The sequence below is a fragment of the Podarcis pityusensis genome (assembly GCF_964106645.2).
Source record: "Podarcis pityusensis genome assembly, chromosome: 12".
Taxonomy (NCBI): Eukaryota; Metazoa; Chordata; class Lepidosauria; order Squamata; family Lacertidae; genus Podarcis; species Podarcis pityusensis.
The window spans coordinates 45,733,273-45,793,628 of NC_138037.1; the positions used below are offsets into that span (position 1 = coordinate 45,733,273).

The 60,356-nt window shown below is 45.2% G+C and overlaps 2 protein-coding genes across 6 annotated transcripts in view; one reads left to right on the forward strand and one right to left on the reverse strand.

Annotated features, from left to right (window-relative positions):
* The first annotated feature begins 11,652 nt into the window (after positions 1-11,652).
* POMGNT2 (protein O-linked mannose N-acetylglucosaminyltransferase 2 (beta 1,4-)) lies at positions 11,653-27,143 on the forward strand. 4 transcript variants are annotated; one of them, XM_080974807.1, is made up of 4 exons: positions 11,982-12,291; positions 14,984-15,021; positions 20,196-20,303; positions 24,858-27,143. In XM_080974807.1, the coding sequence occupies exon 4, from the start codon at positions 24,948-24,950 to the stop codon at positions 26,682-26,684; it is 1,737 nt and encodes a 578-aa protein (XP_080830933.1). In that variant the 5' UTR covers positions 11,982-12,291; positions 14,984-15,021; positions 20,196-20,303; positions 24,858-24,947; the 3' UTR covers positions 26,685-27,143. The 4 variants fall into 4 exon arrangements, with proteins under 4 accessions (XP_080830932.1, XP_080830933.1, XP_080830934.1 ...); XM_080974806.1 differs by lacking the exons at positions 11,982-12,291; positions 14,984-15,021 and adding an exon at positions 11,653-11,907; XM_080974808.1 differs by lacking the exon at positions 14,984-15,021.
* A 14,851-nt stretch (positions 27,144-41,994) lies between these two features.
* The window catches only part of GASK1A (golgi associated kinase 1A), a 26,128-nt gene continuing 7,766 nt past the window's right edge, over positions 41,995-60,356 (reverse strand). Inside the window, exons 2-5 of one of the 2 annotated variants that reach the window (XM_080974796.1) lie at positions 50,870-52,276; positions 45,008-45,130; positions 43,319-43,422; positions 41,995-42,357 (exon numbers count right to left, since the gene is read on the reverse strand). In XM_080974796.1, coding sequence (XP_080830922.1) covers positions 42,147-42,357; positions 43,319-43,422; positions 45,008-45,130; positions 50,870-52,276 — 1,845 coding nt within the window. In that variant the 3' untranslated portion in view covers positions 41,995-42,146. The remainder of the gene's footprint in view (positions 42,358-43,318; positions 43,423-45,007; positions 45,131-50,869; positions 52,277-60,356) is intronic. The other variant, XM_080974797.1, reaches the window with a different exon arrangement.

Below are 60,356 nucleotides of genomic sequence, written 5' to 3' on the forward strand. Positions count from 1 at the left end.
AACTATACACCCAAGGGCCGCAAGACGAGTCTGAGATTAAACAATTTTTGGCAAAAAATGGACTATCCAAACTGTCACAAGAAAATAGGACAATCCTGAATTCCAAAATAACACGACAAGAGATTGAACAAGCCATTCAGAACATGCAACTGGGCAAGTCCCCAGGGCCAGATGGGCTGACCTCCAAGTACTATAAGACATTAAAAGACTACTTGATACAACCTTTGATGGAGGTCAGCAATGAAATTTTGGAGGGGAAGAGGGCACCGGAGTCGTGGAAGGAAGCGTTTATCACATTAATACCAAAGACGGAAGCTGAAAAGACACAACTTAAGAACTATCGTCCCATCTCTCTTTTAAACGTGGATTACAAAATATTTGCAGACATTTTGGCAAGTAGACTTAAAAAAGTTTTAAATGAAGTAATCCATAAGGACCAGGCAGGCTTTCTCCCAGGTAGACATTTGTTTGCTAATACAAGGAACATTATTGACATTTTGGAACTTTTGCAAACAGATATAAATACAAAAGCAGTTTTAATTTTTATAGATGCGGAGAAGGCCTTTGACAACATCTCCTGGAAATTTATGATGGGAAACTTAAAAGAAATGGGAGTGGGACGGGGTTTTGAGAATGGGATTGAGGCGATATATTCAGAGCAGAAAGCTAAACTGATAGTTAACAATGTGGTTACAGAGGAGTTTAAAATTGAAAAAGGAACACGACAAGGTTGCCCTATTTCCCCTTTGTTATTTGTCTCGGTTCTGGAAGTGCTATTGAATATGATCAGAGGGGACCGGTTGGTGGAGGGAATCCAGGTCGGACAGAAACAATACAAATTAAAAGCTTTTGCAGATGACCTGGTTTTGACCTTGCAGGAGCCAGAGTCTAGTACGAAAAGAGTATTACAACTGATTAATGATTTTGGTCGGGTGGCTGGATTTAAATTGAATAAACAGAAAACTAAAGTTTTGGGGAAAAATTTAACAGATACAGAGTCAGAACGGTTTCAGAAAGAGACAGAACTTAATGTGGTTAAAAAAGTAAAATACCTAGGGGTAAACATAACATCAAAAAACCTAAGTCTATTTAAGGATAACTATGAAAAATGCTGGGCAGAAATTAAGAGAGACTTAGATAGTTGGTCAAAATTGAAACTTTCTTTGTTAGGCCGAATTGCTGCTATTAAGATGAATGTATTGCCAAAGATGTTGTTTTTGTTTCAAACACTTCAGGTTTTGGACAAGACGGAGTGCTTTCAGAAGTGGCAAAGAGATATTTCTAAGTTTGTCTGGCAGGGCAAAAAGCCCAGAATTAAGTTTAAGATATTAACCGATGCGAAAGAAAGAGGGGGCTTTGCCCTGCCAGATCTAAAGTTGTATTATGAGGCCGCAGCGTTCTGCTGGCTAAAAGATTGGCTACTTCTTGAAGACACTGACGTGTTGGATTTGGAAGGGTTTAACAATGCTTTTGGATGGCATGCATACTTATGGTATGACAAGGTTAAAGCAAAAAAGGCCTTTAAGAACCATATTGTCAGAAAATCACTGTTTAATGTCTGGACAAAATATAAAGACTTGCTGGAAAATAAAACTCCAAGGTGGCTTTCACCTTTGGAAGCTAAGGCCCGAAAAAGACCCAATATGGAGGCTAAATGGCCTAAATATTGGGAAATATTAGAAAAAGATGGAGACAATTGGAAATTGCAGAGTTTGGAGAAAATGAAGGATAAAGTGCGAGACTGGTTACACTACGCTCAGATTAAAGAAGTTTTTAAAAACGACAAGAAACTAGGGTCCCAGGTGGAGAAATTGAAACTAGAAACAGAATTGTTAGAACCAAAGACTAAGGTACTTTCAAGGATGTATAACTTGCTGTTAAAATGGAATACACAAGATGAAATGGTCAAATCGGCTATGATAAGGTGGGCACAGGACATTGGGTATAATATTATGTTTGAGGACTGGGAAAGGTTGTGGAGTACTGGATTGAAATTTACTGCATGTAATGTTTTGAAAGAAAATGTAATGAAAATGATATATAGATGGTACATGACCCCAGTCAAACTTGCAAAAATTTACCACCTGTCTGATAATAAGTGTTGGAAATGTAAAGAGACCGAAGGAACATTCTTCCATCTCTGGTGGACTTGCCCTAAAGTGAAGGCGTTCTGGGAAATGATTTATAATGAACTGAAAAAGGTATTTAAGTATACCTTCACTAAGAAACCAGAGGCCTTTCTTTTGGGTATTGTCGGCCAAGGGGTGGTAAAGAAGGATTGGACATTTTTCATGTATGCAACAACAGCGGCAAGGATACTTCTTGCAAAGTACTGGAAAACTCAAGATCTACCCACACTGGAAGAATGGCAGATGCAACTGATAGACTATATGGAACTAGCAGAGATGACCGGCAGAATCCGTGACCTGGGAGAAGAGAGGATGGAGGAGGATTGGAAGAAATTTAAGAACTATTTACAAAAATATTGCAACTTGAGTGAATGCTAAGCAGGATGCTAGATCATAAATAAATTGAGCACCACTAACTTAGATGTCTTAAGAAAATAAGTGAGATTGAGAAAATATAACTCTTTTTGAGAATTACAAGATTATGAATATATAGAAGGGATATAAGAATGCAAATAAGTTAACAAATTGCTGGTAAAAAGTTATAACGCTGAAAGTGGGAGCGGGAGATGTGAGGAAGTCAAAAAAATGTGAAAGTTTGTTAAGATATTTGTTACAATGCCTGTTACATTTATTTTTATTGTAAACTCCAATAAATATTATACAGATATCGAATCCCCGCGACGGAGTGAGCTCCCGTTGCACAGTCCCTGCTCCTGCCAACTTAGCAGTTCAAAAGCACGGCAAAGTGCAAATAGGTACTGCTCCAGTGGGAAGGTAAACGGCATTTCCGTGCGCTGCTCTGGTTCGCCAGAAGCGGCTTAGTCATTCTGGCCACATGACCCGGAAGCTGTACGCCGGCTCCCTCGGCCAATAAAGCGAGATGAGTGCCGCAACCCCAGAGTCGGCCACGACTGGACCTAATGGTCAGGGGTCCCTTTACCTTTACCTTTAACTGGGCTTTGAAGACTCGCAGAAGGTGTTATAAGGAGAGCCGCCTTTGATGAAACCTGGTTTTTTTATATGCAAGGGATGTAGGTAGCAAATTTCTCCCACCAATTTTGCAAACATGTCTGCGGAGAGCCTTACATTGACTGTTCATGTCTTAAGATCATGCAAAACGATGCAATGATTTCAATGCTATGTTTATTCATTATTTTTCTCGGGAGACTGCATTAAATTTTTTTTAATCAATTGTTTTTTTGTAACAAAGGGCAAAAAAAAGGAAAAGGAAGTTGTTGCTAATGTCAATCATCTAGGAAGGCACTGAAGAGACTAACAGACTGCTCCTAAAATGCTCATAATCCTGCGACAGATGAGCTAAGCAGAGTAGCTAGCTTGCTAGAGTGGCTTTTGAAACATGAGCAACTGTGCGGAATCAGGAAAGTGTGAAAATCTGGTCGCTACATAAATTATCGGCAGCGCTTGTGTCAATTACAGACTGTGCTGTAAGGAGGAGATGGGGAATAATCCTGACAACGAGGCCACATTAGCATCGTGTGCATATTCAAATCCATCATTTCTGGTCTGGCTAAGGGGGAATTAATGTCAACAAGAGGAGATTATTCATTGTCATTGCTCCCAGATCTGGAAGTGCTCAAGTGATGATGGTTATGTGGCTTTGTTTGGATTTTTGTGTGACTACTGCCATCTGTCCCTTTGGCAAAATGAGCTCGAGGTAAATGCTGTACCCGAACTGCTCCAGCTTCTCCTTGGGCCTATGCCTCAGCTGCCCCTTTAGACAGTCCTGAAATTAGCCCACAAATAGGTTTGGCTGACTCTGCACACCATTTAAGTGTCCCATTCAATACTGGAGCTCAACGACAGCCGCAAGGATGCTTCTAGCCCAGAGATGGAAGGACGACTAAGACCTTACCAGAGAAGAATGGTAGACCAAACTGATGAAGTTTGCAGAGATGGGGGAAATGACCGAGAAAATCAGAAACCAGGGAGATCAAAGTTTTAATAAAGAATGGGGGCAAATTATAGTGTATTTGGGAGACCACTGCAAACAGTTGAACAACAATAACACTGTTATGTGACAAGAACTATGGATACTTTGAGGAAAGAAAAATTGGAGAAACTTAAAATATGCATGGGGAAAGGGATTAGCAACGGAACCCATGGAGGGGTGGATGCGAATCTTTGTATATTTGTTTTTATTTTTAGTTTTGAATGTAAATACAGCGGTACCTCAGGTTACAGACTCCGCTAACCCAGAAATAGTACCTTGGATTAAGAACTTTGCTTCAGGATGAGAACAGAAATTGTGCGGCGGCAGCGGGAGGCCCCATTAGCTAAAGTGGTACCTTAGGTTAAGAACAGTTTCAGGTTAAGAACGGACCTCCAGAACAAATTAAGTTCTTAACCCAAGGTACCACTGTAATAATTTGTAAAACCAAATAAAATAGATTTTAAAAAAATCACTCAGCCATGGGGGGGGGGGGAGAATATACTGTTTAAAAACCACTGAGGAAGGAATCTACCACCTCCCAACTCCTGAGGGATCTTACTGTCAGGGACGTGGGTGATGCTGTGGTCTAAACCACTGAGCCTCTTGGGCTTGCCGATTGGAAGGTGGGCGGTTCGAATTCCCACGACAGGGTGAGCTCCCATTGCTCTGTCCCAGCTCCTGCCAACCTAGCAGTCTGAAAGCACGCCAGTGCAAGTAGATAAATAGGTACCACTGTGGCTTGAAGGTAAACTGTGTTCCGTTGCACCAGAAGCAGTTTAGTCCTGCTGGCCCCATGACCCAGAAAGCTGTCTGTGGACAAACGCCAGCTCTCTTGGCCTGAAAGTGAGATGAGCGCCGCAACCCCATAGCCGCTTTTGACTGGACTTAACTGTCCAGGGGTCCTTTACCTTACTGTCAGAAAGCTCTTCCTGATGTTTAGTCGGAATCCCCTTTCTTGCAACTTGAAGCCATTGGTTCGAGTCTTCCTGCCCTCCATAGCAGGAGAAAACAAGCTTGCTCCATCTTCCATGCGAAAGCCCTTGAGATATTTGAAGAGTGCTGTTGTTTCAAAAGTGAGGTAGCGCTCACTTTTAAGATCTGAATTTCAAAATGCTGCAACATGTTGTTGGACTGTAACCCCCATCATCTCTGACCATAGGACATGCTGGCCAATGAAAGGAACTGCAGTCTAAGGGCCACACATTCCTTGTCTCTGGCCTAGGTACCTTGTCAGTGCCAATCTGGGGGGTGGGAGGCAACATGGATATTGTTGTTGTTGTTTAGTCATTTAGTCGTGTCCGACTCTTCGTGACCCCATGGACCAGAGCACACCAGGCACTTCTGTCTTCCACTGCCTCCAGCAGTTTGGTCAAACTCATGCTGGTAGCTTTGAGAACACTGTCCAACCATCTCATCCTCTGACAGCCCCTTCTCCTTGTGCCCTCCATCTTTTCCAACATCAGGGTCTTTTCCAGGGAGTCTTCTCTTCTCATGAGGTGGCCAAAGTATTGGAGCCTCAGCTTCACGATCTGTCCTTCCAGTGAGCACTCAGGGCTGATTTCCTTCAGAATGGATATAGGTTTGATCTTCTTGCAGTCCATGGGACTCTCAAGAGTCTCCTCCAGCACCATAACTCAAAAGCATCAATTCTTCGGCAAAAGAACATGGATATACCCCCCTCTATTTCTCTAGGGTTCTGTAACGGTGAAGGACTGCTGTCAGTTTATTGCTCGTGAGAAATCATTAAAAGCAGTTGTCTGATGAAACCTAGAGCTGTTTGATCATTTCTTAGAAAAATTGCAGGAGGGGGAGAGAAAATGTCTTGTTGAACTTCAAAGACTAACATGGATGACGGTGGGGTTTTGATGCAACGTGCTAACATACAGACACCCCCCCCCGAAATGGTTAGAATACAGTGGTACATTGGGTTAAGAACTTAATTCTGAACTTAACCTGAAACTGTTCTTAACCTGAGGTACAACTTTAGCTAATGGGGCCTCCCGCTGCTGCCGAACGATTTCCATTCTCACCCTGAAGCAAAGTTCTTAACCCGAGGTACTATTTCTGGTTTAGCGGAGTCTGTAACCTGAAGCGTCTGTAACCCGAGGTACCACTGTCATGGGTTTTGCTAATTATCAGACCTTTCACAAAAATCCACCCAGCAATAGCTTGTCAATACAGGAGGGCAATTTCACTTGGGGGCTTCCAGCCTCATTCTGTATTAGCAGCCTAGATCCTGACATGAATATATTCTATCAAAGCACCTGTGATGTGCAGTCGGGTGGGAGAGGAGGAATGCACAGCTATTAAAAACTTAGTTTTCCCCAGGTGCACATCAACTGATCAGGGCCAAAGACTTCAGCAGTTAAAACCTGACATTAATTTGCTGGAAGGATGCTTAACAATCGTATCACCTTGAGACGATCTCATTATGCAGACAAACACCAGCTAATCTGAGACGACGACGCAAGCCCCCTCTGATTGTTATTCTTATACCGTTATAGGGCAGCAGGCGGAGCTTTCTTCGATTTATTGATGATGTGCAAAATTCCTCCTTGGTTTGAGGCTGACGTTGACTCACAAGATTCGCCAGGTGAAATCTGAACGTCAGGACAGAGGGATTTGGGAGTGGTACAAATGGGGCCTGTTCCCAGCACTCAGTCAGGTTGGACACAGACCAAGGGAGTCCGCAGCTTGGGAGAGAACCTCCCTGGCGTGACCAGGGGCAAACTTTGGTCATCTTTCATACATTCATATATATATATCTGATATATATATATATATATATATATATATATATATATATATACACATACTTTTTAACCCTAGAAAAGAGGTTAAAAAGTCAGGGGTCGTCTTATACTCTGGGTATGGGCGGCGGGCGGCAGGCTGTGTGCCGGGAGAAGGCCGCCCGGCGCGGAGTCCGCCCCCCGCTGCTTCGGAAGCAGCAGTAGTGGCGGCGGCGGCGGGCTCTGTTCTGAGCCGAGTGGCTTTCTCCGGCGCGGAGCTGCCCATCGTATTAGGCGACTGGGCTTATAAGACGAACCCCCAAATTGCAGCTGCCAATTTGGGGGGTCGTCTAATATGCCCAGTCGCCTAATACGCCGGAATCTATGGTAATCCTTTCCTCCTGCATCTTTTATGATAGTCCAAATTCTTTACCTCTTGCATTATGTCCAGAATTCAACCTTATATTATTTTAAACGATATACCAACAATGAGGGGTTTGACAATGGGTCGACATAAATGGGCTTTCCGCACCCTTACAGTGGTGCTTCAAGTTAAGAACAGTTTCAGGTTAAGAACGAATTAAGTACCGTATTTTTCGCTCTATAAGACGCATCAGACCACAAGACACACCTAGTTTTTGGAGGAGGAAAACAAGAAAAAAAATATTCTGAACCTCAGAAGCCAGAACAGCAAGAGGGATCGCTGCGCAGTGAAAGCAGCAATCCCTCTTGCTGTTCTGGCTTCTGGGATAGCTGTGCAGCCTGCGTTCGCTCCATAAGACGCACACACATCTCCCCTTACTTTTTAGGAGGGAAAAAGTGAGTCTTATAGAGCAAAAAATACGGTACTTAACCCGAGGTACCACTGTACTTCTGCTCAAAGACTCATACCCGCAGCCTTCAAATGCACGTTTCCTGAGATAGCAAACTCGCCTTGAATTCTGTGCAAAAGCATCTATTATTACAGCTTCAGAACTAGGCCTGGATCTCTCCCCTTTATTTCAAAGTGCATCTTATATCCTCACCTCCATCCAAAGAGGTCTTTGTGTTAGGCCTCTTTCTCCACCCCACATCCTTTTTTTTTTTTTTTTAATAATCTTTATTAGATTTTCAGAAAATTACAAATAACAGAGCAAATAAGAAAAAATAAAAAAGAAAAAAGTAAGAAAACCAAAAGAAAACACAAAGAAACAACATAGCACTCATTTTCAGAAACTTCTTTTCAGGACTTCCCCACGTCTCCCCTTATTGTATTCCAACTCCAGTTGTTTATTCAAACAAGTTCTTCCCTAAATGTCCTAAACATAGTTTATTTAAAATCACTTAACCTTAGTTTAATTAAAATAATTTTTTGTAGTAGTTTTTAACTTTAATTCGTTGTTGTTCCTTGGCAATTTTTAAAATATATACCTTAATCCTATATAAAAAGAAGAAACAGAGATGTAAAAATAAAATTAACATAGGTACCTTTCCTAAGGTTACCACTATTTCCCCTCCACAGATTCCCCATTCTTATAATAATAAAAAACCTATAGTTACACTGCAAGAACAAAAAACAAACCCCCTTTGGACTTCTAGGTCCCACCCTTCTCTCCCCGGTTTCAATCCCTAACCAAAGTCCAATTAGTCCATCTTTCTAGCCTGGTGATCTTATGTCCGAGGCTCGCAAATCTCTCTCAGTCCCTTTCAACCGGTTTTTTCGAAAGTCTCTCATGCTCAACACCCAGAATCGATGAAGTATTTTCCCAATGCTGGCCATGGTTCTTCCAACGAGGCCTACTTGTTTGAAAGTAGTGCTCCAGCTCTGTTTCTTGAATCTGTGTATCCCAAATAATCCAACTTTCGCCTTGGTCTGTTTACGCTTCTTCTTAGTAGGTCTCCAGCTCTCTTTTTTCTTCTGTGACGTTTCAGCCATCCCTTCTTTCAGCTCCTCCTGTTTAACAAATGTCTTTTCCTCCTCAATCTTTGGTTCTTTTTCTTGTCCAGCTGCCTGTGTTTTAATCATCGAGCCCCTTTCCAACTCAATAGGTATATTTTCAGTTAACTTCGGGTTTGAAGAGCTCGTAGACAAAACATGGCCTTTTTCATTCATCTCACGCGACTTTCCCACGAGAAAGATCAGATTTTTCAGGCAATCACGTATTTCCTGTATTCCCTGTTTTAGCTCCATTCTTGTAATGTCCAAGAATCCCCTCTAGAGGGATTCTAATTACTTAGTGTTCTTTCCCCTTCCAATCCAAAAGTCAAATTTATTTGTATCAATTTGTATCAATTTTTCTTAGCTTTCAATATTTTGTAGCAATATAACCGATTAGAGTTTCAGCTTTCAGTTTTTCCAACTTTGACAGCTAGTTTGACAGCTGTCAAAAGTTCCTGTAGATCCTCAGCAGGCTCTTTGCACGGGTTACTCCCGGGCTTGAGAAAGGTGGTGCTTAATCCAAACAAAGTAAACTCTAGTCCTCCAGCACATTAACTTAGTCCTTTGAATCTGTGAAATTTATATCCTTATCCAATCGCGACAATTCTTCCCGCAACCTTAGTTGACAGGTCCTTGCTTTGAACTGTTTACAATAAAGGGGAGACGGACTTCCTTTTTTTTTTTTTCCAACTCCCCCGCTCGTGCCAAATCCAAATTTATAATCCAATTTTCAAGTTACTCACGGGCTGTTGTTCTTGCTTTTAAGTCCAAATTTGATAGGAAGAAGTCAGCGCTGTCCGGCAAATGGCATGCGGCTTCGCTCGGCAGGGGAAGCGAAGGACTCACAGCACCACGCCTCTCCCCGGCACCCGTTCCGTAGCCTTTAAAAAGGCTCCTTCACGGGTCGGGAGGGTGCTTACGGTGCCCGCCGAGTCACCATGTCCACGGGCTCCTATGCCCGTGGTTTTTGAGGGTCCCCGTGTCGCCGGCACGGCAAGACCCAACCCCCTGCTAAGCCGATTCCCTCCGGAGCTCGGAGGGAATCCGCCATTAGCCGGTCGCGCCAACCCGGAAGTGTCTCCACCCCACATCCTAACATCCCTCTAAGGTGGCTTCAGAGACAATCCAAAGGGTCACACACAGAACTTCCTGGTGAAGGTGGGTGTTACGGAAATTACGGGGGGGGCACATCTTTAAAGTTGTTAAATGTTACAAATATTATGCCTGAGTGTATCCTTTCAACTTGACAGTTCAGGGAAGTTACCTAGCTTTAAAAACAATATAAAATCAACTCCTTTGCCAGTTTCCTCCATTCCAAAGCTATTTTCCCCTTGAAAAAGGACTCCAGGAAGTTCCCAGAGGTGACACTTGCTGAGCTGATTGTTGGCCAAGGAAAGCCTAATCCCATCACCAAACTTGGGTCCAGACATACAAAGGAAGTTCTATTGTATTATGGGTGGTGGGCCTTCAGAGGTGTTTGCCTATGCTAATCTTATACCTGGGTCTTGCCCTGATATGTCTGCTTATGCTAATTTTGTACCAAGGACTTGTCTGGAAATGTTTGCCAAGGTCAATCAATCAATCTTTATTACGGTCCAGAGACCCAACAAATTGTTACAAAGCAATACACAATTCATTCAGCCTACCTCCAGGTTAAACAAGCATTTTGTTCAGAATATAGGGATCATTGGTTCTTGCAACCACCGATAAAAACTTTGCCACTGCTAATGTTCTAGCGTTTGTCCAGTCTTCCAATAGGAACCTGACATAGTGAGCCTCTGATTTTCCCGAGAAAGGTACCAGCAACGGTAATATCAGTTCAGCCCTGGCACAGTGCAACAAAATATGTTTTATTTTGCACAGTGCAACAAAATATGTTTTATGGAATCGATGTCTTGAGCACACGAGCAAAGTCTGTCCTGGTAGGGAACTCCTCTCAACCTGCCAACCAACACTGCAGAAGGAAAGACGTTTAGTCTGGCTTTGGTGAAAAGCCTTCAATAGTTTGGTACTGTCAGGTTTTTAATGTAAGTTGTTAACTTAAAGACATAACCATATTGTACTCCTGCTGCCAGCGGACTGAAGACTTGGCACTGCCAAGGTTAAACTAGTGTAACCCCTGTCTACCCTTCCCCTTTGGTGACATGTCAGTGATGTAGCAATGATGCTGTACGAACTGTATTCTGGGATATGATGGGAAAGTTTTAAAAGTCTTTGTCACCCCATCCTCGGGGTTCAAAATTCCTCTTTGAACCTGTTGCGCAATAAACTTTGGTCTACAGCTATTTGCTCCGGTTGGTGGCTGGACTCCTTCCTTTATTCCGCAGGGACCCGTGGGCTCTGCCCAAAGAGCTGGGTGACTGAGCAGCCTCACACCTAGATTTTCCCGTAACAGTGGGGATTTCATAAAGTCCTAGAATTGTAGAGTTGGAAGGGACTCCAAGGGTCATCCAGTCCAACCGTGCAGGAATTATTATTTTTTTTGCCCAACGCGGAACTCGAATCCACGACCCTGAGAATAAGAACCTGCAACTGAAGCCAGGCGGTCTGGATCAAGTCCGCTCGCGTCATGCATTACTCCGGGAAGAAAGAGACGTGTGGACCCCATGCAATGTTTGACTCACTGTCTGCCTTTTGCACGCGCTCGATAGGATTCCCTCTTGCAAACAGATCCCTCCCCCTCCCCCCGCACTCCCTTCCTTAGAAGAAAGCCGACTGGCTTTAATGATCCAGCCTTTTACCAGCTTCCTCCCTCCCGTTCTGCCTGCTGCAAAAATACCTCTCTCCAACTCCCCACCCCCATTATAGAGAAAAAAGGGCAGCCCCCGACCCGCCTCCCCAGGTCACCTTCTCCCAGCGATGGTCAAGGGAGGAGCGGCCTGTCCATCACCGAAAGGGGCGGGGCTAGAGGATCCTGCTCTCCTCCCTTCCCTCCCTCCCTCCCTCCTTCCTTTCTCCCTTCCCTCCACCTTTCTCTCCCCTTCCCAAGTTTCCGCTCCTCCCTCCTTCGCGCGAACCGTCCTGTCGCTCCTGCTCGGCGCCGGGGGGGGCTAATTCGGTGCCAAGGCGGATTGCTCAGCCGGCGTCGCGCTCCCGAATCGGGAGAGAGAGGAGGAGGAGGAGGAGCCGCCGCAAGAACTGCTGCAGTGTCCTAGGAAGGAAAAGCAGCGTCTGCAGGGGGTGAGGTTTGGCACCTGGCCGGTAGAGGGGGCTGCAGGGCATTTTGGGGGTGGGGGTGGGGGTGGGGGTGGCAGAGGCTGCAAATGGATGGCTTGCATGATCAATGCCCAAACCCGCGCGCCGGAGTTCCAGAATGGAACGTTGATCATCTCTGGACGTTCCATAGAACGCGCAGAGAAATCCTCCCCCGCTCCTGTTAGACACCCTCCGTCGTTTCGATGGCGTTCTGACTGCAAGATCCTGATTCGAGGGCAGAATATTCCGATTTATTCATTTATTTCGCGTGCTTGCTTGTGTGTGCGTGAGATTTTGGTGCTAGAGATGCTCCGGCACAGGCTCTTAAAGGGAAAGCGGTTTTACGCACAGGCCAAGTGCGGGATCGAGGTAAGTTTTAGATGGCTGGTGAATGATAAGGGCTTTATTTATCCGTGATAGTTAGATGGATGGATGGATAGACAGACAGACAGTGCTTTTTTCTGGGGGGACGAAGCGGTACACATACCCCCTAATCATTATGTGAATCTTTGTACTTTTGTCCATTTACTGTATTTATTTTTCCCAATTTGAACTATAAAATGGTAATTTTCTTGAGTGAAAATGAGAGTACCCCTGAACATTTTTAGGGGGGGGGGGAAGCACTGTATAGATAGACAGAAAGATAAGAGTGCTTTTTTCTGGGGGTACGCATACCCCTAAACAGTTTGGCCTCATATTTCAATATGAGTAGGAAAATGAGAGTACCCCCTAAACACTTTTTAAGAAAAAAAAGCACTGGGTAGGTAGATAGATTTTATTTAATCTTTATTTTTTTATAATTTGTATACAATTTTCTGTTTCACAGTTTTGAATACTCATTTAAACATCTCTAAAATATCAATGACTTCCCTTCTTCTCTCTTCATAGTTCATTTGGCATACCATATATCCCTGCCTAGTTTACACAAACCAAACCATTCCGTTATTACATTCATCAAAACTTATTTACCCTGTTGAATTTCTCTTAATGCTGCCAACGATAGATGGATGGTGCTTTATGACATTTAGGAAATGTCAGCAGCCCAGTGCTGCTGCTGAACCGGGGAAGGAATATTATCCCCTGCGGGGTTCCTTCCCTACGTTGGATCTGAAATTTGACTTGAGTGTAACCTCCTGTCCTTTCAGGGTCAGGGGAATAGGGTCTTAAAAACTACCTATATTGTAGTACATGTGTAGGCAAACTAAGGCCCGAGGGCCGGATCCGGCCCAATCGCCTTCTAAATCCAGCCCGCGGATGGTCCGGGAATCAGTTTGTTTTTACATGAATAGAATGTGCCCTTTTATTTAAAATGCATCTCTGGGTTATTTGTGGGGCATAGGAATTTGTTCATTATTTTTTTCCAAAATATAGTCCGGCCCCCCACAAGGTCTGAGGGACAGTGGACCGGCCCCTGCTGAAAAACTTTGCTGACCCCTGTTGTAGTATTTTACAAGCGGAGGGCACAAGGAGCAAATAGGAGTTCAACTATACCAAATATCTACTTAAGAGTTATATGCCCTATAGCTAGCCATTAGGGAGCGCTGCTTCTTGGGTTTTCCTCTTCTAAAAAAACCCAACCCATTGCACCCTCTGAACGTCCAAAGCCCATAGACTGACAAAGATGGGCATGCGTCTGTGTTTGGGTGTAGTATTTGTGTCCATATGCCTGATCGTGGGTTTCCTATGTTCATAATTGTGGTGCATCTCTATACAACTCAGATAGACTTATAAGGTGCATGGGTGTTCCTCACTTAAAGCACACCCTTCTATGCGTCTACGCAGAAGTAAGTCCTGCTGCGTTAAGTGTACATAGGACAGCGCCCTTAATGTCTTTGTCATGCAACATCCCAGCAGCCTATGATGCTCTGAAAGCTCGCTCTGTGTTTTGATCGATATACCCCCAAAACTGATTTGAAGTCCATATCACGATGTTTGTTTCATAATTTTTGACCTGGCATTGTGTTGCGAATCATGATGTGTGTGTGTGTGTGTTATGCAAAAAAAATCACAATAGAGGGGGGTGGACTGTGAAGCCGGCCAAGGCCTCTACATAGCTCCATCCTTATTTCAGACATTGTGATATATCAGTATATTGCGGTGTTTAAGGTAAAGGTAAAGGGACCCCTGACCATTAGGTCCAGTCGTGACCGACTCTGGGGTTGCGGCGCTCATCTCACTTTATTGGCTGAGGGAGCCGGCATACAGCTTCCGGGTCATGTGGCCAGCATGACTAAGCCACGTCTGGCGAACCAGAGCAGCGCACGGAAACGCTGTTTACCTTCCCGCCGGAGCGGTACCTATTTATCTACTTGCACTTTGACGTGCTTTCGAACTGCTAGGTTGGCAGGAGCAGGGACCAAGCAACGGGAGCTCACTCCGTCGCAGGGATTCGAACTGCCGACCTTCTGATCGGCAAGTCCTAGGCTCTGTGGTTTAACCCACAGCACCACCCGCATCCCATTGCGGTGTTTAGCTGGTGATATATCACAAAGTTGAAAAGCAGCCCTACCCACCAGTAAAACACTAGTCTTCAAGGGCCCAGAGATTCACATTTGTTTCCAAGCACTTGTTCAGAAGTAAGTTATGCCAGAGCTGTTGTACTCTAAAGCTATTCTTTTCAAAGCGTATGACACAACCTTGGACGACATTGTGAGATGTGATTAAGGGCAGGCTTCCAGGCTTCTTCTTGTGTGTCTCATGACCAGGATAGAGAGGCAGAGTGCTCACTCACCTTTTCTAATTAATTGTGGGGATATCTGGGTACAGTAAGTTATCTGATGGCTAATGGATTGCTCCTCTATATTTTACAGACCTTCCTCTGTCTAGTTACCCCTCACAAGCCTTCCATCTCACTTACCCGAGAGTAAGCCCCTCTGAAATCCATGGGACTTATTTCTGAGTAAACATGCCTACAGATGCACTGTAAAGTGCTCAACTGGGGGGGGGGGGGAATCCTCAATACAAATAACTGCTTTAAAAAAAGAAGAATTAACTATCATATGCAGTAGCCTAAACAACAGATGTTAACATTGATTTTATTGATCTCTCTTCACCATTCAAGGTCAGAAAGCCATGAACAATAAAGGGAGCAAAAAGCTGGTGAGAGATAAGAAAATATTTCATAATGTTGCTGTGAATTGTATTTATTATCCTGTATTACTTTGGGCTGCTTAGGAAGAGTTGTACCTCAACAGTACAGCACTGTGTTTCCAAACTGGGGTCTCCTGCTGTTTTTGAACTACAATTCCCATCATCCCTGACCACTGATCCTGCTAGCTAGGGATGATGGGAATTGTAGTCCAACAACACCTGGAGACCAAAGTTTAGAAAACACTGGTATAGCACGTCCTCCGCATGCAAAAGACGGCAGATCCAATCCAGGACATCTTCAAGTGAGGTTCAGAAAGACCCTTGTCTGAAACCCCACAGAGCAACTGCCCATCACTATAGACAACACTGAGTTAAGAAGATGGTCCGACTGATAAAAATTGACTTCTAGTTTTCCATAGCATGTGTTTCTGAAAGCTTGTGAACAGCCGTTTTCTTTTAGGTATAAGCTTGGAAGCAAAAGCTGCCGTTTTAGAGGGATCTGTTAGAATCGGGGCTTGTGCCAGATTCTTCTATGTCGATCAGCAGTTCCCAAACTGTGTTCCATAGACCACCACTGATTCCTGTGCGCCATTTGAGTTGTGCGCCTGTGAGAAACAGTCAGTGCAATGGCTGTGAACAGCAGACAAAGCGCGTTAAATATCAGACTTGTTTTTAATTGTATTGTTTTATTTTTGTTTCCATTTTTCCATTTTATTTTATTATTTCATCTATGGAATTCAAATTGTGCTGTGAGAAAAAGCAATATAAGGAAGAAAAGAAGCAGTAGAAATTATAAGACAACATCGAGTAGAATTGCTATAGCAGGCAGAAAAACCATGAAGTGGTCTGCCAGTGGTACGTGTGGGGAAAAGTTTGGGAACCACAGATGTTGCCTGGAAACATGGTTTCCATGTTGTTTGAAGCCAAACCATAGCTTAGCGTGAACACATGAGCTCCTGGAGAGAAGATTGCGGCTGCTTTGCTCCTCCTGAAATCATTCTGCTGCTGAGCTAAGCCATGGTTTGTCCTAGCAAGTCATCTAAACCTGGCTTTATGGTTTAGCTTACCATGGTGCAGCAGCAGAATGACCAGTGAGGAGCAAAGAGATCTCCTGGAGCCTGCCTGCCTGCCTGCCTTCCTGCACATTCATGCTAAACCATGGTTTCACTTAGTGTGCCGTGCAAACCAGGCCACCATGAGAGATGTCTGAGCGGTTGACCAAGTCAAAATGGTTGCTTGCGTGATTCACATTTTCTTTGGCGTATTCGGGGATAGAGTGCCAGTTTCGGATACTGCTGAACAGTTTCAGTCGAGAGCTTTCCGTTATGCAGGCAGAATGAAGAAGACCAATCTTCTCGTGCCAAATTTTTGTTGTGGGTTGTGGAGTGGAAGCACGAGATTGCAGAATCTCCAAGTTCTCTTCTCTTTCCCCTTCCATCCTCTGCTGTAGGGGTGAGGAACCTTAGGCCCAGGGACCAAATACAGACCTCTCTGTTTAGCCTTTGAGACTTTTCCCAAACCCCTCTCCCGGAGTGCTCTCGTTCTCTGTTCTGTTAACGTTCACAATCTCATCATGCTTTGCAAATATTTTAACTCTCCCTTTCAAAAGATCTGTACAAGCATCTTTCCCTTTGTGCTTCCTCTCTTTCTCTGTTGCATAATATTTCGCCGGGGAAGTAGATTGTTGGTGACAGCTGATCTCGTCTTAACCCGGGCTGAAATGCATAGTAGTTCTACAGCTTTGAATATTGAAGTTCACATTGCGGTCCCGAGGGCTATGTGTTATTAATAAAAATGGGGAGTTACTTTTTTGGCCGGGCACATCTATCTCTGCTTTTGAAACGGATGTTCAAAATCTGACAGCATAGCGCTGTTTGAGTAACCCATAATCATCACACCCTATATTCTGCTTAGAAGAACATTGGCACATCCGAGTCTTTTCTTTTTCTGTCTTCAGTGGGAGAATTGAGCAGGTGTTTGTCTTTCCCCAATTAATGTACAATACATTGCACCCACTCCCCACTGAAGTTGCATTTATGCCAAGCCAAGCCATGGTTTAGGAGAGAATGTGCAACCATGTGGCTCCTCATTCTTTCTGCTTCTGCGTTGATTTAAACCATGGTTTGCCTTAGTGTTTCCTCTGAACCTGGGCCCATGGTTTCACTCTTCCCAGACGAACTATGAACTGTGACCAAGGTCTGCCCTATGGGTTATGGCTTGTGGTTTGTCTAGAAGAGAAGAAGAAGAAGAGTTTGGATTTGATATCCCACTTTATCACTACCCGAAGGAGTCTCAAAGTGGCTCACATTCTCCTTTCCCTTCCTCCTCCACAACAAACACTCTGTGAGGTGAGTGGGGCTGAGAGACTTCAAAGAAGTGTGACTAGCCCAAGGTCACCCAGCAGCTGCATGTGGAGGAGCGGGGAAGCGAACCCGGTTCACCAGATTACGAGTCTATCGCTCTTAACCACTACACCACACTGGCTCTCTAGGAGAGCTAAGCCACGAACTTGGGTTTGGACAACACACCGAGCCAAAGCTTAGCACAACATGCTAACGAGAGACTTAACGTTGTGACTATCTGATGTGAAGGAGCATCCCAAATGTGGATTCCACTTCTATGTATCCACCACACTGCACTTCTGCCATGAATGCAGATACTAAATGCAGTTACATCAAAGGATGTCTTGGTACCTAATGTGGATTTGCTTTTGTTGGCGTGAAAACAACTCAAAACACCTTACGTATCTGGTTTGAAATACAGCATCAGTCAGTCAGGTATGAAAAATACATGGCATTCCTGGTGAGTTGTAAGGGATACGATGTAATGGATACTTGAAGTGCCTTAGGGCTTGCAATTTGCAATAGGTCTACGTCCTTTTTGGCCATATGATTCCCACACCACTTCTATGACATCGGAGGATGCCGAAGAAGTCTAACAAAAACAGGAGATGAAGTTGCTGGCTGTTGTTTTCGCTTAGTCATCCCATGTCTCGAATGGAGGTCAGTCGGTGCTCAAGATTGCTGTGTGCTGCCGCTGTTGCTTTCAGTCCAACAAGCGACACGCAATTGATTCCGCTTCTCGGCGCATCTGTATTGTGCTCTCTTTGCATTGAAGTGAATGGACTGGAGTAATGTCATGGCAACAGCGGACAGCAAGGCAATTAACATAGCTATTGGCAGAAGATGGACTGCAGTGGAACAGAAACAGTGCTGCAGACTGGTGGAATTAGAAGTGATGGCCTTCGTCCACCCCTAACGGTGTCAGGCAAGACAGACAGGGGACAGTTTTGCCGATTTGCCGCGGCCCGGCTGTGTTCTTGATGGCTTTCAGAAAATTAAATACAGCATGTTTGAATTTTAGCTGTATTGTTTTGTTACTTTTTTTGTGTTTGCCATCCTGCGCTCCTTTGGGGAGAAGGGCGAAAGGAATATAATAAATGCCTATATATATGGTAGCGTAGGAGTTATGCAGCAACCTGGGAGCTTAGCTCATGCTTGCCTTGCCTCCTGATCACACCCCCTCATGATAAAAGGGTCCCTGAGTGAGTGAGCAATTGTGAGAGCCTTACTACCACTTCTGGGATGCGGGTGGCATAATGGGTTTAAACCACAGAGCCTAGGTCAGCGGTTTGAATCCCCGTGACGGGGTGAGCTCCCATTGCTCGGTCCCTACTCCTGCCCACCTAGCAGTTCGAAAGCACGAAGTGCAAGTAGATAAATACCATATTTTTCGCTCTATAGGACGCACTTTTTCCCCTCCAAAAATGAAGGGGAAATGTGTGTGTGTCCTATGGAGCGAATGCAGGCTTCAGGAAGCTATCCGAAGGCTTGCGGATAGCAGCCTGCAGCCCGAACCCTGTGGCCCGAACACCTGCACAGCGTGCCCCGGGCTTTGGGCAGATATCCGCAAGCCTTGGGAGCCGGGTGGGAGTTCCCGCCAGGCTCCCAAGGCTTGCAGATAGCAGCCTCCAAACCCGACCTGGTTTGGAGGCTGGCGGTGGGGGAAAGCAGCGCTTCTCCCCACCACCAGCCCCACAAGCTCGAGGGACAGCGGGGAGGCGGAGCGCTGCCTTCCTGCTGTTCCCCGACCTGGTCTTTGGGGCTGGCGGTGGGGGAAAGCAGCATTCCTCCCCCCCCCCCGCCAGCCCCAAAGAGCAGTTCGAAAGGAACCAAAGCTCCAGAGGCTTCGGGTGAACGCACCTTGAACGCACAGAACACACCTTGTTTTAGAGGGGGAGAACAAGAAAATCCCCCCCCCCCTGTTCTCCCCTTCCTATGGTCCGGTGCATCCAATAGAGCGAAAAATATGGTAGGTACCACTCCAGTGGGAAGGTAAACGGCGTTTCGTGTGCTGCTCTGGTTCGCCAGAAGCAGCTTAGTCATGCTGGCCACATGACCCGGAAGCTGTATGCCGGATCCCTTGGCCAATAAAGTGAGATGAGCGCCGCAACCCCAGAGTCATCCGCGACTGGACCTAATGGTAAGGGGTCCCTTTACCTTTACCTTTACTACCACTTGCAAGCAGGTACAGAGGAAAAGTTTGCGCTTTGAAATGCCGCGTGTCCCAGAAATGGTGAGTCGAGCTTATTAATGGCCCATCTAATAAATAAATCATCCCTGGTGCTATCTTACAGACCGACTGCGTCTTTTAAAAGACTGGGGATGCTTTGCTGCACAGACTGCAAATGTGAGCTGTTAGAAATTCATGGTCACTTACCTCCTCCCCAGGTTTAGAAACAGACAAAATTATTCACCGTAGGCATCACGAGAGTGGCCATTTTATTTTGGATCCCTTTCCTGGTTATCCCAAACATGGAATTCACCTTTCTCACAGCTGCCGGGTTGACATTTTCCGGAGCAATCCACTATGATCCCAAGAGCTCTTTTCTGTTACCGCCGGCTCAGTCCCCATCAGAAGCTGCGGTACAGAATATATTTTGCCCCCATGTGCCTCGCTGTATACTAATTTTTGCTGCACCGCGTTTCATTACACATGCCACTTGCCATCGGTCTGCCGCGAGTCCGTTACTGACAAAAAACAAAACAAAGCAGCCGCTAAAGGACTCTAGCATTATTGCAAAATGCTGTGACATGGGCTTTGGGCATACAGTTTAGCAACGTGATTGAAAAAAATGCAGATATTACGAGTGCCTGATTTATCTCCCTTGGTTTGGTTTTCAGCACAGTCCAGCCGGTGGTTTTTTTACAGCTGCAAACTGCAAGGAGGAGGAGGCCAGCCCTGAAGAGGAATCGGAAAATCAACTGCTTTGAATCTTCAGGTGCTGGCAGGTACGTTTAAGTCTCTTGGCTGTGAATGTGTAGGATTTCATCGCATGGCATGGTTTCCTGTTCTGGGAGATCTTATATACATAAGAAGCTCCTACCTTCATGTGGGAGGAAAGTTTTTATTGGAGACGACCAAGTGTGATGGCTTGGGAATACTCTTCGCAAGAAATGCTTCTGCTGACTCAGAGATACATAGATACAGCCTTTATTTTACATATGTGCAAGCAGCACACATAATTACACGTCCGAATCCTGTGAGTCAGATTCCCGGAGTGATTTACGTCCGCCCCTTTTCCAGCAGAAGAGGCAAGGCATTCTCAATTGATGTCTCTGCCCCCTCCGCTTTAACCCTCTCCGTTCCTGAGCAGATGGAACTGGCACTGCATCGCTGTCAGTGCCAGAACTTCCTGTGCAGAGTTGAGGCTCTGCTCCAGCATCTGAGAGCCTTTCCTCCTCCTGGCTTTCCCCCCTTTCCTGCACTGGCTCTTCCTGGCCCCCTTCGTCTGCTCGTCTCTCCTCCTCCCCTTCGTTCTCCGTCAATACCATGACACCAAGGCATTCAGAAAAATCCATGTGGCCCTGACTTCCTAGGACTCTGACTACAACTCCCATCATCCCTAACCACTGGTCCTGGTACCTAGGAATGATGGGAGTTGTAGTCCCAAAAAACAGCCGGAGACCCAAGTTTGGGAAACCCTGAACTAGACCAATGAAACGACAAGGTGCGTTTTTTTGTTTTCTTCCTGATCTCACATCTAAAGCTGCTATCTTCTGCTGCTCTTGTGTGGAATCAAAGTAGCTCACCCCTAAGCCGCATGGGAGATTGCAGCCTAGGAAAATGGATTTTCTGCCAAGAAATAGCCTATCACTTAGATATAGCACGCTTGGAGAAAATGTGCGGTAGTTTGTTGGCACTGAACCGTATCCCCGACCGTCGTAAGCAGAGAGCTTTTAAAGCTGTGGGACTAGTTTGGTAGGAACAGGGGGGGGGGAAATATTCAGTTGCCTTCTCTTTTTTCCATGGTTGAAAACTACTTTTCTTTTCCAGTTTTCTTCATGTGTGTATATGCTTGCCCTCTTCTTTGGATGTTTAATTGCCTTAAAAGCACAACAATTTTCCTGTCTGCCTCCCAGGCAAACTCTGGAGCTTTACAAAATGGTAAAGGTAATGGGACCCCTGTCCAGTCCAGTCGTGACGGACTCTGGGGTTGCGGTGCGCATCTCGCTTTATTGGCCGAGGGAGCCGGCGTACAGCTTTCGGGTCATGTGGCCAGCATGACTAAGCCGCTTCTGGCGAACCAGAGCAGCACACGGAAACGCCGTTTACCTTCCCGCCAGAGCGATACCTATTTATCTACTTGCACTGGCGTGCTTTCGAGCTGCTAGGTTGGCAGGAGCAGGGACCGAGCAACGGGAGCTCACCCCGTCACGGGGATTCGAACCACCGACATTCTGATCGGCAAGCCCTAGGCTATGTGGTTTAACCCACAGCGCCACCCGCGTCCCTTACAAAATGGTACCAGGTCTCAATGATGCTACCATTTTTGGGTTTTCAGGAACAACAGCAAATAATCCCAAGTGGAAGGCTGACCTCAGGGAGGCTGGTAAATTGAGGTGACCCAGCTGGAGCAATCGGAAACCGCTGACCTGACAGGTGGAGCATGCTCAGACTGCCTCTGCAGGAGGAGTCGAGAGACAGGCACTTTGGGTTTGCAAATGAAACACAAAACTCCTGCTCTTGCAGCTGTTACAGAGCTTTGGCAGGGGGCGGGGAATGGGCAGGAAAACTACAGAGCTTGTTTCCTTGCAAGAAAGCTTCTTCAGGGTTTCCTCCTCCCCAGACCCTCCAAGTCTCCCTATTTTCCAGGGACAGTCCTGGATTTACAGAAGCCGTCCAAGTTTCTGATCTGATGTCCCTGTGTATCATCTAGCTTCCGGTAAGAGGTTTGGTGCTGTTTGTAGGAAGCGTTAATGCTTAACTCAGTGCAGCCCTTACAAATACAGTGATACCTCGGGTTAAGTACTTAATTCGTTCCGGAGGTCAGTTCTTAACCTGAAACTGTTCTTAACCTGAAGCACCACTTTAGCTAATGGGGCCTCTTGCTGCTGCCGCGCTGCCGGAGCACGATTTCTGTTCTCATCCTGAAGCAAAGTTCTTAACCTGAAGCACTATTTCTGGCTTAGCGGAGTCTGTAACCTGAAGCATATGTAACCTGAAGTGTATGTAACCCAAGGTACCACTGTATCGCTCTTTTCCATGGTCAGTCTCGGATGTACAGAAGCCGTCCCGGTTCAAATTTGATCCCGGAATGTCCTGCTTTCCCTTAGGACGCCCTTATTTTCATCTGAGAAATGTTGGAGGGTGTGGAATAGGGCGTCCCTATTTTCATTGGAGAAATGTTGGAGGGTATGGAGTTATGTGACCCCCCCACCGAGCCAAGAAGATAACTACCGTATTGGCTCGAATATAAGCCGCCCCCGAATATAAGCCGTACCTTATAAAGAAAAAAATGACAATACCTGAATATAAGCTGCTCCCTTAAAATTCTGCAGTCACGCATACCCGCTCCGTTTTACCATATGTCTGTTTTAGCAGCAATATCATCAAAGCCCATTATTGTAAGGTCACAAATTTAAGCTGCAGTTTACGCAGTTTAGCTTTTCATGGTCGGAATTTGGTGGATTTTGGCTTATATTCAAGCCAATACCGTATACAGCCTTTAGAAGACATATGAAGGCAGCCCTGTAAAAGGGAAGCTTTTAAATGTTTTATGTTTTATTATGCTTTTATATATGTTGGAAGCCACCCAGAGTGGCTGAGGCAACTCAGTCAGATGGGTGGGGAATAAACAATAACATTATTATTATTATTATTATTATTATTATTATTATTATTATTAACGTCCCTATTTTTATCAGAGAAATGTTGGAGGGTATGCCTTCCTTTCTCTTAGTGGGGGTGGGGTTTCACTTTCTTACTTTTTCTTCACTAAAGTGGGCTCAGGTGTGCATTCCTACATGTCCTGAACCCTTAATCTGCCCTTGACGACACTTCTGCATAGTAAAAAGAGGTGGCAATTTCTCGAAATTACTAAATTTGCTTGGCGAGTGTTAATTGCAGTCATGCTTTATTAGGCGTGCTGGTTACGCATAGAGATATTCAGTTGCTCATGCTGCTTTTATAAAAAGACCTTCTTTTGGTCAAGAGATGGGCAGGAGCGTGTGCCGTGCAGTATTTAACGGAACACTTCTCTTTTTCTCCACCAATTATTATTATTATTATTATTATTATTATTATTATTATTATTTATTTAATTGTTTATACCCCGCCCATCTGGCTGGGTTTCCCTAGCCACTCTGGGCGGCTCCCAACAAAATATTTAAAACACCATAAAACATTAAAAACTTCCCTAAACAGGGCTGCCTTCAAATGTCTTCTAAGCTTGTAGCTTGAGGAATAATGTTCATGTCATGTAATAATGTAATCATGACTGGGTTGGGATAACTTTAAAAAAAGTTTCGATTTCCGCCCCCTCCACACTAGAGTTTAACTTGGCCCTCGGAGCTTTATGTTGATGGATTCAATGCCTATATATTGCCATGGAAAGGCTCTTGACCATTTCCTGCTTGTTGCCATCCTTGCCCAGACTTTCTGGACAAGCTGCTATTTGTGTGTTTTTAGGTTGTTGGTCTCCTCCCTGATGAGAACATTTCTACTAGTATTCTTTCTTCCGGAAAGGAATACATCCAAAAGTCCTGCCTGGTCTGAGCCAGAGGAATAACATTGTTATCCGTTCCGGAAGTCCGTTTGACTTCCAGAATGTTCAGAAACCAAACACGGCTTCTGATTGGCTGCAGGAAGCTCCTGCAGCCAATCAGAAGCTGTGGAAGCCCCGTCTGACATTCGGGTTCCAAAGAATGTTCACAAACCGGAACAGTCACTTCCAGGTTTGCGGCATTCGGGAGCCAAAGTACGACTGTACAGTGGTACCTCGGGTTACATACGCTTCAAGTTACATACACTTCAGGTTACACACTCTGCTAACTCAGAAATAGTGCTTCGGGTTAAGAACTTTGCTTCCGGATAAGAACAGAAATTGGGCTCTGGCGGCGCGGTGGCAGCAGGAGGCCCCATTAGCTAAAGTGGTGCTTCAGGTTAAGAACAGTTTCAGGTTAAGAACGGACCTCCGGAACGAATTAAGTACTTAACCTGAGTACCACTGTACTTTATTTTCCTCCCCATACACTCCTCCAGCAATGAACTTTTATAAGGCATAGTTGAGCAAACCGTTTTCTATTTGATAGCCATTTGGTAGCATCTGTGTCTCCGTCTGCAGCGTGACATGTATTTTTGCACTGCTAAAATTAGAGAGGAATCTGTTTTGTGCAGCTGCTACGAAAAGTATTTTTGAATTTTTATCGGCATGTCTTCCTCTTTGCATAAAAGCTGGGAAATGTTTGAACTTACTTTTTATGTAAAAAAAGAAACTTTGCAGGAACATTCCCAAGATGATAATTAATTTTTCTCCGTGTTTCTGTCTCTCCTTCTTATTTTAGACCTTGTTCCGCAATGTTAAAGAGGACTCATGATGCCTCGCTCTTCCTCCGTCTTTGCCACCTGCCCGCCTGCTAGGGTTTGCGTCCAGAATGAACATAGCAGCTGTGTTTAATGCCTTGCTGGTGTCTCTCCTGGCAGCCGTGCTGTGGAAATACATCAAGCTGCGAGATCACGTCTTTGTGCTGGAAGAGGAGCTGGTCCTCACTCGCCAGACGCAGGAGCTTTCTCAGGTCCGCATCGACTACCATGCTGCTCTTCAAGCCCTGGTCCAAGATGGCACCAGGATGGTGTGCACCGGGAGGATGCACACGGACCGGATCTGCCGCTTCGAATCCCTCTGCTACTCCACGGAGGCAGAGGAGTTCATCTTCTTCCACAGCAACTCCTCGGTCATGCTCCCCAACTTGGGCTCCAGAAGATTCCAGCCTGCCCTCCTTGATCTCTCCTCGGTGGACGACCACAACACACAGTATTTCAACTTTGTAGAACTGCCTTCCGCCTCGCTCAAATACATGCCCAAGCCGGTGTTTGTCCCCGACGTGGCCCTGATTGTGAATCGATTCAACCCGGACAACCTGATGCACGTTTTCCACGACGATCTGCTCCCGATCTTCTACACCATGCAGCAGTTCCCAGATTTGGACTCGGACGCCCGGCTGTTTTTCATGGAAGGCTGGGGGGAAGGCCTGCACTTTGAGCTGTACAAGCTGTTGAGCACCAAGCAACCGCTTTTGAAAGAGCAGCTGAAGACTCTGGGTCGCCTCCTTTGCTTTACCAAGTCGTACGTGGGCCTGTCCAAAATCACCACCTGGTACCAGTACGGCTTCGTCCAGCCCCAGGGCCCCAAAGCTAACATCCTGGTCTCCGGGAACGAGATCCGACAGTTCACCAAATTCATGACGGAGAAGTTGAACGTGAGCTTGGAAGGAATGCCCAGCGAAGAATATATTGTAGTTTTCAGCCGGACCATCAACAGGCTAATCATCAATGAAGCAGAACTTATTCTGGCGCTGGCCCAGGAATTCCAGATGAAAACCATCACCGTTTCCATAGAAGACCACACTTTTTCAGATATCGTGCGCCTGATCAGCAACGCGTCTATGCTGGTCAGCATGCACGGAGCACAGCTCGCCATGTCCCTCTTCCTGCCCAGAGGAGCCACTGTTGTGGAACTCTTCCCATATGCCATAAACCCTGAGCATTACACCCCTTACAAAACGCTGTCTACTCTCCCTGGCATGGACCTTCAGTACATTGCCTGGACCAACACCGAGAAGGAGAACACGGTGACTTATCCGGACCGGCCTTGGGATCAAGGAGGAATTGCCCACTTGGACAAGGCAGAGCAAGACCGTATCGTGAAGAGCGGCGAAGTTCCGCGGCACCTCTGCTGCCGCAACCCCGAGTGGCTTTTCCGCATCTACCAGGACACAAAAGTCAACGTGGCTTCCCTGATCCAGGCCATCAGGCAAACGGTGAAAACGAAGCCTGGGCCCAAGAGGCAGAAGGGAACGAGTGGCCTCTACCCGGGCAAAGTCAGAGACGCCAAGTGCCAAACCTCCGTCCAGGGCACCAGCGAAGCAAAACTCTCTGTGTCCTGGCAGATCCCTTGGAACCTGAAGTATCTGAAGGTCAGGGAAGTGAAATACGAAGTGTGGATACAGGAGCAAGGGGAGAACACGTACATGCCTTTTATCTTGTCCCATCAGAACCACACCTTTTCCGACAACATCAAGCCCTTCGCAAACTACCTAGTGTGGATCCGCTGCATTTTCAACAAGAATCTCCTCGGACCCTTTGCAGATGTGCTGTTGTGTAGCACGTAATCACCAGCCAGTGTGGGATGGGGGATTTGATTCCACCAAGGGGCTTTCAAATAAAGCAGGCTGGTCCCGTCGACCTCTAGTTTCTCATGAGGTTGACCAGGACTTTGAAGACCCTGCTAGTGCCTCAGTCTCCATTTTATGGTGTTCCCTGTGTATTCTCTGTGTGGCATTATTTTCCGTCGCTGTCTGAGCTCTCTTGGTCCTTGAAAGAAGCCTACAGGCCAAGGAGGTGACGAAAATGAAATTGGAACAGAAGGCAGCCATTGTACCTTCACAGTGAATTTCAAAATCTCTCTTTTGTGTAGTGAATATTTTAAGCTCAGCTTTCTGACGTCTCTGGCTGGGCAATCTCTTTCGTATTCTCCACTGTTTATTTTTATGCTCCCCCCCCAAAAAATATCTGTATCCCAGAGCAAAATATTTGGTACCAGAGTTCTTCATTAAATGGTTGAAAACCTACCCAGGCAATTTCTCTTTCTTTGATATTTATGCTTGAAATTTTCTGGAGGATCATTATATGATTAAGCTCGTGTGTGTGTTGATTTGTGTTATCAGTGCTTTTTTCTGAAAAATTGTTTAGGGGTGCTCTCATTTTCCTACTCATATTGAAATACTGCCCCTCAGTGAGGCCAAACTTAGATTCACAAAATGTTTAGGGGTATGTGTACCCCAGAAAAAAGGCACTGTGTATTATGATTGGTTTAACCGTACTATTTCACACCTTGTATCATCTAATGACACTTGCCCTTTTTGTTGAAATTGAAAACCGTTTAAATGTTAAAACAGAGTTTTTAAAAGGCGGGGAAAGTCATCTACTTGCACTGTTGTGCTTTTGAACTGCTAGGTTGGCAGGAGCTGGGACAGAGCAACGGGAGCTCAGGATTTCAATCCTGTCACGCGGATTCGAATCGCCAACATTCTGATCTGCAAGCCCAAGGTGGTTTAGATCACCACGCCACCCGCATCCCATGTACACAAGTATTGTGATGTGTACCACTTTCCAGTTTTGATGAGCAGATTTATAAAAGCGCTCAAAATCAGATTTATGTTCAATTGATAGCAACATTCCATGCTGTTTTGTGCTCAGATAATTGTTGAACTATGAGAAATATCATTTGAAATTGAGTGAAAAGGATAAGCAGGCATCAGCGTTCCAAAGTCAACATTTCAGTGCTGTAAGTTGGAGTGGCTGAGTGTAACCTGATTCCCGTTTTTTGATACCTGCTCCCCCTCCCCCCCCCATACAACGACAAACAAAAGGGACAACAAACAGACATGGAATTCAGCATATTATTTTCAGGGTGCATTTAGTAATACACAGAGGAGGCTGATCCATTGGGGCTAATGTATATCCCCTCTAACTACAGCCTGCCTTCATACCCTCCAACGTTCTTTAGACAAAATAAGGGACATACCTAATAATAATTAACAACAGCAATTTATTATTTATACCCCGCCCATCTAGCTGGGTTTCCCCAGCCACTCTGGGCGGCTCCCAACAGAATATTAAAAACACGATAAAACATAAAACATTGAAAACTTTCCTAAACAGGGCTGCCTTCAGATGTCTTCTAAAAGTCGGATAGTTGTTTATTGCTTTGACATCTGATGGGAGGGCGTTCCACAGGGTGGGCACCACTACCGAGAAGGCCCTCTGCCTGGTTCCCTGTAACCTCACTTCTCGCAGTGAGGGAACTGCCAGAAGGCCCTCGGCGCTGGATCTCAGCTGAACGATGGCGGTGGAGACGCTCCTTCAGGTATACTGGGCCGAGGCCATTTAGGGTTTTAAATGTCAGCACCATCACTTTGAATTGTGCTCGGAAACGTACTGGGAGCCAATGTAGGTCTTTCAGGACCAGTGTTATGTGGTCTCGGCGGCCGCTTCCAGTCACCAAGTCTAGCAGCCACATTCTGGATTAGTTGCGGTTTCCGGGTCACCTTCAAAGGTAGCCCCACGTAGAGTGCATTGCAGTAGTCCAAGTGGGAGATAACCAGAGCATGCACCACTCTGGCGAGACAGTCCACGGGCAGGTGGGGTCTCAGCCTGCGTACCAGATGGAGCTGGTAAAACAGCTGCCCTGGGCACAGAACAGACCTGGGCCTCCATGGATAGCTGTGAGTCCAAAATGACTCCCAGGCTGCGCACCTGGTCCTATGGTCTTGGCCACTCCCAGTCACCAGTCTAGCTGCCCTAACAATATTCAGCACCCTCTGCAAACCACAGTTCCCAGGATTCTTGTTTAATGATCATTTTTAAAGTGGAGGGGGAATGGGTTTGGGGTAGGTGGTGCACAGGTCCTGGGTTAAGCACGCATGTGCACATTTCCTCTTTGTGGGACGCACCCTTCCCTTCATCATTTTCCAGCTGTTTGGTGGAAACAGCATTTTCCAGCTTCCCAGGTCCAGGTTTACTGTTGAACAGGTAAGGGAACCTTTTGCCTCAGCGATAAACTGTTTAAGTAACGTCATGGAAACGTGCGCGTGGCAATTGTGCAAACGTGAATGTCCATTAGCTGGGGCACTCATGCGCACATCCTCATTTTTCGCATGTGACGCTGAGCCGTTTATTGGGCCGCCCCCTCTGCAGCCATCATAACTGTTAAGTTGTGGGTGAACATATCAGACAACACAGCGATTCTTCAAACATCTCTTGTTTATTCACAGGCCAGAACAGAACTGAACTGAAGGGTTCAGCCAGCCTGCTTATATAGAGCTCCAGTACAATATAACTCTGAAAATTTTCTAAAACTATCCAATCACTGAACGTCATTTTCGATCCCTTATTTGCATAACTGTCTACAGTATCCCCCTGCTGGCCCAGGGTGAGAACTTCAGTACATAACAATAACGGCTCGACGGAGAGGAATCTGTGCAAATTGATTTTAGTTGCCATCAAATCGGCAAACCACCGCAAGGAGAAGGTTCGTTGGAAAATAATGACACCCTTTAGGCTTTCATTTATCCATTAGCATCTGTCAGCTGCTTCAAGCCATATATTTATATTGGGATTAATGAGATCAGATGAGACCCCATGGGCTGTAGCTTCTTTCCGTAGCAGGTTTCGGGATCTTTGACTCGCTCTTAGATGGACAGGATGGGTCTCACGTTGGCAAAACTTACCGGAAGAATAAGAAATCAAGACGGACTTTTTAGAAAGGAACGGAAGTGGTTCGTTGATTTTTTGCAAACAGACTGTAAACAGATCTAGACATTGGCAGGATTATTGTAAAAACCTGCAGTTTTAAAAAAATATACAGTGGTACTTCAGTTTTCGAACATCTCCATTGACGAATGTTTCGGAACTCAAATACCATAAATCCAGAAGTAAATGTTTCAAGCACACCTTGGAAGTCGAACCAGAAACGCACTTTCTGTATTGAGTTTTCCATACAGTGGTACCTCGGGTAAAGTACTTAATTTGTTCTGGAGGTCTGTACTTAACCTGAAGCTGTTCTTAACCTGAAGCACCACTTTAGCTAATGGGGCCTCCTGCTGCTGCCGCACTGCCAGAGCACGATTTCTGTTCTCATCCTGAAGCAAAGTTCTTAACTTGAAGCACTATTTCTGGGTTAGCGGAGTCTAACCTGAAGCGTATGTAACCTGAAGCGTATGTAACCCGAGGTACCACTGTATTGAGATTTCTGTTTTGAGTTTTCGGTTTTTGAACGTTTCAGAACTCTAACAGTCTTCCGGAACGGATTACATTTGAAAACCGAGGTACCACTGTATATGAGAAAATATATGAGAATAGACAACTGAAAAAATAAGTTTTGGCAATTTCAAGTAGGCAGGAAAGGAAGAAAATAAATGTAAGGAACTGCAGAAAGAGGGGGGAGGGAGTCAAAATTGAAAACGTTAAAACTTGGTTCAATAATTGTTGCAATGTATATAAATGAAAATTATAAATATTTTTATTTTTATTTTAAAAGGATGGGTCTCACATAATTGAATCATCCCCTATACAAATGGCAAATCAAGCTGTTGGACTACGCCAAAATGGCAAAACTGACAGGGAAGCTCAGGAACCAAGAAGACAAAAACTTTAAGAAAGAATGTGAAAAATTTAGAATTTATTTAGGAGACCACTGTAAGCAGATGAAAACATTAGCAGGATTTTAATATCACTTGTAATGTAACAAACACTTTGGATAATATGGACAGATACAAAATATAGGTTATGAAATAATATGCAGTTGAAAATGTTGACAATAAGATCCATGGAAGGGATGGTGGGAAGTCTAGAATTTCAGAGACACCTATACAGTGGTACCTCAGGTTACAGATGCTTCAAGTTACAGACTCCGCTAACCCAGAAATAGTACCTCGGGTTAAGAACTTTGCTTCAGGATGAGAACAGAAATTGTGCGGTGGCAGCGGGAGGCCCCATTAGCTAAAGTGGTACCTCAGGTTAAGAACAGTTTCAGGTTAAGAACAGACCTCCGGAACAAATTAAGTTCTTAACCCGAGGTACCACTGTATATGGATGTGCATTTGGTATTGTTATAAATTTATATTTGTAAAACCAAATAAAAATGATTTCAAAAGAAAAGAAAAGAATGATCCCTTGTATGAAACATCCCTCAAAACGAGGATCCACACCAAACTAAATGCCGTATCATACCACTTTAAATGATGTTTAAACAAGAATCCTGAGAACTGTAGCTTAAGGCTGCTGAGAGGTGTTAGTAGATCCTGATTCCCGTCACAGAGTTACAATTCTTAACAATTCAGGGAAGCCTGGAAATTGGAGCTCTGTGTGGGGAAATGGGGTATCCTAACAACACCATTAATAAACTACAGTTCCAGCATTTTGGGGTGGGGGGGAAGCAATGTGATGTAAACCCAATCTTAGATAATTTAGGTAGCTGTGAAGAGGCAGGAATCTTTATTCCCAGTAACTGCTTCATGGCAGGCAAGGCCTGAGTTGCTGAGCTCATTAGGTCTGACTCTCCTTTGCAGATCCTGTTCTGCTAATAAAAGAGTTACCGTATTTTTCGCCCCATAGGACGCACTTTTTCCCCTCCAAAAATGAAGGGGAAATGTGTGTGCGTCCTATGGGGCGAATGCAGGCTTTAGCTGAAGCCTGGAGAGCGAGAGGCATCGGTGCGGACCGACCCCTCTCGCTCTCCAGGCTTCAGGAAGCTACCCGCAAGCCTTGCAAGCCCGGCGGGAGTTCCCGCGGGCTCACAAGGCTTGCGGGCAGCAGCCTGCAGCCCCGGCAAGTGTCCGCAAGCCTTGCGCGCCCGGCAGGAGGTCCCGCCGAGCGCGCGAGGCTTGGGGCGGCAGCCTGTCACCCGAAGCACGGGGAGCCCTCCGGAGGGATCCCCGTGCTTCGGGCGAGTGTCCGCAAGCCTTGCGCGCCCGGCAGGAGGTCCCGCCGAGCGCGCGAGGCTTGGGGCGGCAGCCTGTCGCCCGAAGCACGGGGAGCCCTCCAGAGGGATCCCCGTGCTTCGGGCGAGTGTCCGCAAGCCTTGTGTGCCCAGCAGGAGGTCCCGCCGAGTGCGCGAGGCTTGGGGCGGCAGCCTGTCGCCCGAAGCATGGGGAGCCCTCCGGAGGGTGCCCCGTGCTTCGGGCAGGTGTGCGCAAGGCTTGGGGCGGCAGCCGCGGTGGGGGGGGATATATTTTTTTTATTCATTTCCCCCCCCAAAAAACGAGGTGCGTCCTATGGGCCGGTGCGCCGTATAGGACGAAAAATACGGTAACTCCAGCTTTCTCAGTGTGATTTACTGCTGGCTCGGTCCTGTCAATGGGGCTTAATTTCCAACTAGATCGTGCCCAAGTGTTGAAGAAAATGAGTGATATAACACCATGTGCTATCAAGTGATGCACATCATGTGTGAAATGGCCCAGAGATTTGAACTGCTAACTTTTCTTTTTTCTCTTTTTAATGACCTCTGTTGATGAGTTTTGGAGACATCCTTGTCAGGTTTCGAGCTAGGATGTGAGAGCAATTATCTGCGCTTAGATCTGATTCTTTTTTCTTTCCCCCCTTGTGTGTAATAAGATTTTATTTCCCCCTGCGTGTAATATGTTTTCGTGGGTATCCCTTTGTGGAAGAACAATGTTATGTTGGCATTACCTTTACAAAATTAGGAATTTATTTTTTTATTAAATTTTCAGTTATACATTTTAGAATATTCATTTAAACAACCTTAAAATATCAATGACTTTCCTTCCTCTCTTTCCATGGTTCATTTTGCATATCATAAATCCCTGCATATTTTACATAGACTAAATCATTCAGTATTCCATGATTACATCCATCAAAACTTATTGTTGAATTTATGTGAATGCTGCCAACATTTTCAAATGTACACAATTTCCCCCCATATATTCAATAAACATTTTCCAAGCTTCTCTAAACGTATACTCTTCTTGTTCTCTTATTCTATATGTTAAATCCGTAAGCTGTGCATATTCCATCAGTTTAAGTTGCCATTCTTCTTTAGTTGGGGCCTCGCTCGTTTTCCATTTTGGAGCTACTAACGAAACACGGGCTGCAGTACAGTGGTACCTCAGGTTACATACGCTTCACGTTACATACGCTTCAGGTTACAGACTCCGCTAACCCAGAAATAGTACCTCGCGTTAAGAACTTTGCTTCAGGATAAGAACAGAAATCGGGCTCCGGTGGCGCGGTGGCAGCAGGAGGCCCATTAGCTAAAGTGGTCTTCAGGTTAAAAACAGTTTCAGGTTAAGAACGAACCTTCGGAACGAATTAAGTACTTAACCTGAGGTACCACTGTAGTGGCATATGGAAATAACCTTTTTTTCACACCCAGAATTAGAAAATATGATGCTCAAGTATTGTGGTGTGGTACATTATTTCCAGTACCTTGCCATTTAAGGCTTCAATTCTGGGAGTATGTCCCATTAAACTTACTTCTGGGTAGATATTTCTGCGAGTGGATATGTAGATATGAGTTAAGTTTATACAGTAACAGTTGGATGGGGGTCAATGAATCACCCTTTAACTTCCCAGGCCCTTTAATGATTTGACTCATAAAGTACCCTTTAATGAATAACTAATATTTCCTTCCAGACTCTATAGCTTCTTTTCTGCTTGAATGAACACTCAGGAGGCTAGCATGAAAGGAAGCCGGAATCAATTTATTATTTCTTTCTCCTGACGTCATTTGAATGTGATGTTGCTCTCAAAGGGTCAAATTTCCCCACGGAGAAATTGAAGCAGTTGAGCAAATGTTAAAAGAACTCAGAATGACTAGGTAAATTGGTTTGGCTTCCCCCCTCCTTTTTTTTTTGTCATTTTTTTTTTTAAATACCTTTTTTAAATAATAATTTTCCATCACAGTCCAATAATAGACTCGTTATAACAATACCACTTTATAATACAAATATTAATACCAATCATTCAAATACCAAATTATATAATTTAGATAAAGTGGGGCCCCCGCATGCTAGATTTGATAATTTTCTTTATTTCTGCGTTCCAGAATCCTATTACTTTCCATTACATTCCGGTCATTATAAAATAATCCCTTATACAAAAACTGCAATAGTAATAGCTTCTATTCGTGTTGACACATTTAATGATTTATAAAACTGCAAGTGAGACTTCCGGGTTGGCGCCATCGCCGAATGGCGGACTCCCTCCGAGCTCCGGAGGGAGTCTGCTCGGCAGGGGCTGGGTCCTACCGCACCGGCGATGCGGGGACCCTTAAAAACCACGGCCACGAGGGTCGTGGACATGGAGACTCGGCTGGCACCGCTAGCGCCCTCCCGACTCGTGAAGGAGCCTTTTTAAAGGCTACGGATCGGGTGCCGGGGAGAAGCGTGGTGCTTTGAGTCCTCTGCTATCCCTGCCGAGCGCAGCCGCATGCCATCCGGCGGAGAGCGCTGACTTCTTCTATTGAAAATTCGGACTTTTAGACAACAACCCGTGAGTAATTTGGAAACTGGGTTTAAAAGGAGGAAAAAAAGAATTTCTTTTTGAAATTGGATACGAGCGGGGGGGGATCCAAAAAGGAAGTCAGTCCCCCCCCCTATTGTAAACCTTTCAAGACAAGGACGGGGAAACCAAGGTCCAAAAAGATTTGTATTGCTGATAATCACTAAGAATTCCACGATGGGGAATCATAAGAACTGTGCTGGAGGATGAATTGAGGGAGAAGAAACGTAAACCCCCCCCCCTGGGAACCGGGGTGATTGAAGAGAGAGCCTGGTGAAAAGAGTCGGAGATTTTGACAGCTGTCAGAGTAGCTGTCAAAGTCGGAAAGTAGAGAGGATTTTTATTATGAGAACTTTGCTGGCTAAATTTGTTACAATTTGCTACAACTCGTTAAAACTTGGATACAAAATGGCGAAAATATGGATAACAATCGGACTTTTGGACTAGAGAAGACAAAGTTATAACAATCCCCCTAGAGGAGTTTCGGGACATTACAAAGATGGTCGTAAGTGAAAAAAAACACCATTGGAATTTTACAGGACTGGTTATCTTCTGGGAAAGCTGCAAAACGGAAATAATATTTTGTCTACAGGGTGTTCAGCTAAAGGAGACAATAGAATTTTCTATTGAAGAAAGGAAGGGACTGAACGCAAGTTTTTGTTCCTGAATAACAATAATCCCTGCAGACTTACTAAGCTTCTGAATTAGAACGTTTCAGCAGCGGAACAAGAGGAAACTGGACTATAATTTGGAAAGCACAATGGGGGGAGTTTTATTTAAGATCTGAAGTTAAGTGTTCTAAAAATAATTATGAAAGGGAAAAAAAGAAAAAGAAAAAAAAACCAGCAAGGAGTTGGGGGAAATAGGTGATTCTTGGATTGTAAGAATTCCAGGCGGATAATATGGTTTGGTGGTCAGGGGGAAATTAAACCGGGGACAGGGGGGGAGAACTAAAATCCAAAGGCTTGTCAACTTCTTTTTTTGAACTGGCTTTGTCTCATCTTTTATACTCTTTATTTCTTATTTCTGATATCTTTATTACGTGGGGTGTTTCTATTATTAAAAAAAAGGGAAATTGTGGAATGAAAATGGGGTGGGCCCTGGGAAAGAAGTTTTCTGTGTTTTATTAAGGGTATTGAAGTGGAGCGTAGAAATTTTAAATTCGAATAATGGTTTAAACAAATTAAGTTTTTATTCAGAACTGAGAGCTTGTGGAGCCAACAATATGAAAAAGGAATATGGTAGGGGTGGGGGAAGGGGGGAGTCCCAGAAAGTGGATTTATGAAAATAAGGCTATGAACGTATTTTAACTATTGCTTTCTGTATTTTCTTTTTTTTGAAAATCTTAATAAATATTATTTAAAAAAAAAAAATATAAAACTGCAAGTGAGGAACTCAAAACGATATCATTGTTCTTCCTGTGTGTGGCAATTATTCTGTCCATGGTGTTTCTTCCTGTCCTTGTAAGATGTTACGTCTTCCTTTCCCCAGGTTGTTGCTGTTATCCATCATGAATTGGGCAGAGCTTTAATTGTTGTTGTTGTTGTTTAGTCATTTAGCTGTGTCCGACTCTTCGGGACCCCATGGACCAGAGCACACCAGGCACTCCTGTCTTCCACTGCCTCCCGCAGTTTGGTCAGACTCATGCTGGTAGCTTCGAGAACAGTGTCCAACCATCTCGTCCTCTGTGGTCTCCTTCTCCTTGTGCCCTCCATCTTTCCCAACATCAGGGTCTTTTCCAGGGAGTCTTCTCTTCTCATGAGGTGGCCAAAGTATTGGAGCCTCAGCTTCAGGATCTGTCCTTCCAGTGGGCACTCAGGGCTGATTTCCTTCAGAATGGATAGGCTTCATCTTCTTGCAGTCCATGGGACTCTCAAGAGTCTCCTTCAGCACCAGAATTGATGCTGGGGGGGGGGGGATAATATTCACCCACCGCCTGGATAGCCTTCAGACTTTTAATGGAACGTCAACACCTTAATGGAGAACATTGGCTGTCATTTGCTGCAGCAGTGACAGTGTTGACAGTGTCAAATTTTCCCCTTCTCGCCTTCTCCCCTGTCTCATTATCATGACCAGAGATGATTTACATGAAAATAGGATATTTATTTTGTGAAGGTTCTTCCGCCTGCCTTCTGTGATAAGTCATCTTAATCATCTCCATGGCAACCGGCTGCGGCTGACGAAAAGGCAGGAACACGTTAGGAAAACGTAATAAAAAAAATGATACAAAAAGGTGCAATCCAAAAAAAATGGGGCTTTTCAAAGTTGTCATTGCCTGCTCTTTCAGTCCGGAGATGACAGACAGAGGAGATGCAAGCTGGCTGTTTGAGTTGACCGGATGCCGATGTGATTTGCTACACCAAGGAGCACACAAAGAGAGAGGGTTCAAGCGCAGAACAGCATGATCAAAGCAGATCAGTTTGAGCTGCCAAGTCCGTTTTTACTGTCGCTACTCAGGCATCTCTAAAATCCAGCCTTTCCCCACCCCTTCTTTTTTTGACAAGGCTCCTCTAGCCATGTGATTGTAAAAGAAATGGAATTTCTAGAAAGACTTTACCAGTTGTGCGAAAGCTTGCTGGCCAGAATCATTGATGGGCACATGCCCTTGATATGAGTTTGCATATGGTAATGTTTAGGTTACTGTTGCCATCTGTCCTATATAATGCAGGATTAGGGATGCGGGTGGCGCTGTGGTCTAAACCACCGAGCCTCTTAAGCTTGCCGATCAGAAGCTTGGAGGTTCGAATCCAAGCGATGGAGTGAGCTCCCGTTGCTCTGTCCCAGCTCCTGCCAACCTAGCAGTTCGAAAGCACACCAGTACAAGTAGATAAATAGGTACCGCTGCGGCGGGAAGAGAAATGGCGTTTCCATGCGCTCTTGTTTCTGTCACGGTGTCTTGTTGTGCCAGAAGCAGTTTAGTCATTCTGGACACATGACCTGGAAAGCTGTCTGTGGACAAACGCCGGCTCCCTCGGCCTGAAAGCGAGATGAGCAACCCCATAATTGCCTTTGACTGGACTTAACCGTCCAGGGGTCCTTTGCCTTTTTACGTTTTTTATAATACAGGGTTGTCCCTTATTTCAATGTAAAAGGCTATGTCCTGTATTGATTCAATACAGGACACAGTTCGCCCTGTTTCTGCTCTCCTGCTTCATGCATGCGCCTCTCACTTCTTTCCTTTTTTTCTCCTCACCCCTTTTCCTTATCCCGACTCCAAAGGGCAAGGCTTTCATGTTTCCCCCTGCAGTTCCCTGCAGTTTCAGGTGGGTTAAGGCAACCATCTGCAGCTGCAGCCTGCGAGCGCCGGGCCCTGTCCCTAGAGAACAACAGGTTCTGAGTCTCTAGAAACAAGCAATTTTGTGTCAGTGTAGCCCAGAAGCCCCAATTTTGAACATAGTTATCTTCACAATATTTGAGAGAGGAGGGTGGGGGAGAAGTAGCTCCCCACAAGGAAAGCTTGACAGCTGAGTGAGAATTTGAACCCGAATCTCCTGGGTCCTAGTCCAACAGTCTAACCATGGCCATAGCTGTCAACCGTCCCTTATTTGGTGGGAAACTCCCTTATCCCAGCGCCGTGTCTCACTGCTGTCTCTTATTGATGATGTCCCTTAAATTTCCCGGGTTTCATGTTCGCCCAGCTCGGGAGGGAAGCAGCGGCTCGGGGTCCTCCGTCGTGAGAGAGCGCGCGCGCATGAGCTGCCGCGTCTCTGTCTCTCCCTTCCCCCCCTCAGGGGTGCGTCGTGAGGAGACGGGTGGCGGCGGGTGGCCAGGCAGCCCCTCTCTTGCGAGACTTCCGCCGCTCTCCCAGGGGAAGCCGGAGGCGGTAGCAGCAGCTGAGGAAGCGGCCTGAGGGAGGAGGAAGAGGAGGGGATGGGGAGGGATGCAGAAGGGCAGCGCTTCAGCGGCTGCGGCGGCGCCACAACCACCTCATGCCGCGCTTGCGGGCGGCGTGGGTGAAAGTCTCTCTCCCTTCCCCCCCCCTCGGGCGGGGAAGAGCCGATGGAATTCCTCGCGCCAGGATGACGGCAGCCCCGATGTGCTGCTTAGCATACCCTCCAACCAGTGCAGCATCTTAATGTAGTGATTTCCCCCTCTGCATCCCTTTCATAACTCTATTTTTATAAATCATTTGTCCAGCCATAGTTCAAATTTTTACCACAAGTTTTCTGTCATTCCTACCAATGTTTGTAACTCTTTACAATAGCTTTTCAACTAAATTATAAACTTTCCCCATTCTTTATTAAAGAGGTCCTCTTCCTGGTTTAAAATTCTGCCTGTAAGCTTTGCCATCTCGATGCTGTTCATCAGTTTAGTCTGCCCCTCTTCTTTGGTGGGAGTTGTAGACCCTTAGGATCATTTAGTCCAACCCCCTGCAAAACACTGCCAGTGGCAGCAAAAGTAACATGGATCCATCAGTGCCGGATTTCTGTATAAGCTAAGCAAAATCCCTTATTTTGGCTGCTGGTCCCTTATTTTCGAGTCTGCTGGTCCCTTATTTTCAAATCTGTAAGTTGACAGCTATGACCATGGCACATCACTGGTTAAACTCGATGAGACATGAAAGGTGAGTTTGTCTATATGTGGTGGTTGTGTCAGAAAGCCATTACATTTTGGAAACTGATAAGAGAGAGACAATCAGTCAGTTATATCCTAAACTGGATCCCACCTTGCGTTCGTTGGCTGCATCGTGTAAAAATGGCCGCTCCACTAGATAAACCAGAACCTATTTTGTAACAAACACATTTCACTCACAAAGACTTGAGGGGAAAAACAAAACAAAACAAAACAAAACCAGCAGGACAAAATTAATCCAAAACATCTGGGACCAACTAGAGATTGTGAAATTAACAGCATTAGGAAGATCAATGCAAAAAATATAATTTCATATTAAGAAATGAAATCCAGCAGCAGAATGCATTAATAATAAGTTATGTATCACTGATTTGGATAATAGCTTTATGAATGCATTAGCTTTCTATTGCATATGCTCTTAACTTCCTTGTAATCGTATCTTGTGCTCTTTTTAATATATATTGTATTATTTTGTATTTATATCGGATATGAATATGTAGAATTGTATTACTCTGTGCTAAATGTTTTAAGTGTGGTGTTTGTGTACCTGTGGGCCACAAAGAGTCGGACACAACTAAACAACAACCACCACCACCACAAATAATCCATACTTGCTGATTGCGGGATATATTCAGAAGAAGAAAAAGCTAAGGAGTAAACCCGTCATTGGAGTCCCTAAGACTTGCCTTGTACGCCTCCTTCCGGCAACTCCTGCCCCAAGCTGGAACCAAACATCTTGCTTTGCTTTCCTTCATCAGCAAGGCTGAGAGGCGGAAGAGTTGTTTTCTGGGCAGCCCAGGACCTGGAGAAGTCACTTTTGTGTTTCCAACACAGGAGGCAGCAGTTCCAAGTTACCGGTCTCTGCAGCCACAGCAGGCGCCGTGATTCCCCAGCAGTTTGACTTCACCCCTGCAGGCGCACTCTATTGGCTCTCGAGACAAGCAGATGCCAACAAAAAACACAACTAAACTTAAATTTTGAAAAAGAAGGCGTCCATCTTTACCCCACTTTGTTACAAGAACCGTATGAAACACATATACCCAATCAGGAATTTTACTTATCTACACATAGATGTATGCACACCAAAAAACACTTTCCATATTCTCTATCCATGTCAGTGGTTACCAGTTTGCTTTCAGGCCAGATACTGGGTGGCTGGTCTCAAATTTAAGCATCAGGCATTGGAAAGCTTTGACCCTCCAGATGTTGTCAGGACCAATTCTTAACAGACCCAAACAGCAAACAGCCATTCGTTACGGATGATGGCAGCTGGAATTCAACAACATCTGCCGACTCTCTGATTCTCAGGTGTTGGTTGCATTTCAGTAAAATATACCATGTTTTCTGCTCTATAAGACTCACTTTTTCCCTCCTAAAAAGTAAGGGGAAATGTGTGTGCGTCTTATGGAGCGAATGTAGGCTGCGCAGCTATCCCAGAAGCCAGAACAGCAAGAGGGATTGCTGCTTTCACTGTGCAGCAATCCTTCTTGTTGTTCTGGCTTCTGAGATTCAGAATATTGCTTTTCTTGTTTTCCTCCTCCAAAAACTAGGTGCGTCTTATAGAGCGAAAAATACGGTACTTCCATATAAATATGCCTCAGAACAAATGTCTGCGGAGGAGGGCAACCAAGATGATCAAGGGTCTGGAAACGAAGCCTTCTGAGGAGTGCTTGAAGGAGCTGGGTGTGTTTAGCCTGGAAAAGAGGAGACTGAGAGAAGACATGATAGCCATCTTCAAATATCTTAAGGGCTGCCACATAGAGGAGGGAAGCATGCTTGTTTTCTCCTGCTCTGGAGGGTAGGACTCGAACCAGTGGCTTCAAGTTGCAAGAAAGGAGATTCCGACTAAACATTTGGAAAAACTTTCTGGCAGTAGGAGCTGTTCAGCAGTGGAACAGACTCCCATGAGAGGTGGTGGGCTCTCCTTCCTTGGAGGTTTTTAAACAGAGGTTGGATGGCCATCTGCCATGGATGCTTTAGCCCGGATTCCTGCATTGGAGGGGGTTGGACTAGATGACCATTGGGTCCCTTCCAACTCTATGATTCTACGAAATGTGCCCCATTGTCTGTAATTCTGTCTGTCTCACACCCATCTAGCAAGGGAAATTTCTACCTTCAAAGGATGTGAAAGCACATCGGGATGCGAATGCGTCCTCTGGTGCTCATGTGGTACCCACTGACCCTACTAGATGGACCTCAAAGGGATGGCAATATTCATCTTCATCTCGTTGCATGTCAGAAAGCACAGTTGGGTTGGCATCGGGTCCAGAGATTGCCTTTCCACAAACAATTTAGTAATAATAATAATAATAATAATAATAATAATAATAATAATTTATTTATACCCCGCCCATCTGGCTGAGTCTCCCCAGCCACTCTGGGCAGCTCCCAATCAAATGTTAAAAACAATACAGCATAAAATATTAAAAACTTCCCTAAACAGGGCTGCCTTCAGATGTCTTTTAAAGATAGGATAACTGCTTATTTCCTTCAGATCTGAAGGGAGGGTGTTCTACAGGGTGGGCGCCACTACTGAGAAGGCCCTCTGTCTGGTTCCCTGTAACCTCACTTCTCGCAATGAGGGAACTGCCAGAAGGCCCTCGGCGCTGGATCTCAGTGTCTGGGCCGAACGATGGGGGTGGAGACGCTCCTTCAGGTATACTGGACCAAGGCCGTTTAGGGCTTTAAAGGTCAGAACCAACACTTTGAATTGTGCTCAGTATGTGTGCTTGGTATGTGGAAGAACCATACACTACAAAACAGAAAATGTGATGTGGGATGATTCCTCAAATATAAATACAACAGACCCATTTTGTCACACATTTTAAAAAAAATTAGCTTTATTTTCAGAATTCACATATGACAGAAGTTACATAGCCAGTCAAAGGCCTGTGTGTCTGCTGGCACAGAGGTATTTTCACAGACAAAGCTCAAAAGCTCCTTTTTGTTGCAGGTGAGCGTGTCACCCTTGTCAAGAAAGACTAACGCGAGGATTCTTTTGTGACCGTTAAGTTGTGCTCCTGAATATACCTAAGCAGAATCTGTCCTCTCCTGTCGATGGTTTGGAGCCAATTCTTCATTCCTTCACGTCCACCCTGGTTTCCCCAGAATTCCTCATCGACATACAGAGATTGCAAAAGCAGGTTTTGCAAGCATCCTGACTTGAGCACAGTCACAGCTGTCTCAGGAAACCTGACCAAAGAAATTAAAAGTTGTGTTTTTTATAGACAGAATCCCATATTCTAAAGTATTAGTGCATGAAGGCAGCATACGAAGCAATCCAACTTCTGCTCCCTGGGATCTATTTCTTTTCCTCCCGATATTTATTGAAGGATTAATTTCATCCTACCCCAAATCTCTAAATTTCTCTTTATGTCTTTCCAGATATTTATATAATTATCTTTAAATAAGTTAATATTTTTAGCTGTTAGCCATACTCCCAAGTATTCAACTTTTATATATATACATAAGTCGAAAACTTGTTGTAGATCCTTTTTATGTTGCTTTGTCATATTTTTCATCAATATCTTAGTTTTATTTTTATTTAATTTGATTCCTGCTATGTGTCCAAATTCCTGGATCCTCTCCAACACTTTCAGTAAACTGTTCTTAGGATCTTCTACTGTAATCACAAGGTCATCTGCAAAAGCTTTCAATTTATACGTTTTATTTCCTACCATTATTCCTTTTATTGTATCATCTGCTCGTATCTTTTTTGCCAGGGTTTCTAATACTAATATAAATAATAACGGTGACAGGGGACACCCTTACCTTGTCCCCTTCATTATTTTACATTTTTCTGTAATCCTGTTGTTCACAATCAGCATAGCTTGTTGTTCTGAATAAATTGCCTCAATACTTTTACCAAAAGCCTCTCCAAAATTCATCATTTCTATCGTTTTCTTCATAAATGCCCATGAAATATTATCAAAGGCCTTTTCTGCGTCTATAAACATTAAAGAGACTTGTTTCTCATTTCTGACCTCCAGATTATTATTATTTATTAAATAAGAATGGATACTCACTAAACCATCTCCTGCTCAAAAGGAACAGGGCTGTCCTAGTTGTATCATCAATATTTTGGGCACCGTGGGGAGGAAATGTTATTGAGTATATACAGCCCACAGGTAATACTTGCCAATGCCCATCTTACCCGTCTATGCCTTGCAGCAGCCTGAAGTTCAGTTTAGCATCTGGATGGCCCGGTCTGCCTGCGTTGTCAATAAATACTAAGTGTGAAGGCTTGCTCCTCCGGATCTGGAAAAGAAGAATCAACTTGGCAGTAAGAAGAAGAGAAGAGTTTGGATTTGATATCCCGCTTTATCACTACCCGAAGGAGTCTCAAAGTGGCTAACATTCTCCTTTCCCTTCCTCCCCCACAACAAACACTCTGTGAGGTGAGTGGGGCTGAGAGACTTCAAGAAGTGTGACTAACCCAAGGTCACCCAGCAGCCGCATGTGGAGGAGCAGAGACGCGAACCCGGTTCACCAGATTACGAATCTACCACTCTTAACCACTACACCACACTGGCTCTCAGGACACAGGTACATGAATGTGAACAGTCTGTTACAGAACATTTTGGGAAATGTTGGCATGTTTGTCCTACACCTCGGTGCTATATGGACATTTTTATGTGTGCAGCAATATCCTCCACAAAGCAATTACTAAATGCGCAGTGGTCCTTAGCAGCAGAAGTCTCTCGCTTCCCCCAAGAGACTTCATACTTCATCTTCTTTCATTCCTATTTTCTTTCATCCAAAATGTTTTAGTAAGAAGCAAGAAGGCATCGCCAGGCTAGTCCACAAATCACCAAGTGTTAGAACAGAAACTCAGTAATGATACAAGGGGCAAAGGATATTGGACATAATATACAACTTTTATCATGGGTGAAATTATGGAGGGAGGATTTAAAATTCACAGCATGCTGCACATTGAAAGAAAATTATATGAAAACGATGTATCATTGGTAACTGGCTCCTACTAAACTAGCAAAAATGTATAGAACTGCTACAAATATATGTTGGAAGTGTAAAGAGAAGGAAGGCGCATTCTACCACATGTGGTGGATGTGCAAGATGATAAAAGCATGTTAGGAAATGATTTACAATGAGTTGAAAAAAATGTTTGAAATAACTTTTGTGAAAAAACCAGAAGCTTTTCTATTAGGAATTCTAGGTCCAAAAACACCAAAGGAACAGAAAAGACTGTTCATGTACGCGATGACAGCTGTGAGGATGTTATTAGCCCAAAGATGGAAGGAAGATAAAATACCTACAAGAGAAGAATGGCTGATGAAGATGATGGACTATGCTAAAATGGCAAAAATGACCAGGAAGATCAGAGATCAAGAGGATAATAAATTTAATAAAGAATGGCGAAAATTTATGTTACTTAAAAGAACACTAGATCCAGGTAGGTAGTCGTGTTGGTCTGATGCAGTCGAAATATATAAAATAATAATAAATTGTCCGGTAGCACCTTAGAGACCAACTAAGTTTGTTCTAGGTATAAGCTTTCGTATCTGAAGAAGTGTGCATGCACACGAAAGCTTATAGCAAGAACAAACTTAGTTGGTCTCTAAGGTGCTACTGGACAATTTTAAAAATCTATTTTAAAAGAACACTGTAAACAATTAAAATCATTGGCAGGGTTTTAAAAAACACTTGCAATGTAACAACAACTATGGTGAGAACTGAGTGTTAAGAAAATATGGAGAACATTATATGATGCAGTTGGAAAAGAATAACTATGGAAACCACGGAGGGGTGAAGGGAAGTCCAGGGATTCAGAGAATCCTTTGTTAGAACAGAAACAAACTCAATTCACAGTGAAGTGGCATACCAAGATATGAACCAAGACCAGCTCGGCAGGATTTTGGCACTTCTCATGGAGCAGTTCCTGAACACAGGGCTCAGAAGCATCTGGCTGGAAGCCACAGCAATATCGATCCAGGCGGTCGTGGACCTGCAGGAGATGTGGAGGATTCAGAGGCGTAAGAATTCTGTATCTGTAATATCAGACAGACACCTTTCCTTGTACAGAAGACAAATATTTGCTGGCGGCTGGCGGATAATCTCTAGGTTGTTTGTCCTTGGAGACTGTGTGGTCTACTGGACTGCAGAGTAACCTAGGATCTGGAGCCTAGGATCTGGAGCCTAATCGTAACTGCCCAGATTAGTCACTCATTCAGCCCCACCTATAAAACAAGAATGTCAATGGGAACCAGGCAGAGGGCCTTCTCAGAAGTGGCGCCCACCCTGTGGAAGGCCCTCCCATCAGATGTCAAAGAGATAAACTACTACAGTGGTACCTCGGGTTAAGAACTTAATTCGTTCTGGAGGTCTTTTCTTAACCTGAAACTGTTCTTAACTTGAAGCACCACTTTAGCTAATGAGGCCTCCTGCTGCTGCTGCTGCCGCGCCGCCGCCATGCAATTTCTGTTCTCATCCTGAAGCAAAGTTCTTAACCCGAGTACTATTTCTGGGTTAGCAGAGTCTGTAACCTGAAGCTTCTGTAACCTGAAACGTCTGTAACATGGGGTACTACTGTATCTTGCTTTTAGAAGACATCTGAAGGCAGCCCTGTTTAGGGAAGTTTTTAATGACTGGTGTTTTAACGTATTTTTAATCTTTGTTGGAAGCCGCCCAGAGTGGCTGGAGAAACCAGATGGGCAGGGTATGATGATGATGATGATGATGATAGTACTTTCCGCACTTACAGCCTGATCTTTACATGATTTACTTCAGTGACTGGCCATGGCATAGCATGGGAGGACCGTGGCCCCGGGTGCCCCAGGACAGGATCCCAAATTGAGGTCGAAGCTGCAGGGAGGCAAGCAGCGAATGGGACGAGCCTTTGGGGCTGGGATGGGGGCACCTCTTCCTCATGGCCAGAGAAGGGATGCTCACGCACAACCTGACCTTGGGCTGGCCAAGAGGGAGGGCGCTGTCGTCGCCCACTGAGGAGGGAGGGGAACTTTCATTCCTCCTCACCACTATGAGCTGAATAAAAAGCATGAAATCCACTCTCAACTCTGACTATATTTCAGACTCTCTTGATTAGATGCTGGCCGGCAAAAAGACTAGCCACTGTCCAGTCCAGCAGGGAAGCGCAACACTTGCCTGGAGCCAGCAACCCACGCTACGACACTGGTGATGGGCACCTCTAGATCAGGGGTCGGCAACCTAAGGCCCATGAGCCACAAGCGGGCCACGGGGGTCATTTAAACGGCGAATGAGCTGCCCTCGAACCTAGCCATCCACTCGGCGAGTCCCCGCCCGCTGCGTTAAACCACCACAGCATGGGGACTCACTTCCGTGGCACCAGAAATTGCATCTCCACAGGCGCAGACACCGAAAATCGCATCTGTACAAACGTAGGCACTGGAAATCGTGTCTGCGCAGATGCAGGCACCGGAAATTGTGGATGTGCGCACATGATCTGGCCCACAGAGGGATCTCCACTGGAGTGAACCGGCCCACGCGAGATAAACCTTGCTGATCCGTACTCTAGAGGCACGCCAGACTGTGAGAGGTTGGCCTTCCAGGCTTTTTAGAGCATAGCACATCAACCTTTCCCAGGCCTGGTGTCATATATGATGTCTGATGATGGAAGATGTTGGCTAAAAGAAGGAACAAGGAGCACACACTGAAGCCCGTGCTTTGTCAGATGGCCCACTTATTTCAGTCACCCTCCACAGCAACAGAAAAAGGCATCAGATTCCAAAGGTGCCAAGTTTCCGATGGCAAGGAAAACATTGGAGCGAGCTCCCGGTTCTTCCTTTCCCCCCAGGTTGAATTCAAGCCAGGGTTACTGTTATGTACTGAGCTGAATCCTAGAACAATAGGATCCAGAATGCAGCAGTCTGATTGGTCAGCAGGAACCACCCAATCCAGCTCCAGGTGGAAGTGAATCAGCAACCTGACTGGCCTGCAGGAGCAGCCAATCAGACTCCTGGATGAAGTGAATCAGAAACCTGATTGGCCTGCAGCAGCAGCCAATCAGGCTTCTGGAGAAAGTGAATCCGCAACCTGATTGACCTACAGGAGCAGCCCAGAATTAGCCAATCAGCCACCACCCATTCTGAAAAAGCAATTGTCTGGCAAGGTTGGAGGCTGCTGAACAGGCCAGACCATCTTGGCTGTGAGTCCTGGAAGACCTCATCTGGAGTCTCTGACTGACTCCAACTGCAAAAGCGGAGGCTGCTGAAAAGACTCTTGGGCTGGGGGTGTTGTTTTGTGGGTTATGTGGGGTGGAGATCAGGAGCCAACTCCTAGGGGCTGAGGTCCCTTTGGCCCCCAATAAAGTATTTGAAGGGCTCCCCCCCTAAAGTTGATGGGCACTGCCATTCAAAGAGTGGGTGGGTACCACTTCTTGCGATTGGGCTGGGCTTTCCTACCACCCCCCAATATTTTACTCAAGTTGGCACCCTAGGGTGGGGGTCGTTGCTGTCGTCGCTCTCCGTTTTCTCCATCCTTATTTCAGATTTTGTTGCGACTCATGCGGAAACGGTTCCGTTTGGTTGCGTATTTTTTAAAAACGCTTCATTTATTATTTGTGACTCCTTTTGCGATGCGGCAGTTCGGTATTTGTTTCATGTTGCAAGCCGCCTCGAGCCTGGTTTGAACTGCATGCTCCAACTTGTGCAGTTTAAGTGAGGCGTTGATTTTTTTGGGCGATTTCGTAACATGAGAAAGCACCGTTTGTTCTCTTTTTCACTGTAGCGATAAGTCACACCATTTCAGCAGATGGCGCGTTAGTGGAATATCTGAAAGTGTGAGAGTTGGCAGCCGTTTAATGATGGTTCAGATTTCTCGCCTTCTGGGGTTGCCAGGGAAAATACTGATACCTTCCAAAAATTATCCTAGAGCCACCATTACACAGTTGGTGGCATTGAAATTACTGCTCTTGCATCCATCCCTCCATGGTTCTGTATATTGTTCTTAAGGTTGGACAGGATGGGGAGCGGGGGGAAGGTAATATGTATTTTATGGCTCTATCGGGAACATAGGAAGCTGACAACAGAAAGGACTCTGGGTTTTTTTGGGAAAGTACTTTCAAACATTTCCCCAATTCCTTATGTATTTTTTACCTTGGTTTCCACCCCAGCCCCAGTCGAAATGCTGTCTCCCTGTTGCTGGTTGCTCAACAGCGCCTTCCAGTGTCATATTTTAATAACACATTAAAAGGTAAAGGTACCACTGACCTTTAGGTCCAGTTGCGGACAACTCTGGGGTTGTGCGCTCATCTCACTCTACAGGTCAAGGGAGCCGGCGTTTGTCTGCAGACAGCCTCTGGGTCATGTGGCAAGCATGACTAAGCCGCTTCTGGTGAACCAGAGCAGCACACGGAAATGCCATTTACCTTCCGCCGGAGCGGTACCTATTTATCTACTTGCACTTGATGTGCTTTCGAACTGCAGGAGCAGGGACCGAGCAATGGGAGTTCACCCCGTCGCGGGGATTCGAACCGCCAACCTTCTGATCGGCAAGTCCTAGGCTCTGTGGTTTAACCACAGCGCCACCCGCGTCCCTATAATAACACATTAAGAACATTAGAAATAGGATGTCGTGTGTCCATATATGTTATCAAAACCATTCCTTAACATTAAAAACCAGGAGTGTAAATCTACCCTTGGAGCCAGTCTCTCTTACAATGCCTCTGTAAGGTTTTTCTTCTTTAAAGAATAAAACCTTGTTCTCCCTTGCATTCCACACTTCACGCAGCTCTTTATCTCTATAACCCTAGTACCTGCCAAAATAAGTATTAAAATACACACACAAGCCAAGCAAACAAAAAAATGTTTGTACCTGGAAGAAGCAAATATTGAATAAATTTTGCAATGATGCCAAACTCCAGTTGCTGCATATTAACTACCCAGATAGCCTGGCCATCCCTGTTTACCTCAACAAAACTTGACAGGTTCAGTGGGGATTGAGGTCCAAACTAGATGTTAACATAGAAGTTGCATTTAAGAGCATTCCTGGTGTTATGCTTCTGGTTTCTGCACTGGGAAGTCAGGGGGAGATACTTAACTCTTTCCCTTCTGTCTGCTTTTCAGCTCAAAATCTTGCACCCCCTTTCCCAGCCACAAAGTTACAGAGAAAAGCAGAAAGGGATAATTTGGGGCGTGAAAGAAAAATAAGACTATTGGTGTGTTTTGTGCTGCAGTTTTTGGAGGATAAGTTTGTCGAAGCGTGTGTACGCCTGTGCTACACACCTATAGCACAATCTCGTATGGAAACTGGGGCTGTGAGAACTGCCAGATATTTCAAATCAAGTCCTGAAAATAGCATCTGCTTTGTTGTCATTTTAAAAAAATCATCCACAGCACATCTCTCTCTCTCTCTCTCTCTCTCTCTCTCTCTCTCTCTCTCTCTGAGATTTTTCTTGGCAATGAACCCTTATTCCTGTGGAGAGCTGTTCACAGAGCAATCGGAATTATATCAGCGACTCAAGGTGTTAAAAAAACACACATTCAAACCCACAACCAACAGTAATAGTCTGTGCAGTTTAGGATGGATTTCCAACGAGCGCAGCTGGTCTTTGGGAAAACATGTGAAAGAGCCGTATATTAAGAGAGCTGCAAATAATAAGATTATGGGAAAGTCTTGTGCTCACATTTAATAATGGAAAAGCGCTCTCATCTTGGTGGGATTTCTAAACAGCTCTGCAAAGAGTTATTAGGAACACACGCCATCAGGAGAATACGGCTTGGTTCTCTGCATGAGTGAATCTCTACAGTTCAGTGCACTTAAATCAAAATCTTTGCCCAGCGTGGCATAGGAACATCAGAAGGTGCCTTATACTAAGCCAGGCCAGTGGTTCTTGTTCTTCTTCTTTTTGACAAAGTACTAATCATAAATAAATAAGAATAAAAATGTGCAACCCACCACTGAGACCATTCCATTGTAACTATCCAACCTCCCAAAATTTCAACACCTCTTGTGATAGTTTGACCCCTTTCCATTTTAACAGTACAAATTCTAGAAACACCCTCCATATCTCTTCAAAATTATTTATCCTGCTTATTCCCCATCTTATCTTAATGTCACGTGTTAATTTATCATTAATAGCTGTATCCCACACCTCTTTATACCATTCTTCCATTTTACATTCTGCTTGCCCCTTCTACTTCCTTGCTACCGTAATTCGTGCAGCTGTCAATAAATTTGTGAGCAAAACAGCCAAGTCAAGGCAACCAGTGTTGGTGGACTTAAAGATGTTCAGTTGTCACAAATTGATTCTAAAGACATGCAGTGCAAATTTTAAGTGATTTGGAGTGTTGGTATGGAAGCATCAAGCACTGTTCTCCTAGAAAATTGACGCGTGATATTCCAAGGCTTAAAATGAATTTTAAAGCAGAGTGTACAAAACATGTGAATGAATTTACGGCTGTACAGTGGGTGCTTGGGTTGCGAATGTGCAGGTTTGCAACCTGCGTCTGTGTGTCTGCGCACACGCGGGTTGCGATTCAGCGCTTCTGCGCATGCGCAACCGCCGAAACCCAGAAGTAACCCATTCCACTACTTCTGAGTTTCGGTGCTCCGTAACCTGAAAAAATGCAACCTGAAGTGTCTGTAACCCGAGGTATGACAGTACTCATAAGGAGCACCATTCGGCCTCTTATCATGACTTGGCAGTTGCACTTTTCAGGAAAAGGAAGGAAGGAAGGAAGGTAGGTTGCTCCACCACAAGGTTTACCTGCAGGAGAAAGTCAAAAAGGGCCAGCTTGGCCCATTCCGAATGCAGGACGGTCAAACATCGTCCCTTCCCAAGAGTTGTTCTGGAATCTTCCATGCCACACCGTTGCCTCAGCAACTCCTGGTACTGCTGCCACCCTAGAGCAAAGGAGTTCTGGTCATTCCCGGGATCATTCAGATGTTGTATGTCGGGGGCCCACCATACGATGGGTCTGGCGGCACCGTCGGTGTATTTGTAAGGGAGCAGGGGACTGCCAAACTTCCTGGCCACCGCAGGCAGGCTCCGGTGGAGCCCCAAGACTCTGTCCAAGTGGAAAGCTAGAACCTCATAGAGGTCAGTGGGCCTTTTGATTACTCCACACAGCCCCTCAGAACAGAGTCTTTTGGCGTCATGGGAAATTGCGTCTTGGCTGGGCGAAAGGACAACCCGGAGTATTTGCCCGTGGGCAGGGATTCGGTGTTTGCTCACAACCGTGCCATTGGCAAGGAGTTTCATCTTCTCCATATCGTCCGGCGTAAACCACGGAAGGGCGTTTTCACCCAACCTCAGACTGCCTTCTGGTCTTCCAGAAACGCCGTTGGGTTGGGGCTCCTTGCACCACTGTGATTTCTGCAGCTCCTCTGCGTCTCTGACCCAAAACGAAGACGGTTCTGGGTTCTGAGAGCGAGAGTTTTCCATCGGTCCCCCAATGCCTGCCATGCCGCGGAACGACTTTCCGCCTGAGGTGATGGCTTTCATGACACCCGAGCGTTGATGTTTGGCGCCAGCTGTCTGCACATCGGCCTTACATTGTTCCTGAGGAGAAGTCCGCAGGCCTGTGGATGCATTCTTGAGATATAAAAGAGCTCCAGTCTCCGCATCTCGGAAAGGATGAGAGGATGGGGCCGACTCCCTCTGCGGTTTCTGACCCGCCATTTTCTTTGTGCTCAGATCTTCGCTGGCAAAAATGGCATCAAACTTTCTCATGTTTTTCTGGCCAGTCCTGAAGGGATAGGCTTGACGCCGGATTTCTCTGCTGCATTCGGAGCTTTTTGCTGCGACATTATGTTTCTTAACCTGCCCCTTTGATTTTAAACCCCTAAGATTTCGCCCTCCCTGGCTCTTCTGCTTGCGGGCTGAGCTGGGGTTTGGCAGAGTTTGTCTTCCCTGATGGCTGGGCCATTCGCGGCGGCTTTGACGCCAAGCCTGCCAGGCAATGGGAACCGTAGAGGATGCCCACAAATGCTTGGGACGGGCAGCTTTCCCTTGAGGCTCATTCCCAGGCAGGTATTGGAAATTGGACTTCTTGTAGCTGTTCAGGGATGTCGAAGAGAAACTAGTAAGAGCCACCACAGACAAGGCGAGCAAGGCGCAGAAACCAGTCACAGGAGATTTCTTTAGTCTCATTCGATACCATGTTCTCTGGGCCTGTGGAATTTGAATAAGAAAAAGAGTGATTTTTCATAATATAGACATGGAAGCATGGGGACGACTGCGGAAGAGGGGTATAAAATTTACAGCTTGCTATGGTTTAAGAGAAAATTATAGTCGTGCCTTGGATCCCGAATGCCTTGGTGCTCGAACGTTTTGGCTCCTGAACGCGGCAAACCCGGAAGTGAGTGTTCCGGTTTGCGAATGTTATTCAGAACCCAAACATCCGATGCAGCTTCTGCAGCTTCTGATTGGCTGCAGGAGCTTCCTCACTTAGATGAATAGATGGAAGCAGGGATCTAAGGAGAACGATTCTCGCTTCATATTTCTGTACAAGTGTGGAGATGTATCCTCCAACATTTCTCTGGTGAAAATAATAATAATAATAATAATAATAATAATAATAATAATAACAGGTAAAAAGGTAAAGGAGCCCTGGACTGTTAAGTCCAGCCAAAGGCGACTATGGGGTTGTACTGTGATGGAAACCAGAGCACATGGAAACACCATTTACCTTCCTACCTACCTACTTATCTACTTGCACTGGTGTGCTTTCGAACTGCTAGGTTGGCAGGGGCTGGGACAGAGCAACGTCACCCCGTCGCAGGGATTTGAACCGCTGACCTTCTGATCAGCAAGCCCAAGAGGCTCAGTGGTTCAGACCACAACGACACCCGTGTCAATAATAATAATAATACTAATAATAATGGAAACTGTGAGAAGGTTCTGAATTCTGATAGCACAGAACTGGAAGACTGGAGAAATACCATCAAAGGAACAGTGGGAAGAGAAACTGATGAACTATGCAGAGTTGGCAAAGTTAACAGATAAACTGTGCAAAAAAGACAATAGTGACTTTGAAAAAGAATGGGAACTTTTTACATCATATTTGCAGAAACAACAACAAAAATAGAGTCATTGGCAGGATTTAAATAAACATTTGCAATTGTATTTATAAAAAACAAGAAACCTAATAGTATGACAATATAGAAGTATGTATAAACAGCAGGATGTGATATGAGATGTAATAAACCAGGGATGGAAGTTGAGGGAAGTCAGAAGGGAAGGGGGAAATTTGAATGTAATGTAATGACTATAGATATTGAGGGGTTTTTTTTTAAAAAAAAACCACAACCTAATAAAAATGATTTTAAAAAGAAAGAAAAGAAATGACACCTACAGGACATGTGCTATGAGCAGTTACCAAAGAAAGAAAGAAAGAAAGAAAGAAAGAAAGAAAGAAAAGAAAAGAAAAGAAAAGAAAAGAAAAGAAAAGAAAAGAAAAGAAAAGAAAAGAAACTGTGAGAAGAATCAGGAACATACCAGAGAGTAAATTCTATTGAACTCAGTGTGACTTAGTTCTGAGTAAAACTGCTTAGGATCGCAGTGTAAGTCTGCACAATCTTTACCCAGTTACCTGGGAGTAAGCTCCATTGAATACAGTGGGACTTACGTCTCAGTAGACAGCATGAGGCTCCATTTACAATAAAGGAATAAACACTCCATGTGTTTCCTAAGAAATAGCTGGCTGCCGAAGCATTGCAACTAGCGACTAAAGAATTTAAAGCGGATTGGTGACTTTTTCCTTCAAAATGAGGGGACCTGCAATTCATACCAGCTTGTGTTTCTCCTGGCAATCATCACATCTGTTCCGCTGTGACTATTCTTCGACTGTAACTTGCTTCTCGTTCCTTTGGGTGCCGGTTTGTGGGTGCATAATGCTAGAAAGGCAGGTTAAAATAAATGAAAATTACAAACATGCTCACTTCCATTCTGGGGGCAAGCTGGATTAAAGTCGGTGGGGCAAGGCCCTGGATAGTAGTCATTCTGGAAGACTCGTGGAATGCAATGGCACCGCAAAGCAGATTTTTATGTGGTGTTGCAGCCATACTTAAAGCCCATCTTTTGAGCGTGCACCTTGTTACCGGAACGTGCACAGCAGCCTCTTGCACAAGAGATAATCACTGGCATCCTGGCTGTTAAGTTGTGGGTGAACATTTCAGGCGACACAGCGATTCTTCAAACAGCTCTTGTTTATTCACAGGCCAGAACAGAACTGAGCTGAAGGGTTCAGCCAGCCTGCTTATATAGAGCTCCACTACAACGCAACAGTAACCACTTTCTGTAACTATCCAATCACGGAACGTCACTTTGCATATGTGGAAGTGTGTGAAAACTATCTACAGTATCCCCCTGCTGGCCCAGGGTGAGAACTTCAGTACATAACACTGGCAAATGGGTGCCATGGACAATAGCAGACCATCCAAGAATGGATTGTGCTCTCTGTCAGGACAACGAAGTGTGGTTACCTGACTGGGAAAACCAGGAATTTGTAAATATTTCCATTGATGGGTGTTATGTATTCAGTGGTCTGTGTTTGCCTGAGCTTGAGTCTGGACTAAGGATTCTGAGATCCTGTGTTCTGATTTGATACATGATGTCCAATCACAGAACATTTCAGGATTTGGGCCTCTGCCATTGGCCCTTAGACTCTGAGTCGTGATTTGCAGCTTAGAAGTTTAGACAGCCAATCGCGTTGGGAGTGGGAGTGGCCCAGGCTTTCAGGAATGTATATAAGCAGTTGCTTTGCCCGTTTCCCAGTTATGTAGTTCGATATAGGTTCTTGCTGTCATCGCTGTGTCTTGCCTTGTGGAAACCCACCTACATTTCAATGGGTGTGAGGTGGAGGGCAAGGGATAGATGGGGGCAAACCTGATTAGCCGGTTTCTGCCAGAAAAAAAACCCTCCCTGTTTGTGACATATCTATGATGCTTACTAAGGGAAAACTTATAAAAGTAAGAGCATCCTTTTGTTCTGGGCTTCTTCCTGCTTCTTCCATGTGGTGGGTAGAAGTCCTGTTGCAACAGTCTTTTGAATAAAGATCAGGCCTACAGACTGCTGTTTTGCTCCTATATTCTTGGCTGGTGTCTTTGTTTGGCAATCCAAGTGAGCCCAAGGATTTTCCTGTAGCACCTTTAAGCAGACACCACGGCAAGGCTCCAGGAACTGAGCCATCGCAAGCAAACAAACTCCCAGCCTCATTCTTGCGCCTCAGAAAGCTTCTCGTGGGCTCCCCAGCCTCCTGGCTGAAAGACTGGATAGAATTTTCTGCCAAAAAAACTCCTAAGCAGTATAATAGCCGAGCAAAGGGACATGACAGAAGTCTCTGCATTGAACCTGAATAAAATGAAAGCAAAGCGTCCACATTGGGGGACTCTGACTCCAGCAACGCTACCTGAACGAACTCCAAATGAGGCTCCCTGCCTTTTCTCCATCTGTACCTCTTCCTCCTCAAAGTCCCTTCCTTATTATTATAATAATACATTCTATCCAGGACCTTTGCTGCAAGCTTGGTCTCGCATTGCGGAAAACAGAACCAACATAAATTGTGAGGAGATGCCAGAAATCTGTTATTAATTTCCTTGTCTGCTCCTGCTCCGATCTCTTCAGAGGCAGCGAACATCCTCTTCTTGATGCATTCCAGCGCCTGCCTCTCTCTCTCTCTCTCTCTCTCTCTCCCCCCCCTTCCAAATACAGTGATTGACAAGATCGTTCCCTGTCCTGGTTAAATGCCATGATGATGGAACAAAAAAAGAATAAATACCGTATTTTTCGCCCTATAGGACGCACTTTTCCCCCTCCAAAAATGAAGGGGAAATGTGTGTGCGTCCTATGGGGCGAATGCAGGCTTTCGCTGAAGCCTGGAGAGTGAGAGGCGTCGGTGCTCACCGACCCCTCTTGCTCTCCACGCTTCAGGAAGCTATCCGCAAGCCTTGCACGCCCGGTGGGAGTTCCCGCGGGCTCGCAAGGCTTGCGGGCGGCAGCCTGCAGCCCGAAGCATGGGGCACCCTCCGGAGGACGCCCTGTGCTTCGGGCAGGTGTCCGCAAGCCTTGCGCGCCCGGCGGGAGGTCCCGCCCGGCGCGCAAGGCTTGAGGCGGCAGCCTGTTCTGTGGGCTGGGGTCGGGGGAAGCTCGGGCTTCCCCTGCCCCAGCCCCGCGGCTGGGGGGGGGAATAATTTTTTAAAAATTCATTTCCCCCCCCAAAAAAACAAGGTGCGTCCTATGGGCCAGTGCGCCTTATAGGACGAAAAATACGGTATATGACTCCTGGTTGGAGTGTGTGTGTGTAGGCTGCAAACGCAGAAAAGTACAGCAGAGAAATTACTGTACGGTGGCCACTTAATGCTTTGCTGGGGGCGGGGGGAGGAAATGCATCACTTTAAATAAATTTTAAAAGAGGGTACAGATTTACTTATTTATGCAGAGTAGGTTAACTGTCCAGGTGTGGACTATTGGTGGGCAACATCTAGGCTTCTGGATTCCCTTCTTACAGTTTTTTAAAAAATCTTTTATCTTACTGGGTTTTTTAATCTTTAAATCAGACTCGGAGCAGACATCCCTTCGAACAGAGGATGCCTTCAAACAGAAGTCTGTCCTCTGTAAAGTAAGGCACGTGGTCATCCTAAATTACTGGAACAGCTGTGCTTTCTACTGTGAGCAAATGTTCCCAGCCTGCTGCTTTATGCTACAGACTCCTGCTCCCCAACCTTATACAGTAGTACCTTGGGTTAAGAACTTAATTCATTCCGGAGGTCCGTTTTTAACCTGAAACTGTTCTTAACCTGAGGTACCACTTTAGCTAATGGGGCCTCCCGCTGCTGCCACGCGATTTCTGTTCTCATCCTGAAGCAAAGTTCTTAACCCGAGGTACTATTTCTGGGTTAGCGGAGTCTGTAACCTGAAGCGTCTGTAACCTGAGGTACCACTGTACTGTACTCAACATTAAGGTCTCACAACAAATGTAACTGATTTGTAAGAAATACAGTCGTACCTTGGTTTTCAAACAGCTTAGTTCTCGAACATTTTGCCTCCCAAACACCACAAACCCGGAAGTGACTGTTCCGGTTTGCGGACTATTTTTGGAAGCCAAACATCTGATGGGGCTTCTGATTGGCTGCAGGAGCTTCCTGCAGCCAATTGGAAGCCAGGCTTTGGTTTCTGAACTTTTGGGAAGTCAAACGGACTTCCGAAACAGATTCCGTTCGACATCCAAGGTACGACTGTACTGTGCAATCAGAAAAAAGAGACAAGGCATGTACTTTTGTAAAGCAAGAAAATCTTTAATAAAAGTGTTTTTTAAAAAATAAAATAAAAAAAGAAAACAGTTTGCAGCTTCCAAGCACAAAATATTGCTTTCTGGTTTGCATCCCCTGGCTTTGGCGAGTTTTCGCTTGAATCCCTTCTGCTCTAGGCTGCTCACCATCAACAAAATGCAATCTCCCGTTCCCTCTCTCCTTTCACAAATGAAAGATGATATCTTAAAAGTAAATGCCTTGTGTTGATTCTGGCCCCCAATATCAAAAGCCTAAAGCGGCTTAGCGGTTGTGAAGAAGATGATGTGGAGATTGGGGGTTGGGGGGGGGGAGAGACAACCCACAACCGTCTTGCTTCTGCAAGCAACATGCTAAACATTTCCCCACTAAAACGCCTGCCTGACAAAGGAGAGAGGCGTTTTTATTTTATGGCTGAAATTCAGCCCAGTGCCAAACCCATACATACGGTTTTGATTGCTGGCATGAATACAGGAGAGAGGGGACAACATGTTTCACCCTGGAAGTTAGGAACATCCCTTGGAAAGGAAGCATAGTGTAGCATGCGTTGCTTGCAGAACGTCCCAGATTCAATTCCTGGCATCTCCAGTTTAAAGGATCCGGTTGAAGCGGGGGATGGGCAAATCCATCCATATCAGTTTCTCTCAGTTGCTGGTTTCCCCAGACTTAGGTCCAGTTCCACACATTTCCACATCAATTTGCAGGTTGTTCTTTTTAAAACCTTGTGAAACTTCTCCAGCACTTTAGCACAAATTTCCCCTCATATACACATGTTTGCATGCAATTTGTACAGAAAGTGGTTTGTTTGTTTTTTGCATGCTGTTTTCAGTAATTTATGCCCATTTTCCCCTACTATATTCTTCTACTTTGGCGATCACTCGTAGCCGAGTAAGATTGTCTTCCATAAACACGGTCTTAACAGTGAGTCCGTAAGTGACTGTGGAGGCTAATTCTGGATCCACACTTTCTTCCACAGTGGAGACATAGGTTTCCAGGTGGGAGTTGATCACGGTGAGGGTTTGCCAAGTGTGCCTTCTTCTTAGCACGTTTCTCCCTTTTGTCCTGAGTTCGAGTGTCCTCAAAGCCCACGACATCTTTGGAAAAGACTGTTCTCCAATTGGAGCACTCGCAGTCCAGTGTTTCCCAGTTGTCTGTGTTTCTACTACATTTTTTTAGATTTGCCTTGAGAGAATCTTTAAACCTCTTTTGTTGTCCACCAACTTTACGCTTTCCATTTTTAAGTTCAGAGTAGTTGCTTTGGCAAACGATAATCAGGCATCCGCACAACATGACCAGTCTAATGAAGTTGATGTTGAAGAAGCATTGCTTCAACACTGGTGATCTTTGCTTCTTCCGGTATACAGTGGTACCTCTAGTTGCGAACGGGATCTGTTTTGGAGCCCCGTTCACATCTAGATGCAAATGTAACCCTTGTCCGTGCGTCTGTGCATGTGCGGGTCATGTTTCGGCACTTCTGTGCATGCGTGTGACGTCATTTTGAGCGTCTGCGCATATGCAAGCGGCGAAACCTGGAAGTAGCGCACTCTGTTACTTCCGGGTTGCCGCGGAGCGCAACTTGAACGTGCTCATCCCAAAGCACATTCAACCCGAGGTATGACTGTACTGGCATTAGTTTACCTGTCTTCCCAAGTGCTATATACACATTGCTTGTCTGGAAAACAGCATTGCAAAACTTGGGGAAATGTGATTTTTGAAGAGTGGCCAAGTTTTGCTTTGTGTATTGATTCAGAAAGTGTAAATTTGCCTTTAAATGAGGACTGCTTCTAATCTGTTGGTGATCCTGAGGTGGGAGGCCCGTCAGATGGGAATTCACTGAATGAATTTCCTTTACTTATAAAGGTGAAAAACAGAGGTGTGTAGAACCAATGAAAGCTCAAGCCTTTGTGAGGAGATATAAAAAAGACTTTGGTGATATTCTGGGAATTCAGCGTGGAGGAAAGAAGAAATGCTACTAGGCACTTTAATGTGTATGCGTACTCCATCCCTTTCCCCACTTCCATGGCCCCGGACATTGGCAACCCACGCTATGTCACTGGCTCCAAGTTGTCCCTTGTCAAATGTTGGCGCAGTTACTTAGCTAAGGAAAGAGAAAAGCAAATGTGGGGCGGAAGAGGGTGGGAGAGGCAGAGGAAACTATTCCTTCCAGAGAAGGAAGCTGTTATTTAAAAGCACAGTAGCCCAGAAAATACTCCAGAGGTATTTGCACCCAGACTGACACTGTAGTTGCTTTTTTGCTGAGATGGGGGTGTTGCCATGAATTCGGCCTTGAGAAAGAAGTCAGAATGCAATGAGCTGGCAATGATGTTGTCTGGATTCTCCATCAGCAGAGGCTGAATGAAGTCGGAACAATTCTAGGCTGAACATCCCGTACGGAAGGAACCACCGTCTTGTTTTATATTTTTCTTTCTTAATGGGATTACCAGTGCTGACTCCCAATGGCTTCAAAAGCTGTTGTGTGCCTCCTTAGATTCTCCAAAGTCGTTCTTAATAATTTGTTTTTCTGAAGGGGAAAAAATGCTTTACATATTAAAAAAAAACCCCTCTATTTTCACACTGCATACAAAACTGCAAAACACAGATTTTCAGTTTCTTCAAGATTTGCAGTGTGCTAGTTTGTTCCTCACAGGGGACAGCATCGGTTCCGTTGAAGGCATGCAAGTCAGCAGATATAGTCTCCATTTTCTTTTCCCCAAGGAATGCATAATGTGCATTCTTTAGATTCCAAGATAGCCAGATGAAAGGAGTGAATTAAGAGTGGAGATCCCTGCAAGTTGCTTGGAGTTTACTTTTTGTACAAAAATGAAAACGAAAAAAAGCAACTATAATAAATAATCATCCTCAAAGGAGATTCCCCCCCCAAAGCAAAATAATTTCCACTTGTTCTGAGACCCCATTTCTGCTGCCGTCGAGAGAAAAGAACAGCAAAAAGCCAACACACATATGCT

What these genes read in the sequence shown, in the direction of transcription:
- POMGNT2 (XM_080974806.1), top strand. Translation starts at nt 24,948, where the DNA reads ATGAACATAGCAGCTGTGTTTAATGCCTTGCTGGTGTCTCTCCTGGCA.